Source organism: Crocuta crocuta, unplaced genomic scaffold, assembly GCF_008692635.1.
Source record: "Crocuta crocuta isolate KB4526 unplaced genomic scaffold, BGI_CrCroc_1.0 scaffold24, whole genome shotgun sequence".
Taxonomy (NCBI): Eukaryota; Metazoa; Chordata; class Mammalia; order Carnivora; family Hyaenidae; genus Crocuta; species Crocuta crocuta.
In genome coordinates, this window is record NW_027530974.1 from 13,855,280 (window position 1) to 13,927,368 (window position 72,089).

A 72,089-nucleotide genomic window follows, 5' to 3' on the forward strand; every position below is an offset into this window, starting at 1 on the left:
ACATTGTCATCAGGGCGCCTGGGTGGCTCAGTCGGTTAAGCCTCTGACTTCGGCTCGTGTCATGATCACATGGTTCATGGATTCGAGCCCCGCATCAGGCTCTGTGCTGACAGCTAACTCAGAGCCTGGAGCCTGCTTCAGATTCTGTGTCTCCCTTTCTCTCTGACCCTCCCTGCTCACTCTGCCTCTCCCTCTCTCTCCCTCTCTCTCAGAAATAAATAAAAAACATTAAAAAAAAATAAAACACTGTCATCACCCTAAAAGGATATTGTGTACCTGTTAAGCAGTCTCCTCCCCATTTTCCGCTGTCCCCAGCCCCTTAGTGACCACTAATGTACTTTCTGTTTCTGTGGATTTTTCTTACTCTGGTTGTTTCATATATATGGAATCAGAGGACATATGACCTTTTGTGTCGGGCTTCTTTCACTTAGCATAGCCTTTTCGAGGCTCATCTACATGACAGCATGTATCAGGACTTCATTCCTTTTTTGGGGTTGAGTAGTACTCCATTACATGGATATACCACAGTTTGTTTATCCATGTATCAGTTGGCAGACATTTGGGTTGTTTCTTTTGGCTATTCTGAATAGTACTATGAGCACTGTTTTTCAGTTCTTTGGGGGTATATCCTTAGGAAGGGAATTGATGATTTATATAGTAACACTCTTTAACTTTTTGAGGAATTGAATCACTGGTTTCCATAGAAACTGCATTGCTTTGTATTCCAATCAGCAGTGCTGGAGGGCTCCAATTTCTCTCTGTCCTCACCTACATGGAAACAGTGTTTCTGGAACTGTGAAACAGAGTTTGTGGGAGCTGAAATTTACAGAGCTTTTTGAAGGTCATTTTGACCTGCTGCTTGGATCTTGTGTTAGCAATGCAGAGCTATCTAGTCCCTCCCCATACTCAGATCTGGGAACCACATGTGTGTGACCTCACAGCTAGTTTTAAGGCTCCCTCCTTTGCCCCCACCAAGGTACAGAACCTTCCCACTCTCTCACAGGCCTTTATTTCCCCATTTCTGTCTGCAGCACGCAAAGGCCTTTCTCCCCATCCCACCCGGTAATTCCTCTCCCACCCCCTAGTCTGAGTCCTATGCCAGCCAGGAGAAGGCCATCAAGAGCGATCACAGCTGTCTCAAACTCCCCCTTGTTCAGTCTGATAGTCTGTAAAGAGGCTCTCAAGGCTTCTTCCTTCTGAAGACCTGTTACGTGCAAGGCCCTGAATGATGGCAGACGCATGGCTTGTCCTGCCTAGGTCTCAAATCGGTAACACGGAGAGAATACCTTATTTTCCCAGGATATGACAACTGTAGACATCCACTCCCACTGAGCATAATCCTGTGGCTATGATTTGAGAGGCTGCCGTGGGGGCCTGGAACAGCCGTTCCTAGGAGTAGAGATAAGACAAACGGGTAAACATTTCCAAAGCATCTGGGAGGTGACAGGGGACCTTAAAGGAAAAATCACCACTTACTATCACCGTCGCTTCAGAAAGCCCCCAAATTTCCGCAGAACCACAATCTCAGAATGGAAGTCCTGCAAACTCAAATGCATTATTTTTCTGATTTCTGAGGAACCCCACTAGCTCAGAGGACAGACCCTCAAGGAAGTGGAAACGCGATCTCTCATCCACATCGCTGCAGCGTCTCTCTTTTGTCTGTGTCCCTAGTTAGTTCTCTCGGGTGTCGGTGTCTGGGCGTTGGGGACTCCAAGTTCGCTCGTCTGCGGGAGGGAGCGAGCCCTTCCGAAGAGCAACGAGCACCTGCTGCCGCTAGAGGGCAGCGCGCAGCCTGAGGATGCGCTTTCCGGGGCTGCAGCTCGGGCCCCATTAGGCGCCGCTGCTCGCAGAAGCTGCAGCCAGCTGGGGAGGCGGGGGCAGTTAGTTCCTCCCTGGAGTGGTGGAAATCGGCCTTCGTTCCCAGACCAGCTGGGAAGGGCACCCTGTCTTCTTCACGACGCCGCCCTGCACCAGGAGCCCCGGAGGAGTTTACCTTTGCTGGAATTAAAACTTGCCTTCATCATTGGCAGCGAAAAACAAAGTCCTTCAGCAGCGAGGGACGCTTGTGAGCGTTGAACTAGAAAAGACTAAACAGACGCTGGCCCGTCAAGGTTGAGTGACCCCCTAATACAATGCTGGGGGGGGGATTCTCCCGCTGTCAGTTTCTTCAGCGACAGCAGGGTGATTCCGTTCCTTTCCTGTACCTAAAATGATGCGCGTGAGATCAACTTTGGTATTTTCTTAGAATTCTTACACCCATGTTCCCATTTATCCTGAACTCTGCGAGGGAGGCATTGTGACTATCCCCATGTTACTATCTTTTTAAAAATCCTTCCTAGGTCTTCCCCCCACGCCCCCCATCCAGTCAACTTCGATTTTAACTGAAAATTTTCCCAAGTCAATTGATGTTGAAAACATGAAATGCCACCAGAGCTTTTCTTAAGAAGGAGCATTTCCTGCTCTGCCCCTTCCCACACCCCGTTCCTGGCTCTGCGTCTCCGAGGGGAACATTTGGACTGCTGACTGTTAGTGTTTCCGGGATTTCTAGGGGTCCGGCAGGTCTCTGAGGAATGTGCTTAGGCTATCACTGCTTGGTTTCTAAAATTTTTTTTTAATGTTTTATTTCTTTCTAGGAGAGAGAGAGAGAGACAGCGTGAGCAGGGGAGGGTCAGAGAGAGAGGGAGTCACAGACTGAAGCAGGCTCCAGGCTCTGAGCTGGCAGTCAGCACAGAGCCCGACGCGGGGCTCGAACCCACGAACCGCGAGATCATGACCTAAGCGAAAGTCGGACGCTTAACCGACTAAGTCACCCAGGCGCCCCTATCACTGCTTGGTTTCTAAGTCTAGAGGTTAGCATTTCATTTAGCTGTTTTTGAGGAAGTCTCTTCCTGATCCTGAATGAACCAAAGCTCAGGAGGTTGAAGGGGCTTGTCCAAGACCACGTAATGGACAGCGGATGGGATAGAAATGAGAACCTGCATTTTCTAAATTTAGAATCCGCGACAGGGCGCCTGGGTGGCTCAGTCGGGTAAGCGTCCGACTTCGACTCAGGTCATGATCTCATGGTTCGCGGGTCCCAGCCCCGCATCGGGCTCTGTGCTGCCAGCTCAGAGCCCGGAGCCTGCTTCAGATTCTGTGCCTCCCTCTCTCTCTGCCCCTCCCCTGCACACGCTCTGTCTCTCTCTCAGAAATAAATAAAAACATTTAAAAAATTTTAAAATGAATAAATTTAGATCCCACGGAATTTCCACCACTGTGTTGTAGGGGTCACTAGGAAGATGCTGATTTTCCTCTAGGGTCCTTAGCGCTCGGCATTCAGGTATCAAGACTGATATAATAAGTCTCTTTAAAACAGATTTGGGAGATAGAATACAAGATGCCCAGTTACATTTGAATTTCAGATCAAGAGCAAATGTTTTTTAAGTGTAAGTGTGTCCCTAGAATTGTATGGGATCCACATGCTGAAATGTTATTTATACTTTTATTTGCTAAATCTGGCAAGCCTACCTTAAAACTATGAATCTAGGCCTTCTTTGGTTTTAAAAGTCTAGGACTTTTAAAACTGGTTTCAAATGCCTAGGATTACAGATATAGCAAGAGGTCTGTGGTTAATCCAAGACAAAGGAGTTTTTCTTAGAAAGATACACATTGGGGCACCTGAGTGGCTCATTCGGTTAAGCATCCAAATTCAGTTCAGGTCACGATCTCAGGGTTTGTGGGTTTGGGCCCGACATCAGGTTCAGTGCTGACAGCTCAGAGCCTGGAGTCCGCTTCTGATTCTGTGTTTCCCTCTCTCTCTGTCCCTCCCCTGCTTGCACTGTGTCTCTCTCTCTCTCTCTCTCTCTCAAAAATAAATATAAACATTAAAAAAAATGGAAAATAAAAAAGAGATAGACATGATTCATAACTTCTGTACAGATTAAATATAAAACAGGCAGAACTTTAAAATATGGTGTTTAGGCCTATAGACATAAAAAGACAAATTATAAAGGAAAGAAAGCAAATCAGTAGCACGAAATTAAGGGGTGGGGGCTGCCAAGGTAAAGGTACATTGACAGTGAGTGCAATGGTGGTTATTTTATTTTTTGGTGTAATGCATTTCTATGCCCTCTTCACATGTATGTTCTATATTGTTAAGAATAAAATGAAAGCAAGCCTAGATTCTGGAATGAGAGAGGCATAGGTTCTAATCCCAGCTTTTAGCCTCTTGGAGCTTTAGTTTCTTCATCTATAGAATGGGAGTAATTATTCCTAGTTGGCGGCGTCTGCTGCGTGCTTCAGAACTAACTTCTAAAGAACATAGAGTGTAACCTGCATGTCCTTGGGACACTATTATCGATCAAGGCTATGGGGGGTGGGGGAATAGAAGATTGTGCAAGGGTTTCTGCATCCTACTGTGTCAACTTCGGTCAGAAACTGTCTTGCCTTTGGCTGGCTGTTGCGTCCTTACCTAAGACTCTCTCTCTGTTAGCGTTTATTTAAGTCCTCGAGAAATTGCTTGGTACTTTACATAACTTTGGAGGTTGAAATACTTATGAAAAATGAACCTCAGCCCTTTAAGAAGTAGACTTGTGGGTGTAGCTAGAAAAGTTAAAAGGTCAGTTCCCTGCTAATACTAGGTTCTAGCCTCAAAGCACGGGAGGCACATAGAGAGATCAATGAGGGAAAGTCTTCTGATTGGAACAGGCAATCATTTGCCGCAGACATGTAAAAAGCAAGGTATTTTTCTTAATTGCATATTCTCAGAAGTCTTCCCCTTGATATTAAAATTATTACTACCAGTGGAGAAATACATTTTTTGGCAGAATTCTGAATTGTTTTTGTTTTTCCTTTTAAATTTCCAACTAACATTAACTTCCATGTTCCCTAATATACTGAAGTCTTTCTGGCTTTGAAAAAAGCCCAACTTTGGGGCGCCTGCCTGGCTCATTCGGTGGAGCATGCAACGCTTGATCTCAGGGTTGGGAGTTCAAGCCCCATGTTGGGTGTGGAGCCTACTTAAAAATAAAAATTTAAAAAAGAAGAAAAAAGCCCAACTGTCCTTAACCAAAGATTTTGCTTTAAGCCATGAATTAATGTTATATAAATCTGTCTTTATTTAACATGAGGAAGAGAACCTTCAAATTTAGAATGATAATAGAAGTATTTTTCTTGTTAAGTATTCAGAATTGGCTGAAAGGAGGGTTCACTATATGAATTTAGCAGGAAGTATTCTACAAAAAATTAGTTTTATGTTTCTTGCATTGAGTTAAAATACCTTAGGAGTAAAATGTTAAAATTCACTAATAATCCACTGATAAACCACTCCACCTTAAAAAATACTAGTACTCGGGGTGCCTGGATGGCTCAGTCAGTTAAACGTCCAAAAATTGATCTCGGCTCAGATCATGATCTCAGTTGTGAGTTTGAGCCCCACATTGGGCTCTGCACTGACAATGTGAAGCCTGCTTGGGATTCTCTGTCTCTCCCTCTCTCTCTGCCCCTCTCCTGCTAGTGCTCACCTGCTCACTCACTCTTTCAAAACAAATAAGTAAACTTTAAAAACATATAAAAATATTAATACTCAGTGCTGCCAAAGATACAGTGAAATGGGAATTCTTGTACTTAAAGTGGAGTGTAAATTGGGACAATTTTTTGGAAAGCAAGCAGTGTGTTAGTATATATTAAGAACTCCCAACATGTTTATATTCTTTGACCTTATAATTCTACTAGGACTATTTCCTTCAAAATTCTCAGAGAAATGGCCTCAGTCAACAGGGCCTCTTCCCTTCCTCAAAGGCCTGGGTCCCAGTTCAAGGAATAAATATGCATGCATATTTATCAAGTATTTCTGATAACACTGAAAAAGTTATTTAAATGCTCATCAACGGGGAAGGATGGAGTAACTTACTGTGTGTTCATATCATGGAGGATAAATGCATAAATAACCATGTTTGCCAGGATTTTTATGAAAAGAGTAAATGCTCACAAGGTTATATTAAATAAAAAAAGCAGTATGAACTGGTACATTATCTCAGCTATGTAAAATATGTATCTATAAAAATATCAGAATAAACCAAAATCCTAACAAGTGGTAATTTTTAGACTGTGGGATTGTGATTTTTGTTTTTTTTCTTTATACTTTTCTCTATTTTCCAAATTTTCTACAATGAGTACTATTATCATTATAGTAAAAACCAAAAAAATACTTTAAAAATTCCAGGGTGGGGGCATATTTTTATATTCCTTATACATGAATGGGCTCATGTACAGAGAGAAAAAAATCTAATGGCACAGGTATGATACGTCATTTTCAGTCCCTCCAAGCAGGGATAAAATGGCATTTTTCTCAGAAGGGATTTGTGCAGCTCACATTATTGTTAAATCGCATCATTTCACTATATTTAGGGAATCCCAGGGCATGGGTTAAAATAAAGGCCCGTTTTCATATTGGCGTATGAAATGACACAAATCTCTAGCCCTCTGGGAGGGCATGCAATTTGTAATGCCTATTATTTTTATGTTATTAAACCCATCTCTGTTAATAAGATCTATAATTATTAAGTACAAAGCATAATGAAGTTGGCTGATTACAGAGGGAGGGGAAGCCAAGTGTTTCAAACCCACTGACATTTTCTGGTGATAGCCATTGAGTAGAGCATTGTTATTCTAAAGTAATTTTACCGAGAAAGGAGTATGTTTACAGAACATTAATTGACAAATTTATATTGCTTAAGAGCTCTAAATTTCTAAATTTGGGCATTGATCTCTTTCTGTGTTAGAAATTTCGTGGTGGGAATACGGTAAAGCAGGAAATCCATGGCCTAAAATAAAGGTGTAAGGTCAGACTCGAAGGCTCCTGTCTGGAAACCCCCACACCATGCCTCCTCTTGGGGAGAACCCTTCACAATCAGGGCTCTGTTTGGCCTTCAGGGGGCTGTGTTTAGCTTTTTTGTTGGGTATGGCTCCCTCACAGCAAGTAAATGAAGACTTTATGGGGCGCCTGGGTGGCTCAGTCCGTCAAGCCTCCGACTTTGGCTCAGGTCATGATCTCACGGTTCGTGTGTTCGAGCCCCGCGTCGGGGTCGGGCTCTGTGCTGACAGCTCGGAGCCTGGAGCCTGCTTTGGATTCCCTGTTTCCGTCTCTCTCTGCCCCTCCCCCACTTGTACTCCGTCTCTCTCTCAAAAATAAATAGACATTAAAAAAATTTTTTTAAGGTAAGTGATGACTTTATTAAGTTCTGATACTGTTGCATTCATATTTGTAGTGCAGTCTAACCTTCCCAAGTACCGGTAAAAGAGCATTTCAGAATCAATCATATCACCCACCATGGGGCCCCGATGACCATCATGTTAAGCTCCCATTAAATTTGGACCCCGAGAGTGAACATCTCAAAACTCCTTCTGAAGAGATAACCGCTACTTCTGTCAGTTCTTCAGACAGAATTTCACCCTGCTAAATTTTTTTTTTAATGTTATTTATTTCTAGGAGAGAGAGAGAGAGACAGCATGAGCAGGGGAGGGTCAGAGAGAGAGGGAGTCACAGACTGAAACAGGCTCCAGGCTCCGAGCTGGCAGTCAGCACAGAGCCCGGCGCGGGGCTCGAACCCACGAACCGCGAGATCATGACCTAAGCGAAAGTCGGACGCTTAACCGACTAAGCCACCCAGGCGCCCCAAGAATTTCACCCTGCTAAGCTTTGAACTCTGAATCTAACAACATGCACTTCTTGGCTGTTTTTATTTAATTAATAGTTTCTTTGACAGATAGGCTCCACGAGGGGCATTCCAAAGGATTTGGGGGATAAGCATGCAGCAAGGGTCGTGGTGCTGAAGATAAGCACGAGAGGAGGTAGGGACCCGGCCATGAACTGTGTGTTATATCACGTGTGTGTGTATATATATGAAGTATTGTTTTGAGACAACGTTGGAATTGAAGCGGTGCCCCTGTGTTATTTATTAAGCTGGTGTCCCCCCGCTTCAAACCCATGCCTCTGTGATATGCCGTTCGGTGATGCTGTGACGCAGACCCCTTTCCGCCAGTCGGCTCCCTCAGGTCGCACCAGTCAGGCACCAGAGGGGGACGCCAGGTGGGGAGATGCCTGCCGGCCCGGCCGCTGCCTGTGGTCACACTTAGCCATTCCCCTTCACCCTTCCAGGAGCAGCAAGTGATCCCAGCTTACCAATCTTCTAGACCTTGGAGAACCAACCTGCTCACCTGCTTGTGGGGACACGGTGTCCGTGAGCAGGGACCCCCCAGCCCCGGCCCCGGCCTCACAGGTCTGGGGCCCAGCTCCCCGGGGCGCTCTCCCAGGTCTGTGAGGCAGCTGCATTATCGTATAGCACCCCCTCCTCTGAGGTTTGAACTCCTGTCTGTGAGACCCATTCTCCAAGCTTCTAAGTTTAAATCATTCTGACCTTTTTGGTGCTCGTTTCAGCAGCACATATACTAAAATAATTCTGACCTTTCTCTTCAGTTCCTCAGTGACAGGGGTAGTAGCTGCACACTGTGGATGCCACCTCTGGGATACCACTTTCTTTCTTTTCTTTTCTTCTCTTTTCTTTTCTTCTCCTTTCTTTTCTCCTTCCTCCCTCTCTCCCTTCCTTCCTTACCAGTCCCTTCCCTTCCCTTCCCTTCTCCCTCCCTTCCTCCCTTCCTTCCTTCCTCCCTTGCCTTTTTTGGTTCCCCAGTATCTGGCGAGCAATTCTTTATGTTACATTTTCTCTGTTAAAATGATTGGTATGAAATCAGTCTTCTTTCTGGATGGTGTCTGATGCAGCTTCCTAAAACAATACGATTGGGGTCAGTGTTAATCCTCTGACTGGTTGCACAGGACTGGTTGCTAAGTACTTCTGTGGAGAAGAGAAGAAAAAATTACTTCCTCATCTGTAGCTCAGGAGACTTTGCCTAAAGTCCACTTGATTGGGCTATACAGAGAAACTAATTTAAAAATACACATATTTCATCAGCTATCTAGAAATTGATTTTTAAACTATACTTGTACATCTTTTCTCCTTGCTTTCATAAAAACTTTTTAGAAATTCCCATTCCTGTAAATCATGTAATACATCCAAACATTCTGTAAGATTTCAATGACATTTTTTAAAAGTTTATTTATTTTGAGAGAGAGAGAGAATCCCAAGCAGACTCTCTGCTGTCAGTGCAAAGCCCAATGTGGGGCTCGAACTCAAAAACCATGAGATCACGAGCTGAAGTCAAGAGTCGGACGCTTAACCACCTGAGCCCCCCAGGTGCCCTGAGAGTCCAGTGACATTTAAAAAAACTATGTTTATGTCTCATTGGCTCCATCTTTAAAGTACAGTTAAACCGAAAATGATCAGAATATCTATGAAGTCAATACAAAGTAACTAATAATAAATCTATTATGTGTTAATGTAAATAAGCTATTTTTAAAAATAACTATATTTTCCAAAACATAAAATATTTAGTCACAAGAGTGGCAATATTTTACAGTTTTACAAATCTTTCCAATATCTGGCTTAATAGAAGACAGATGGATTCTCATATATGGCTCACATTCAATCTGTTGAGATATGTTGTTTTTGTGAAGTATATTAAAAAAAATTGCCTCACACAGATATGTAGTTTTAAATGGGAATAGCATTTTTTAATATATATAAATTGAAATAAAGTTAACATAGTGTTGTATTAGTTTCAGGTGTACAATATAATAATTCAACAATACTATACTCAGCTCATCACAAGAAGTGCACTCCAAATCCCCTGTCTATTCACCCATCTCCCCACCCATCTCCCCTCTAATAGCCATCAGTGTGTTCTCTGTATTTAAGTTTGGTTTTCTTTGTTTGCATCTTTTTTTCCATAGTTTCTTTTGTTTCTTAAACCCTACATATGAGTGAAATCATATGACATTTGTCTTTCTCTTACTGACTTAATCTCCTTTACCATTATATCCTTTAGATCCATCCATGTTGTTGCAAATGGCAAGATCTCATTCCTTTTGATGGGTAACATTATTCCATCATATATCCACACCACGTCTACTTTATCCATTCATTTATCGATGGACACTTGGTTGCTTCCATATCTTGGCTATTACAAATACTGCTGAAATAAACACTGTTTGAATTAGTGTTTTGAATTTTGAATTCAGTTTTTGAATTAGTGTTTTTCTTTTCTTGTTGGGTAAATGCCCAACAGTGGGATTATGAGATTAAATAGTAATTCTATTTTTAACTTTCTGAGGAATTTTCATAATGTCTTAGGAAGTGGCTGCACCAATTTGCATTCCCACCAACAGTGCATTAGGGTTTCTTTTCTCCACCTCTTCCCCAGCATTTGTCATTTCTTGTCTTTTTGATTCTAGCCATTCTGACAGGTGTACAGTGATATCTCTTTGTGGTTTTAATTTGCATTTGCCTGATGGTTAGTGATGTTAAGCATCTTTTCATGTGTATGTTGGTCATTTATGTCTTCTTTGGGAAAAAAGTGCCTATTCAGGTTCTCTGCCCATTTTTAACCAGATTATTTGTGGTTTCTTTTGTAAGTAGAGTATAAATTCTTTATATATTTTGGGTATTAACCCCTTCTTTTCGCTGTGCAGAAGTTTTTTATTTTGGTGTAATCAACTAGTTTATTTTTGCTTTTATTTCCCTTGCCAGTGGAGATATATCCAGAAAACTGTTTCCATGGCTGATGTCAAAGAAATTACTGCTTATGTTTTTTTTTCCTAAAAGTTTTATGGTTTCAAGCCTCACATTTAGGTCTTTAATCCATTTTGTGACTTTAATCCATTTTTGTGTATGGTGAAAGAAAGTAGTCAGTTTCATTCTTTTGTATGTAGCTGTCCAGTTTTCCAACACCATTTGTTGAAGAGACTTTTTTCCTCATGGTATATAGTCGGCTCCTTTGTCACAAATTAATTTACCATATAAGCGTGGGTTTATTTCTGGACTCCCAATCATATTCTATTGATCTATCTATCTTTTTTTGTGCCAGTACTATGCTGTTTTGATGACTACAGCATTTTGGTACATCTTGAAATCTGGGATTGTGATACCTTCAGCTTTGTTCTTTCCCAAGATTGCTTTGGCTATTTGGGGTCATTTGTGGTTCCATACAAATTTTAGGATTATTTGTTCTAGTTCTGATATTTTGATAGGCATTGCATTAAATAAACTGATATTTTGATGGGAATTGCTTTAAATATGTAGGTTGCTTTTGATATTATTGACATTTTTAACAATATTGCTCCTTCTAATCCATGAACATGGAATATCTTTCCATTTGTTTGTTTCATATTCAACTTCTTTCATCAATATTTTATAGTTTTCAGGGTATGGGGCTTTCACCTTCTTGGTCAAGTTTCTTCTTCCTAGGTATTTTATTTTTGCTGCAATTATGAAAGGGACTGTTTTGTAATTTCTTTTTTTCTGCTGCTCCAAGCATGGAAGGGTTTTTTTTGCCTCTCTCGTCCCTGAAATGCAGCTAGATCAACACCAAACCATCCTGCACACCTAGAAAACTGATTTGAGGATTAACACAACAATCTGCACAACTTGAACCACAGAATCTAGCAGGTACATGGCACGGAGGGGTGAACTGGGAGAGAGAGAAGCTGTGGAGGGTAAGGAGATATTTTTGCTTGTGGAGAGAGGACAGAGATGGGGGGATGTACAGAAAAACCACTCCTCCACCCCTCAAAAGCAGCTGGAGAGAAAGAGAGGCCACAGCCACAAGGGACTGAACAAAAAGGGAGAAAGAAGAAAGAAGAGGGTTTAAATTCCATTAATACTCTATATATAGAGTCTGAAATCTTGCAGCTTGATACCTGGCAGGGCTCTGACAGGGAGTGCGAATCCCCAGGAGCAGAGTGGAGGTCTGAAGGGTCCTCGGCCCACACAGGGGGAGGTGGTTTCCCTACTGGGAGGACATTTGGTAGAGGCTGTGCAGCCTCCCCACAGGCAAAGGCCCCAGTGGCCCCCGGAGAACAGCCACATTCGCTGGGGCTGGAACAAGGTTGTTAAGGTTGAAGCCTGGCACCAGACGTGTGTTGTGATTTGCCATAATCCCTGAAACGCTGCTGCTACACGACTCTGTGAACTTTTTCTGTGGTGGGCTGGCACCCAGCCGCAGTCTCTGGGCATCTGCAGCAGCACGGTTGCTGGAACATTCGTGGGGGTGGGCTGGTACCCAGCCATTGCTCAGTGAGACCCACCCCCAGAGGGTCTGAGTAGGTCAAAGCTGCAGGGGCCTCAGAAGTGAGGGGTTTGGAAAGAGTCCCATCTGAGACAAAACTCAGGAGGGAGGTGCCATCTAGAAGGCTGATGGCTTGGTCCCGGACAGCGTAGATGCAGGGAGTGGATGGAAGCTGGAGACAAAGGATGCGTGCTTCATTGCCAGTTGGCAACAGCACAATTCTGATACTAGACTGGGTAGCTGGGTGATGCCATTTTTACCCCTCCCACACAAGTGCATACACACCTACATGAGCCCAGTAAGCTAAGCAGCGCCATCTAGTGGAGAAAGGAGCCATTACACCAAGCCCTGTCCAGCTAGGCCAACCATGCTCCAGAAGAAGACCCCAAGTCTCTTAGCCTGCTTAGTTTATTGACAATAAGGTACTTCATAGTATGACTTCTAGGGAAACTGGATATAATTTAAATCATTTCATTCTATTCACTGGTCCATCTATTCAATTTTTTTTCTTATTCTTGAATACAGAAAGAGAAAAATTTTATTTTTATCTGCTGTTTTCTAATAAAAAAGAGTTCTTTCATTTTTTTCCTGCTATATTTTTTATTTTTTTGGTATTTCTTAAAAATTCTCTTTTACTTCCATCATTTCATTCTATTCTATTTTATTGTATTCATTTTTTTAACTTTCAAAGGTTTTCCTTTTTTCCCTTTTTTCCTTTTCTTTTCTTTACCTTTTTTCTCTATTCGATCAAGCTTCCTTCAACAACCAGACCAAAACACACCTAGGATCTAGCATCCTTTATTTGATTTTCTGTGTTGTTTTTAACTTTTTAATTTTAATCTTTAAATTTTTTTTAACATTTATTTATTTTTGAGGAACAGAAAGAGACAGAGCACGAGCAGGAGAGGGGCAGAGAGGGAGACACAGAATCTGAGGCAGGCTCCAGTCTCTGAGCTGTCAGCACAGAGCCTGATTTGGGGCTCTAACTCACAAACAGTGAGATCATGACCTAAGCCAAAGTCAGATGCTTAACCAACTGAGCCACCCAGGCGCCCCTAATTTTTAAAATTTTATTAATTCCTTTTATTCCTTCAAAATGACAAAATGAAGGAATTCACTCCAAAAGAAAGAACAGGAAGAAATGACAGCCAGGGACTTAATTAACCCAGATATAAGCAGGATGTCTGAACAAGAATTTAGAATCATGATAAGAATACCAGCTGGGGCTGACAAAAGCATAGAATCCCTTTCTGAGGAGATAAAAGAAGTAGAATCTAATCAGGATGAAATTGAAAATGATATAACTGAGATACAATCTCAAATGAATGCCATGATGGCAAAGATGGATGAAACAGAGAACCAAATCAGCAATACAGAGGACAAACTTATGGAGAATAATGAAGCAGAAAAAAAGAGGGAAACTAAGGCAAAAGAGCATGATATAAGAATTAGAGAAGTCAGTGACTCATTTAAAAAGAATAACATCTGAATCATAGGGGGTCCCAGAAGATGAAGAGAGAGAAAAAGAGGTAAAAGGTTTATGTGAACAAATCATAGCAGAAAGCTTTCCTAACCTGGGGAAAGACACAGCCATCAAAATCCAGGAAGCAGAGAGAACTCCCATTAGATTCAACAAAAACTGATCACCAACAGTGGATATCATAGTCAAATTCAAGGAAAGAATCATGAAAGCAGCAAGAGAAAAAAGTCCTTAACCTACAAGGGAAGACAGATCAGGTTTTCAGCAGACCTATCCACAGAAACTTGGCAGGCCAGAAAGGAGTGGCAGGGTATATTCAATGTGCCGAATCGGAAAAACATGCAGCCAAGAATTCATTATCCAGCAAGGCTGTCGTTCAAACATAGAAGGAGAGATAAAAAGGCTTCCCAGAAAACAAAACTAAAGGAGTTCGTGACCACTAAACCTGCCCTGCAAGAAATTTTAAAGGAGACTTTCTGAGGGGAGAAAAGAGAAAGCAAAGCAAAAAGAAAAGAAAAGAAAAGGAAAGGAAAAAAACCAACAAAGACTAGGGGCGCCTGGGTGGCTTAGTCAGTTAAGCGTCCGACTTTCGCTTAGGTCATGATCTCGCGGTTCGCGGGTTCGAGCCCCGCGTCGGGCTCTGTGCTGACTGCCAGCTCAGAGCCTGGAGCCTGTTTCAGTCTGTGACTCCCTCTCTCTCTGACCCTCCCCTGCTCGCGCGGTCTCTCTCTCTCTCTCTCTCCTAGAAATAAATAAAACATTAAAAAAAAAAAAGCAACAAAGACTAGAAAGAACCAGAGAACACCACCAGAAACTCCAATTTTATAGGCAACATAATGGCAATAAATTTGTATCTTTCAGTATTCCCTTTAAATGGCAATGGACTAAATGCTCCAATCAAAAGATATAGGGTAACAGAATGGATAAGAAAATAAGATCCACCTATATGCTGTTTACAAGAGACCCATTTTATACCTAAAGACATCTTCAGGTTGAAAGTAAGGGGATGGAGAACCATCTATCATGCTAACGATCACCAAAAGAAAGCCAGAATAGCCACACTTCTATCAGACAATCTAGATTTTAAGATAAAGACCATAACAAGAGATGAAGAAAGGCATTATATTACAATTAAGGGGTCTATCCACCAAGAAGCTCTAACAATTGTACACATTTATGCTCCAACTGTGGTAGCATCCAAATATATAAATCAATTAATCACATACAGAAACTCATTGATCATAATACCATAATAGTAGGGGACTTCAACACCCCACTTACAGCAATTGACTGATCATTTAAGCAGAAAATCAACAAGAAAACAATGGCTTTGAATGACACACTGGACTGGACAGACTTAACAGATATACCCAGAACACTTCATCCTAAAGCAGCAGAATACACATTCTTCTCGAGTGCGCATACAACATTCTCCAGAACAGATCACATACTGGGACACAAAATCAGCCCTCAACAAGTACAAAAAGATCAAGATCATACCATGCATATTTTCAGACCATAATGCTAAGGAACTTGAAATCAACCACAAGAAAAAATTTGGAAAGATAATGCTTGGAGACTAAAGCACATTCTACCAAAGAATAAATGGGCTAACCAAGAAATTAAAGAGGAAATTAAAAAGTACATGGAAGCCAGTGAAATGATAACACCATAGCCCAAAACCTCTGGGATGTAGAAGGACGGTCATAAGAGGAAGTATATAGCAATCCAGGCCTTCCTAAAGAAGGAAGAAAAGTCTCAGATACACAACCTAACCTTACACCTTAAAGAGCTGGAAAAAGAATAGCAAATAAAACCCCAAAACAGCAGAAGATAGGAAATAATAAAGATTAGGGCAGAAATCAATGCTATTGAAACAAAAAAGCCAGTAGAATAGACCAATGAAATCAGGAACTGGTTCTTTGAAAGAATTAACAACATTGATAAACTCCTAGCCAGTTTGATCAAAAAGAAAAAGGAAAGGACCTAAATAAATAAAATCAAGAATAAAAGAGGACAGATCACAACCAACACTGCTGAAATACAAACAATAATAAGAGATTATAAGCAATTATATGCCAATAAATTGGCAATCTGGAAGAAATGGAAAAATTCCTAGAAACATATAAATTAGTAAACTGAAACAAGAAGAAAGAGAAAATTTGAACAGATCCATAACCAGTAAAGAAGTCAAATCAGTAATCAAAAATCTTCGCAAAAACAAGAGTCCAGGGCTGGATGGCTTTCCAGGGGAATTCTACCAAACATTTAAAGAAGAGTTAACAACTATTCTTTCGAAGCTCTTCCAAAAAAATAGAAAACCAAAACCACAATGAGATACCACCTCACATTGGTCAGAATGGCTAACATTAACTCAGGCAACAACAGATGTTGGCAAGGATGTGGAGAAAGAGAATCTCTTTGGCACTGCTGGTGGGAATGCAAACTGGTGCAGCCACTCTGGAAGACAGTATGGTGGTTCATCAAAAAATTAAAAATAGAACTACCCTACACCCCAGCAATTGCACTACTAGGAATTTATCCAAGGGATACAGGTGTGCTGTTTGGAAGGGATACATGCACCTCCATGCAGTGCTATCAACAATAGACAAAGTATGGAAAGAGCCCAAATGTCCATCAATGGGTGAATTGATAAAGAAGATGTGGTGTGTGTATATATAATATATAATGGAGTATTACTTAGCAATCAAAAATAATGAAATCTTGCCATTTGCAACAATGTGGATGCAATAAGAGGGTATTGTGCTAAGTGAAATTAGTCAGAGAAAGACAAATATCCTATGACTTCACTCATATGAGGAATGTAAGATACAAAACAGATGAACAGAAGGGAAGAGGAAACAAAAATAATATAAAAACAAGGAAGGGCACAAAACATAAGAGACCCTTAAATACAGAGAACAGAGGGCTGCTGGAGGGATTGTCATTTGCAAATGCCCCCCGCCCATTTGTCCTTGGGCTAACTTGGCACGGGGCATTAAGGAGGACACCTGTTGGGAGGAGCACTGGGTGTTACACACAGGGGATGAATCACTGGAATCTACTCCTGAAATCATCATTGCACTATATGCTAACTTGGATGTACATTAAAAAGTAAAAAAAAAAAAAAAAAAAAAAAAAAAAAGCAACAGATTTATGTATATTAATTTTGCATCCTATGGCTTTCGTGAATTCATTTATAAGTTCTACTTGTTTTTTGGTAGAATCTTTACAGTTTCCCGTATATAATATCAGGCCATCTGCAAATAGCGAATGTTTTATTTTTTCCTTACCAATTTGGATGCCTTTTACTTCTTTTTCCTGTCTGATATGGCTAGGACTTTCAGTTGTACATCGAATAAAAGTGGTGAGAGTGGATATCTTTGTTTTTATCCTGATCTTAGGGGGAAAGCTCCCAATTTTTTGCCACCAAATATAGTATTAGCCCTGGGTTTTTCATATATAGTCTCTATTATGTTGAGGTATGTTCCCTCTAAATATACATTGTTAAGAGTTTTTATCGTGAATGGATGTTGCATTTTGTCAAATGCTTTGTCTACATCTGTTGTGATGATTATGGTTTTTTTTCCTTTCTCTTGTTAAAATGATATATCATCTTGATTGATTTGTGAATACTGAACCTTCTATCCCTAGAATTTCCCATTTGATTATGGTGCATTATTTCCTAATGTGTTGTTACATGCTATTTGCTAATATTTTGTTGATGATATTTGCACCTATGTTCACCAGAGATATTGGCCTACACATTTCTGTTTTTGTAGTGTCTTTGTCTGTTTTGGTATCAGGGTACTGTTGGCCTTGTAGGATGACCTTGGAAGCTATCCTTCCTCTTCTGTTTTTTTGGAATAGTTTGAGAAGAATAGGTCTTAACCTTTTTTCAAATGTTTGGTAGAATTTATCTGTGAAGCCATCTGATCCAAGCATTTTGTTTGTTGTTTTTTGATTACTGATTCAATTTCATTGCTGGTAATTGGCCTGTTCAAATATTCTATTTCTTCCCGATATAGTTTTGGAAGGTTAGATGCTTCTACCAATCTCTCCACTTCTGCTAGGTTGTCCAATTTATTGGCATATCATTTTTCTTTTAAAAAAAATGTTTGTTTATTTACTTACTTATTTAGAGTGCAAGCAAGCAGGGAGGGGCAGAGAGACAGGGAGAGAGAATCCCAAGCAGGCTCCACAGTGTCAGCACAGAGCCCAGTATGGGGCTTGAACTCACTAACCCATGAGATCATGGTCCGAGCCAGAGTCAAGAGTCAGATGCTCAACTTACTGAGCCACCCAGGTGACTCAGGATTAGTGCCCTTATAAAAGAGACCCCAGAGAGCTTTCTTGCCCCTGCTACCATATGAGGCCATAGCAAGAAGATGATCATCTACGAGCCAGGATGCAGGCCTTTGCTAGACAAAATAATCTGCCAGCACATTGATCCTGGACATACCAATCTTCAGAACTGTGAGAAATAAAGTCCTTTATTTACAAGCCACCCACACATGGACTAGGACAGACTTATTTTATATTCTCTTCTTTCATAGTAAGTCTTCAAAATCTGGCACGTATTTCATACTTACAGCATCACTCGATTTGAACTAATCACATTTCAAGTGCTCAATAGCCATATGTGGTTAGTGGCTACACCATTTGATCCTGAAATTGTATCTAAATGGAATTATAAAGTAAGTAGTCTTTTTGACTGGCTTATTTCACTCACATAATTATGTTGAAATGTATCCATGTTTTCTAGTGTACCAGGAGTTTGTTCTTTTTTATTGCTGAGAGTTTTTGTTTGGGTGTGACATAATTTATTGATCCTTTCCCTCTGCTGATGGACATTTGTCCCCCATCCCCTCCCCACTGCACCAAGGTTTGGGCTATTATAAATAAGTCTGCCATAAATATATAAGTTCAAGTGTTTGTGAGGACATATATTTTCACTTCTCTTGGGAAAATACCTATGAGTGAAATGGCTGGGCCACACAGCATATGTTAAGGTTTTTATAAAACTGCCAAACTGTTTTCCACAGTGGCTGTACCATTTAACATTCCCATCAGCATTCATGAGAGTTCCAATGAGTGGCATTGTTGGCTTTTTAAATTCTGGCCATTCCACCGGATGTGAAGTGATATCTCATTGTGGTTTTAATTTTAATTTCCATAATGATCAGTTATGTTGAGCATCTTTTCATGTATTATTTTCCTTTCACAGATCTTTTTTGGTGATGTGCCTGCAAATCATTTGTCCACTTTCTATTATATAACTTGTCTTCTTGTTGTTATAAGAGCTATTTATCAATTCTAGATATCGGCCTTGTAAAATATATGTTTTGCAAATATTTTCTCAGAAGCCATGGCTTCCTTTCCATATTCTTGGCATTTTCAGAGCAAAAGTCCTAAGTTTTGATTCATTTATTGATTATTTTCTTTTAATACTCTGTGCTTTTCTAAAGAAATCTTTGCCAAACCCTGGGTCACCAAATTCTTCTATGTATTCCTTTAGAAATTTTATAGTTTTCACTCCTACATTTAAGACAAGGATACAGCTTGAGTTGATTTTTTTGTATATATTATGAGATAAAGATTGAGGTCCCTCCTTTTTTAATGACTATCCAATTGTTCTAGAATCATTTGCTGAAAGGATTATCTTTTCCCAGTTTACTTTTGAACTGTTTTGGCATTTTTAGTAAAAATACATTGGTCATGCATGTATAGAATTGTTTCTAGAGTTTGTATTGTATTGATTTATATGTCTACGTCTGTACCAGTATCACATTATGTTGATTACTGTAGATTAACAGTAAGTCTTGAAATCAGGTAGAAATTTCTTCCAGCTTCTTTTCCAAATTGCTTTGGCTTCTCTAGTTTCTTTGCATTTCCATATACATTTTAGAATTAGCTTGCCAAGTTAAAAAAAAAAAAAAAAAGCCTGTTGGAATTCTGACTGGGATTGCACTGATCCTATAAATACATTTGGGGTGATAGGAATAAACATTTTATACTTTGCTACGTTACAATACCTTGGTTATTTCACAGTGTGAATGGATTTAACCAGACATGACTTTGTAACATCATTTTTTGGTCCCTTGGAAAATATTGGTTCACTGAGTCATGAAGATCTTCCAAATGTTTACACATTTTATTGTACAATATATTTTTAAAACATATTCATTAATATTTCCACCAATCTCAGAAATGTCTCTAAGTACTGGGAAGCTGTCAAGTTCACTGTGGCAGATACACGCTTTCCAAAAATACTCATTTTTGCTGGAAAGCTCCAATTTTATCTTTGGCAACAAGTACTTTCAGTTGTTTTCCTTGAAGTGACAGGCTCGCTCAGTTCCTTTTTCAAAAAATGTCTGCCAAATGCCCAAGTCTGAATCATCCCAGTTTGTCTGTCAGTCGCTCCTTCAGATAAAAACGGTGTTGTATGAAAAAAACAAAAACAAAGCCAGGGAGCTCAGCCTGCATCTCAAACCCGGGTGCCTCTTGTAACCACCACTGTGGTTTCGTGTGCAGCCCACGTGCTTTATTCGTATTTCTCACGTCATATGTAGCATATTGAACAACTGTGTATTCAACGATTGAGATTTAATAAAGTTAGTTAATTTTTACTTCTTCGTTAAGGATGCGGTTAAGGGCAACTGGTTCCTTTCTTCCCTCCCTCCCTTCCTCCCTTGCTTCCTTCCTTCCACAAGTATGTGGTGGCAGGTGTGTAGTGTGTGGAGAGTGACTATTGGTATAATTTGGTGCCACTGCTTTGATTATGTTAAGATGCCGGCAGTTTTGCTCACCATCGCTTTTGCACTATTATTACCAATGTCAACACAGTAGAAAAGGCAAATAACATCCTAGTATTATTATGAAACTAATTTGTGGACCCCCCATAATAATTTAGGAAACCCCTTCCCCTCTAGGTTCCATGGGCCACACTTTAAGACCCCTTGCTTCCAGGACACACAGGGGCATTTCATACAACCTAGAAGGATGCCGGGAGGCTTTGTTAAGAAGGTGAAGCCTGAGCTGAGGCTCAATGGACACACATGTAAGAAAGGGCTGGCTGTCTAGACACAGGAACACCACAAGCAAACGGACAACAGAAACCATAACAAAGTGAATGGCAGGTCTCCCTTCCTGAGTTTTGGGCAAGCAAAAGGTGCAGTGAGGGCAGGGGTGAGAGCTGAGGCAGCAAGAGATGGAGATGGCCCTGTATGCACGGAAGGAGCTGAAACTTCATTCTTCAGAGGGTGGAGAGCTCTTGAAGGTTTTATCTAGCAGTGGGGGGTGGGGGGGCATAATTAGAGCTGTCTGTTAGCTCCAGCACTCTGGAAACAATATGGTGAATGGATTTAGGAGGTTTACACTGGAGAAAGGAGCTCAATTAAGGACCTGTGCCTGTGAAGGTAAGAGATGATTTAACAGATGGTCAACTAATTAAACACCAAGCTCCCTTCCCCATATTAATTCGGACAGAATATTATAACTAGTCCATTTGCTCAGGGGAAACAACTATCTATCACCTTGAATTCATGAATGTAGACGCGGAAAAGTAAAAAGAAAAGCGGCCTGACAGATTGTACTCCGTGTTTCTATAAGCTGTATCCTTCCAGACCCTCAAACGGAAATTCCTCCCCTCTCTGCTCAGTTTAATCATTTCCCTTAATAATTAGAGAACGGAGAGCAGGGAGCAGGAGGAGAAGTGGGTTTACAAGCTGTGTTTAATTGTTTCTTGCAAGAGCATAATCGGGATGACATTACAGAGGTCTGAGGTCACAGAATAGTATTTTTCTTTGCTTTAACTATGATGTGTATGCTTCTCTGTGCACTTGTGTCCATAGACAGAATTTATTTGCATATGTGAACACTGCACTGTACCGCTGCCCTGTACTGCAAATCCTTCTTAGCCCTTGTCTGGATTCCAGTGACTTCTTGCGAGTGTTGTTTCTACTCTTAGCCCACTACGATCCATTTTACACACAGCAGCCACAGTGATCCTTTAGAAATATCAATCAGATCATACCATTTGTCTGCTTACAATCCTCCAATGACTTCCTGTTCCCCGTAGGAAAAAAATCTACCGTCTTTATGCTGTTCTACAAAGCCCGACATAACTGACTCCCGCCTGCCTCTTGGACAACTCCTACCACTCCCTGCCTTGCTCACCGAAGGCTCGTCACCTTCGGTCCCTTTCCACCTCGGGGCCTTTCCACTAGCTGTTCTCTGCCAGAGATGCTGCAGCCCTAACGTTCCCCATGTCCTCTGGGTCCTAGCACATTATGGAAAGTTCCTTTCCTGATCGCCCGACCTACAGGAGCCTGTCACTCCTTATCACTTCACCATTTCGTTTTCATCATGGTGGCACTGGCACATTGCCTGGCACACAGAGATTCTCAGTAAGTTATTTGTGGAATGAATGGACACATGAATGACAGGGGAAATCTTCTTGTTGTATTTGCTTTTCGTGGTTCTTACAAAGTTGTAATGCAAATGATCCCATATCGAAAACTAGTTTAAAGCCACCTTTTGAATGCCAACTTTTGTTGTTTTTTTGCTTTGCTTTGGTTAGGGTTTTATTCCTTCTAAAAGCATATAGGGGAAATTCAAAATTACTTAGAAAGTACATGGCTTTTTCTCAGCCAGCTAGAGGTATTGGTCATGGCTGTAAAACAAGGGAATTTACCAGCATGTATGTTTGTAGAATACTGCCAATGTATTTTCTCTTTAGAGAAAGAGGGAAAGAATAAAGTATAAAAATATTACAACTTGGAGCACACAAATGTACACATAAATTATTATAAAAATGTGACAAGTGCTGTAATCAAGATATAAAGCACCAAGGGAGCACAGTGGCAGGAACTCCTTTCTGTGCCTAAGGAAGTCGGTGAAAGCCTGACAGAGGTGATGAGAGTGGATAAGTGTCTGAAGGATGAGGAATTTTCTAGGTAAATAGAGGGAGAAAGGTATTGCAGGCACATGGCGCACCATTCACAAACCACAATTGTGTCGGGGGAAATAAATATCATGAAGACGACATCTTTTTTCCCTCTGGGCACCCATGCATCGAGGGTTTGGGTTCTAAGAAGAAGCTCTCCATCAGTGGTTTTCCTTTCACTATTATGAAACAATTCAGAAGACAGTGGAAACATTTCCCCCTAAAAGAAGTCTGATGCAGAGCCCTCAATGCACTGAACAGTAAAGAAGCCTCTCTGGGGGAAGAAGGTGGAGGGGTGTCTGCAGTGGTTCTTGACCTCTTGTTTCCCCCCTCCCCCGCCCCCGTGTGGACTGATGGCCCACTTTAGGACCCCGGAACTTTAATTAAAGAAGATAATTGAAAAGCCACTGCCTTTTACTTTAAGAAAAGTGGGTGGGGGCTCTGGTGGCCATGAAATCGCACCATTCAGATCTCTTGCTGTGGGAAGCACAGTGATGGATGGCACTTTCCTGTACCACTTGGCCAAGGCCGAGCTCCCATGGGCTGCTCCTGGCCGCTGGTAGACTATGACAGGGCTGCTTATGCAGGCAAGATGGGGGACTCCTCTCACAGCTGACTTCCCCTCAAAGACGTTCTTTCCTTCGACCCTGGCTGAGAAATTCTTAGAATGGGGCTGCCGCCCGAGACAGCCTATCCAGCCCCACTTACAAATTTCCTCTCATGGTTCCTAGTTCTCGTTACTGCCTTCAGCTCCTTCCCCTTTGCCCCTAACTGGCATTTCCCTTGATAAATGTCTTGCACGTCTAAGCCTGTATTGACATCGGCTTCTAGAAGGACCTGAACTATCACAGGAGCCTATGGGAATGAAACTGGCCGCACACTTCCAGCTTATCTGAAGTAAGAGTTCCAGAGAGCACTGATACTGGCGCGATTCCAGTAAAACCCAAAAAGAGAGGAAGAGAGAATGGAGAAAGGAACTCCTAGGCGCTCTATTGTACTCTCAAAGCGTGCAAACTGGTCTTGAACAAAACCCCACATCTAAATATGGACAGACTGGAAGGAAAGCTTGAATAGATATTTAAACAGCCAAAGGAGAACTGAAGATTAGTTAATGGGGGCTGTTTTTACACCCACACAACCTGGCAGTGCATTGTGCTGTACGGTCTTTGTCACAAAAATACTACAGAAATATGGTTCTTTGAAAACATCTTCTGTCTCTGTATAAATGACATAGGATCCGGAGGCATTTCTGCAAATAATATGTTTTCCTATGCCAGTGTATAAATAGCTTCAGAGTACTGAGAGAGAGTGAAAGTTGCCAATGCTATTGCTACACTGACGAGAGGAGCAGCTGATTTGGAGCCAGGGCGGCTCTCTGCTGCTAGTCCTGAAATGTAATGAGACTCAGTACATTGTTGTTTTCATGCAACCAGAGAAGAGGCTAGGTACTGCTGTCTCTGACTACATAGAAAAGGCCAGAATGAGACCTTCCCGAGTCAGCTGCCCTTTTGGTGAGACTGCACAGCAGGCAAGTGCTCTCCTTCCATTGGAAAGGACTATCTTTGTAAATGATGACCAAACTTGGGTCTCCCAGCTTCTAATGTCATACCATCTCTGCGATCCTTCTGGGCTGGACCAAAGATACTTCCATTTTTGCCTTCTACCTTTTGACAAAACTTATAAAGGAGGAGAAAGATGTGCAGAAATCTAGGATGCCCTAGCGTGTGCTGGAGATCTGCGTCATTAAGTATCCAGATCCCCTGACACGCCCACAGCTGCACTTGCTATCGCTTTGGGCTTTCCATTCCTTCCTCTAGGTTTTAATTCATATATTAAACCTTTCTCGACAGCTTACCACTTGCAGGCACCATGCAGTCTGCTGAGGATGGCAATGAACATCATTGGCAAGGTCCTCGCTCTGTGAGCACATGCTATTGGGTGGGGAGCGGGATGGCAAATATACCACATAGTGGAAATATGGGTGATCAGGTGGAATAACTGGAAAGAGAGTGCCTACTTTCCACAGTGCTCAGGAATGCCTTCTCTGAGAAACCAGCCATGGGGAAGACCAGGAAGAATAGGGCGCATCAAGGGCCAACACTCGGGTGGGAGGGAACGTGCCTATTCAAGGCACAGAGAAAGAAGGCTGAGGGGGCTGGATCATAGCCAGCATAGACGTGTAGTGGAAGATGAAGTCAGTGCAAAAGTCTGGCCCAATCTTGGAGGGCCCTGGAGGCCCAGCATGGTTAGGAGTCTGGGCTTATCCCAAGTGCAGGGGGAGTTCCCTGGGGTGTTGGGGTTTGTTTGTTTTTTATTTGTTTTTAGATACTTTAAATGTTCAATATTTTTGTCAAGGATCTGAGCACTGACATTTTTCTCATCATCAGTTGCCGTACTTATGTTCCTTCCTCACAGAATGTGAATCTTTATGTCCTTGTGAATAGAGAGAAAGACAAAGGCTGTGGTAAAAATCAGTAAAGCTAATAGTTAATAGGTCAGCACTGGATGAAGGGAAGAAGCAGCCAGGGAAGCTCTTGTGTGATGTCAAATCCCTAGTGGAGAGAGGAGGTGAATTGGCTACTGACACTAAGCGAGGACTTTAAAATGTGAGACCCTGGAAATACGCAGTGACAAAAGTGCTTCAATGACCTCCGGGATGTGTGCTGTATTTGTCTTCTGACTGGACATGATCCTGTCTCTCTCATGGAATAAGGAAAGAGGCTTGAATATTCCTCCCTCTTCTGGTTTATTAGAAGGTAAAGTAAACATCTGCCCTTCTTTTTGGTTGTTCAGTACCTGAAACTCTTTCCCACGTTTGGATTTTCCACCTCATGTCCACAAAAGAGCATACCTTCCACTGTAGTAACCGAAATGCCAGATACTTGCTCTCTCAGTCTCCACTTCCAGAGTCAGGTATGAGAAATGGCATCCCCGTGGGAGGGATGAGGTCACGAAGGTGGAGAGCCAGATAAAACTCCCTAGTGTCTCTCAGGGTCAGAGATGGCAGAACGATCAAGCGTCCGGGGCAGCAGTGCTACGAAGGCTAGTGGAGCCCAGAGTCCCATTAGCCTATAGCCTCTGCAAGTCATCGCGTTCTTTATGAGTACTCTTCCTAGGTGCCTCACCCCAAACTTAACTTGGCAGCCTTCCTAGATAGAGATTCTGTGAGCCCACAATACCCTTTAAGAAATTCATTTTCTCCTTCAATCTGACAGAGTTGGTTTCTCGTCTTTGCAACTAAGAGCTGTGAATGATCCAGAAACTGGAAGGGAGAGACTGCAAGCCACAGAGCCTTAGAGAAGTGTGGAATGCATGTGCAAACATGAAAGTGTCATCTGGCTTGGTGGAAGCTGAAGGCAATGAAAATCCAGCTGGTGTTGTTAAGGATTCTTGTCATGACCTGGTGAAGCAGCTAATCAGATCATCATCTGTGTGTATCTACCCATTGAAGGCAAAGCTTCAGGGGACCAAGAGATCAATGCTATTGAATAATATGAAAGTCACAGGGAATTCAAGGACTGTGGGATGAAATGACCTCTTCTAATGATAATTGATAGTTGAATAAAAAGAAAGACATGCTCAAATTCCCAAATTCTCAGTTCAAAGCACATGCTGAAAACCATAGGCTTCCGTGCCTTTGTTAAACGAATTTCTTATCACTTGCTGCTTAAGTATGCAGAAAGCCAAATATCAAATGTACAGTTTGAGCCTGAAAATCACTGAACTAAAAAGAGCTTAATTCACTACAGAGAACAAAATGATGGTTACCGGAGGGGTGGGGGGTGGGGGGATGGCTTAAACAGGTGATGGGTATTAGGAAAGGCACTTGTGATAAGCTACTGTATGTAGCTGACAGATTACTAAATTCTACATCCGAAACTAACACTGCACTGTATGTTAACTAGCTGGAATTTAAATAAAAACTTGGAACAAAAATGAAGATGTAAAAAAAAAAAAAAAAAAAGAGCTGAATTCACATCCTCAGCTGGTTTCTTAAGAGAAAGTTATAAACAACATTGATTTGGGGAAGAGGAGGCCTGGAGAATTTCAACAGGAAGACTTAGATGACTCATGGAGGCCATGGCCAGGCATGCTGCACTGAACTCTTGAGAAGATCCAATTACCTAATTGTGGAACACAAGACCTTCCTCATATACTGATGTGATGGACCCTTGACTACTGATGGACTTGCCTCTTCGAGAACAAAACAGTATAAATGGCAGATCAAAACCCTTACTACAGGAGGATTACGGAAGCTATACAACTTTTTCTCAAACCTTTATTTTGTTCTTTTGCTCTCCTGTTTACTGGCTAATAATTAAACCAAGTTAAAATAATTTAAGCCAAATCTAAATAGTCATTCTCATTCGATTTTGAACTCGAGACCAGCCTTTGCAGCCTAGCCTGGTTTACTCAGAATATCCTTAATCTTGAGTTCCCACTGAGTATCCTTTGCGTTTCTCCCCTCTATCCCTGTAAGAGACATCAGAAGGAGTATTTTCACTTGTCAGGGTCAGAAATATTCTTTCACCAAAGTGTCTCAGGGGCATGCGGATTCTCTGGGTTTGTATTGAATTCAGTCTGCAGAATATGGACCTGGCTCACTATATTGACATCATACTGATAAACTCGGAAACGGAGTAGAAAGCAGCCTAAGTGCCCTGTTACACCATGTGTGTCTGTAGGTGAAGAATAAATCACATATAATTACGGGGCTTGGTATCTTAGTAAACTTCCAGGTGCATGGGCATGTGTGTGTGTGAGAGACAGAGAGGGCTGGGGAATCAGGGGATGCTGGGATATTTTTCTACACAATGAGGGACAGGTAGCTGTCCACTGCTTTTCTTACCGCCAAGAAAGAGAGGAACAAGGCTTTACAGATCTTTTTAAATTTTGGAAATCATATGTACTACATTTGGATGCTGAGGCAGACACTAATAATTATCTACCAATATGGATTTCTTTTTAAAGTTTATTTTGAAAGAGAGAGCATGTGCAAGAGTGGGGGGTGGGCAGAGAGAAAGGGAGAGAGAGAATCTCAAGCAGGCTCTGTGCCATCAGCGCAGAGCCCTATGTGGTGCTAGATCCCACAAACCATGAGATCATGATGTGAGCCAAAATCAAGAGTCAGACACTTAATTGACTGAGCCACTCGGGCACCTCTGGATTCTTTTTTAATGGAACCCTAATTCTGTCTGAGCAGCAATGTGTTCGGTTAAAAGTATTCAGACTCCCTTGCAACTGGAAGTCACCAAGTATCAAAGTATGGCCAATGTGGCAGAAGCTCAAGATTTCTAAGAAAGATTTCTGTTTCTCTCCCTCTCCCTATCTGGAGCTGTGGCACATAACCTGTGAGCATGGCCATAAGACAATAAGCATGAGCACAAATCACAAGTGAAGGATGGTGAAGCAGAAATACTGAAGGATACTGTGACACTATTGGTATTAGGTAGCCATCGCACAAGCCCTGGGCTATTTACTTCCATACTTCTAAGCATGTAACAAGAATAACCCATCAGTAGGTTACCCATCAGTAGGTTAAACTACTATATCACTGGGGCGCCTGGGTGGCTCAGTCGGTTAAGTGTCCGACTTCGGCTCAGATCATGGTCTCACGGTTCATGGGTTCGAGCCCCGGGTCGGGCTCTGTGCTGACAGCTAGCTCAGAGCCTGGAGCCTGTCTTTGGATTCTGTGTCTCCCTTTCTCTGACCCTCCCCTGCTCATGCTGTCTCTCTCAAAAATAAAACATTAAAAAAAATTTTTTTTAAACTACTATGGTCAGATTTCTTGCCCCTAATACAATGACTGATACAATTGTGTTATACTGACTCGTTTATTGGGTGACTGGAAAGGCAGTAGCTTTGTGCGGAGCCCAGAGCAAATTTCTCCAACTTGGGAAGGCACTGGTACAGGCAATTTTCTCCCTTGTACCTTATTACCAGAAGATCCAGTGTTGCTCAAAGTGCTTGTGGCAGAAAATATATGGATTCTTTGGACAGAGTCTTTGGAAAATGTGTTAGGAGAATTACAGTGAAGGACCCCTGGGTTTTAAACCACACTTCTCTAGGCAAGTAATAATTCTTCTTTTGAGGGGGAAAAACTGTCACTTGAGTTATAGTACGTAAGTCTGTTTCTGGGCTTTCTCTTCTATTTAGTCTATTTTCTATCTCTATGCCAGTACTATATTCTCTTGGTTTTTATAAGTTTATAAAAAGTCATAATATGTGATAGAGCAACCCTTGAAGAACCTTGCTCTTCAGGAGGGTTTTAACAAATTCTTGGCCAAATACTATTGTAGTTTTATATAAATTTTAGAATCAACTTGCTAAGTTCCATGCAAAAAAAAGATTTGCTGGAATTTTGACTGAGATCACACTAAATCTATTGAACTAGGGAAAATTGGCATTAGGATTTCCATCCATGAAAATAGTATGTCTCTCCATTTGTATAATTTTTAAATTCTCTCAAAATTTTTAGTTTTCTCCAAAATGGTCTTGCATATTTTCTGATAGAATATTCCTTGGCATCTGGTATTTTTACTACTATTATAAATATAATTTTTAAGAAAGTTTATTTTCTAACTATTTGATGGCTAGTATTTAGAAATATGATTATATATTAGCTTTTTATCAAGCAAACTTGCTGAACTCTCCAATTATTATAATTTCTCTGGATTCTTTCAAATCTTCTAGACCTACAACTTTGTTGTCTACAAATAATGCCTGTGTTATCTGATAATTCTGACTTTTCCTTCTTTTACTTTCCTTACTTCTCTGGCTAGGAACCATTATAATGCTAAATTAGGTAAGTGTTATTAGAAATTCTTCTCATTTTTTATCCCAAAGAGGCGGCTTTCAATGCTTTACTATTAAAAATGTGGTTTTCTGGGGGCGCCTGGGTGGCGTAGTCGGTTGAGCGTCCGACTTTCGCTTAGGTCATGATATCACGGTTCGTGGGTTCGAGCCCCGCGTCGGACTCTGTGCTGACTGCCAGCTCAGAGCCTGGAGCCTGTTTCCGTCTGTGACTCCCTCTCTCTCTGACCCTCCCCTGCTCACGCTGTCGCTCTCTCTCTCCTGGAAATAAATAAAAAACATAAAAAAAAATGTGGTTTTCTGTTTTCTCCCCTCTAAATATTCAAAAGGGGTGTGTTTGTATGTATTTAAGTGGAATAGATATTGTCAGATTGCTTCCCCAAAAGGCTGAAACAATTCATGTTTCTTGCAGCATACTTGTCAGAACAGGTGTTATAATACTTGAAAATATTTGCCATTCATGGGGCGCCAGGGTGGCTCAGTCAGTTAAGCGTCTGACTTCGGCTCAGGTCATGATCTCACAGTTTCTGGGTTCAAGCCCGGCATTGGGCTCTGTGCTGACAGCTCAGAGCCTGGAGCCTGCTTCAGATTCTGTGTCTCCCTCTCTCTCTGTCCCTCCCCCACTCGCACTCTCTCTCCCTCAAAAATGAATAAACGTTAAAAAATGTTAAAAAATTTTAAAAAAAGGAAATATTTGCCATTCTTGTGGGCGTAAAACAATACCTTATTATTACTTTAATTTGCATTTTTCTCAACAGTTAGTGAGTTTCATCTTTCGATACGTTGTTGACCATTTGAATTTACCTTCTTATGGATGGTCCTTTTGTATCCTTCGCCTAAATATTTTTATTTCTTTCTTTCGACTTGAAACAGATTCTTGTATATTAAAATTAAACCCGTATGTTCTCAGGATTGCAAGTATTTTTCCAAGCTTACTGTTATTGACTTTGTTTTTTTAGCTATAAAATAGTTTTAAATTTATAGATGAAAAAAATGTCTGTTTTATCTTTTTTTCTTATCCACACACTGTATCTCAAATTTTTGTGTAATTTTTCCTTTATTCTACACTTAAGTCTTCTAGCCACCTAGAATTTATTTCTATATATTGTATAAGATGAAGGTCGAATTTTATTTTCTTTCAGTCAGATAACTGTGTCACCACCATTTATTGAGTAACTCACTCTTTTCCCACTGAAATGAAAACACTATCTTTATAATATATTGATTCTCATATGTAATTGGATTGTCTACGTGACTGCATTTTGATTTGTCTCTCAAATGGCAATAACATGCTGTCAAAGCAGATGATGGAATGTTCTTTAAACTGCTGAAGCATGTCCTCCTGCTCACCCACTAACCTTATTTTTCACACTTTTCTTGGTTATTCTTCGATACTTATCCACTGGTATAAACTCTAAAATAATTTATTTAATTCTCTTTTCATCTTCTCCTTCCTTTTGCCATGAAAGAGCTCCATTGCAATAATTAGTTTTATTAAATTTATGTACTAGTTTAGCAGGGTTGAGATTTTCATATTTTTTCCATCAAAACTCATGATTGGCGTGTATCCAAACTTTCCATTTATGCATACCTTAGTTTATATCTTTCATTAAGACATTCATAATTTACTAGACTCTGCATTTTAAATTATACTTATTCCTAAGCATTTTATAATTTTAATCATGATTGTGAGTGGAATAATTTCTTTTCATATTCAATTTTAGGCTTATTTACAGGATAAAGTTGTGTTGTTCTGTTTTCTACATCTATCTTTTATCCAGCCACTTTGCCTAGATCATATAAGTCAATTTTTTTTTCTTTTGGTAACAAGATCTCTTAGGTTTTCTACTTCTACCTCTTCTTTTTGAAAGTTTATATCAGTTATTTTATTTTTTATTCTTGTTTCAGTTGTTAAAATTTCCAAGTCAACGTTACATAAAAATGGTAATGGTGACATAGCAGTCTAGTTTCTGACTTTAACAGAAATTGTTACAGTTTTATCATTTATGATAGTATGATAGCCTGATAATATGTTTTATTATTTGTTAACTAATCTTTATTATATGTAAGTTATTTCCTTCTAATTCAATCTTACTTTTTTGTGGTCTTATTAATCTTTGTTTCCTTAGCACCTAGCTTTTCACTTCATTTTTTTAAAATTTATTTATTATTGAGAAACAGAAAGAGATAGAGCACGAGCAGGGGAGTGGCATAGAGAGGGGGAGACACAGAATTCAAAGCAGGCTCCAGGCTCTGAGCTGTCAGCACAGAGCCTGACTCGGGGCTCAAACCCACGAGCAGTGAGATCATGACCTGGGCCAAAGTCAGATGCTCAATCGACTGAGCCACCCTGGTGCCCCTGGTTTTAGTAAATGATCCATGAATGAGTGCATGACGAATTATCAGCCTTTGCTCCAATGTTCCATCAGAGCTGTTCATGAGTGCCACCTCTTTCAAAAGGAGACTGCAGATTAATAGCTTTTGTCTCATATTTTGGCTGCTTTTAATCCTGCAGCCAGAGGTGCCGGGCTCCCTGTAGCCATCCTCCGTCACGGAGGGCAATCTAACTTTGATTCCTTATAAAGGTTAAGTAATAAATTTCATCAGAAGACCTTTAACATCTGCTTTCCCCCTCTAGTTTGCTCATTTAATAGGTTATATTAATAGTATTCTTCACATCCATTTGCACATTATGTAAGTTCTGCTTTATTATTTTCAATTTTGTAAAAATTAGCTCCACTCTTTTATAATGTATTATTCCTGTGACATTTTGCTGGATTTTGTTAAAGTTTTATTCAGAATTTATAAATTTGTATCCATGTATGAGATGGATCCGAAATTTTATTTTTATATTTTGATTTTCTGGATTTGGTATTAAAATTATGCTATCATTATAAGATAAACTGGAGGGAGTTTCATCTTTCTTCCAGTGACTGGAATATTTTAAATAACATTAGAGTAATTTGTTCTTGAGAGGTTAGGTAAGGCTCAGCTGTGAAGCCATCTGGTTCTGGTATTTTGTCCAGTGGTAGACTCTAATTACTTTCCAGTATCTGTTATGGTAACTGGTTTATTCAAGCTTTCTTCTTCTTCAGTTTCCTAATTTTGCTACAAAATTATTTTTTTCTAATTTTAAAATGTTTGCCATAGAGTTGCGTGTAGTATTCACTTAAAAATTATTTCTTCTTTATCTCTAGTTACAGAAATGTTTATCATTCCTTTCAAAGAACTAGCTTTTGGATTTACCTGGACTTTTATTGTTGTTAACTTTTATTTTCATAAGTTCCTGCTTTTTTCTCTTTATTTTGTTGCAACTTGGAATATTTCTTAAGATCCCAATACCCTATTAGTTAAAAAAATTTGTTGTTGTAAAATCAGCCCACATTGATTTTTATTGTTTACAACTCTGGTTGTAGAGTTTCTTACCAGGATAGGAAGAATAATCCATGAAGAAAGCTTCAGCATGGAAGTGAAAATATTCTATTGGTATAAGAGTAGGACAAGGAGATGAAAGTTAAGAAGAAAGTATTCTTCACCTTTTGGGGCAATATTTTGCTATCTTTCCTTGCTTTTCATTATTGCGTTCTGAGAAGCAAAACCAATTGTTTAATGTTCAAAATAAAATTTCTCCCTGATAAGAGAAATTAAATGCTAAGGAATAAGGTACTGTCAGGTAGAGTTGAACTTCAGAGAATCCCAAACCATTGTAAAATCTAAGATTTTTCACCCATTCCGTTACCTTCTTCCAAGAACCAATTTTTGCTCTCTCGGGATTGATATCACCCGTTAAGAATATCCTTTGTGTATACAACATAAGAGAACCTTGCCGCATACTGGGTCGTTTCAGATATTCAAAAAAAGGGAGGTTCTGGAGCAAAATGAAGAGTCATAGGCACTGACAAGTTTGAGAAGTTCTTACAGGTCCAAAGAAGAAAAGCCACGGTCTGGTGTGTGTTAATACTCGTGGAGGCCACTGAATGCAGATCTGAGTCATGTATCTAGGAGAAGGGACAGGAAGGAGGATTGCATGTAAAGAACAAATATAACTCTGCTGATCTTGGGCATGTTTGCCTTTGGAACATTCCTTGCCTTTCCTCAGCTTTTATCTATACAGCAAGAGCCTGACTCCTAGCCTGCACTGCTCAGGCTCTCATATCAGCTGTTCCACATGGATGTGTCCAACAGGAGGCAACGGTGGGAGACCAGATGACAGGAGGAAGGGAAAAGCCAAGGTATTACTTCTCCCGTCTCTGCCATGGCTGTGCATTTTCTGCGGCTCTAACTCCTGCCGAAAGTTGTTCCCCTATGCTTACACACTTCCGGTGGGCCATCCCAGTCTCTGGGCTCTGGGAACACGACCTTCTTTTATTGCTCCAGCCAACCTAGGGTTAAGGGTTTCCTATTCTAATCTCTCAGTGGCCTCACTATTCCCTATCATCTTTTCAACTTTTCCATCATCTGTGTGACCAATTCCCTGCATTAAATATCTTCTGTTTTTAGATCATCAGACTGTGACGAACAGAGAAACTAGTTGGAAAATCCCTCCATTTGGCATGGATGCACAGTGGAAGGCACTTCCGAGAAATGAGAGAGAAAAGTACTATAATCGTACAAGCCTATTTCAGACTGCTTAGCCAGAGGGAATGAACAGCCTATAGTTTATGCTTAGAAATCACAAACAAGCATATCCACAATAATTTGTTTACATCTTGGTATCATACTGTGATATGTATTATCAGTTTACACATTTATCTTAGTAGGGAATAAGGGCAGGCACAAAGTCTTATTCAAAGTTGTATACCCAGTCCTTAGAACAGTGCCTAGCATACACTAGGCACTCAATAAATGTATATAGAATAAATGGAAGATAATGCAGAGATGAAAGTACTAAATTATTCTTAAGAGTCAGTCTGTTGCTAAGAGTTCCTAACTTGGAATCCATAGACTTCTGTTGGATCTATGGAGAGATTCAGGGGGCCCACAAACTAGGGTGACAAATAATCCCCAGTAGTTTTTGGAGTACCCATCACCCACAGAAATCAGAGATGACTTTTGTAACACATTGTGGCTGTTGCAGCTATCTCAGAATATTGTTTACACCCACAATCACTGTAAAACTTAGGTAGTTATTAGATTTACCTCTAGATAATGTTTAGTCTATTAATAAAATGTATTATATGATAAATGAGTTTATTTTGATAAATATATTTCAATATGGCTTCCTTTTAAGCCTGTCTCTTCCTTTTTCTTTTTTAAATTTAAAAACACTGGGGCCCCTGGGTGGCTTAGTCAGTTAAGCGTCCGACTTTCGCTTAGGTCATGATCTCGTGGTTCGTGGGTTCGGGCCCCGCGTCGGGCTCTGTGCTGACTGCCAGCTCAGAGCCCGGAGCCTATTTCAGACTCTGTATCTCCCTCTCGCTCTGACCTCCCCTGCTCACGCTGTCTCTCTTTCTCTCTCCTAGGAATAAATAAAAAATATTAAAAAAAAAACATTATTCTGGGAAGGGGTCCATAAATTTCATCAGACTACCAGAGAGGTGGTCTCAAAAAAGGTTAGGGACCCCTACAAGTTGATAACCCTGGGCTGTGGAGTTAGATCTGGATTAAAATCCAACTGTGTCTCTTAAGTTGCATGTACTTGGGGCTAAGTGCAGATTTGTCACTTGCTAAGTGGGTACGATAATAGTAACTAACTGCTAGGGATGTGGCAAAGATTAACAAGTCAAGTTTTCAGTCCAATACCTGGTACAGTTAGTGTTAAGCCATGTAGGCATATGAGCTGTAAGTCACGCAAGATGAAAGGCAGAGTGCTTAGCAAAAAAGTTGCTTGTCAAGCTGGGGGTCTTAATTTGAAAACTGTGAAAGGAGGAATTATCAGAAGAATAAGTTGACAAAATAGGCCAAGTCGGCTGGGCCAGTTAAAACAATGGGGTTTAAAGTCCCTGATATTTGTTACTACATCTTTTGGGAACACAGTAATGAACCAATTAATTACAACAAAGGGTTTTCTTCATTGTAAGGGAGTATTCTTCAGGGTCCCTTTTTAGGAATCTAAAAATAAGGAGGCACTTTAAGCTTGGTGTAATTGTAGTCCAGCCCCAACACCCACTGTTGCTCGGGTACTTCCTTATACTAGTGGGTCTGCCACGACCCCAGCTGGGAGTAATTCACTGGCAATAAACTAGCAGAACAAACCTTGGAGCAACTAAACGATAAAAGGAAAAAACTAATAAATCCAGGAAGCTGAGTAATAAATTCAAAAACTCCCAGCTTCTGCCAGGAGGCAATTTCAGTGCCATATTGTGATGTCCCAATTCATTTTCACCTTCTCCAATGGGTGAGAGCTCTTAGAGGTACAGTGGGTGGTGGGAAGGAGGGATATCTTGTGACATTGCCAGAGACAGGATGTTTCTATTTTATCAACCATTCCACTGTGGCCTGGCTTGCTATGGTAAGGAACAATTTCTATTAAATCTTTCCTTACATGTTTACATGCCACATACTTCACATATTTCTCACAATATGTATACACATTATTACCTCTACACTCCTCCTTAACAGGTGAGAAAATAAAAGCTTAGAGATGGTGATTAACCTATCTGAAGTCACACAGATTACAAGAGATGAAGCTGGGGCTCAAAAACGTACAATACTGTGTTAATTACTATAGCTTTGCAATAGATTTTGAAATCTGAGACTGATACCTCTAGCTTTGCTCTGCTTTCCCAAGACTGCTTTGGCTATTTGGGATCTTTTGTGATTCCATACAAATTTTAGGACTATTTTTGTTCTAGTTCTGTGAAACAAAAAAGTTGGTATTTTGATAACAAAATTTAGATTGTTTTTCGTAGTATGGACATTTTAACAAAATTGCTTCTTCCAATCATGAACATGGGGTAGCTTTCCATTTGTTTGTGTCATGTTCCTTTTCTTTCACCAATGTTTTAAAGTTTTCAGAGTACAGGTCTTTCATCTCCTTGGCTAAATTTCTTCCTAGATATTTTATTCTTTTTGGTGTAATTGTAAATGGGATTATTTTTTAACTTCATGTTCTGCTACTTCATTATTAGTGTACTGAAATACAACAGATTTATATATACATATATAATATACAATATACANTGGGTAGGGTCTTTAGGGTTTTCTGTATCATATCATCTGCACATAGTGAAAGTTTTATTTTTTCCTTACCAATCTGGATGCCTTTTACTTCTTTTTCTTATCTGAGTGCCCTGGCTATGACTTCCAGTTCTATGTTGAATAAAAGTGGTGAGAGTGGATATCCTTGTCTTACTCTTGATCTTACAGGAAAAGCTCTCAGTTTTTCACCATTGAGTATGACATTAGCTATGGGTTTTCCAACATTGCCCTTATTATGTTGACATATGTTCCCTCTAAACCTGCATTGTTTAGAGTTTTTATCATGAATGAATGTTATACTTTGTCAAATGCTTTTTCTGCATCTATTGAGATCATACGGTTTTTATCCTTTCTCTTGTTAATGAGATGTATCCCACCGATTTGTGAATACTAACCCACCTCTGCATCCTTAGAATAATCCCACTTTATTGTAGTGAATGCTTCTTTAATGTATTGTTGTATGCAGTTTAATATTTTGTTGACAGTTTTTGCATCTATGTTCATTAGAGATACTGCTCATTAGTTCTCTTTTTATATGGTGTCTTCATCTAGTTTTGGTATCAGGGTAAAACTGGCCTCACAGAATGGATTGGAAAGCTATCCTTCCTCTTCTTTTTTCGGAATAGTTTGAGAATAGGTATTAACTCTTCTTTAAACATTTGGTAGAATTCACCTGTGAAGCCATCTGGTCCGAGACTTCTGTTTGTTGGGAGTTTTTTAAATCCTGATTCAATTTCATTGCTGGTAATTGGTATGTTCAAATTTCTATTTCTTCCTAATCATTTAGTTGGGGGAGGCTGTATGTTTCTAGAAATCTGCATTTTTTTCTAGGTTGTACAATTTGTTGGCATACACTTTTTAATAATATTCTCTTATAATCCTTTGTATTTCTGAGGTGTCTGTTGTTACTTCTTTTCTTTTATACCTGATTTTATTTGAATCCTTCTTTTAAATGAGTCTAGCTAAAGGTTTATCAATTTTGTCGATCTTTTCAAAGAACCAGTTACTGGTTCTCTGATCTGTTCAATTGTTTTTGTTTGTTTCTATTTCATTTATTTCTGCTCTAATCTTTATTATTTCCTTCCTTCTATTGGTTTGGCAATTTGTCCTTTTTGCAGCTCCTTCAGGTGTAAAGTTAGGTTGGAATTTTTCTTGCTCATTGAAGTAGGCCTGTATTGTTACAAGACTGTTTCCTAAAAGCTACTGCTGCATTCCAAAGATTTTGGTCCATTGTGTTTTCATTTTCATTTGTCTCCATGTATTTCTTTAATTTCCTCTTTGACTCCTTAGTTAACTCATTCACTGTTCAGTGGCATGTTATGTAACCTCCATATATTTGTTTTTTCCAGATTTTTTCTTGTGGTTTATTTCTAGTTTCATAGCATTGTGGTTGAAAAGGATGTATGATATTTCAAGTTTTTTGACTTTTTTGAAACTTGTTTTAATGGCCTAACGTGGTCTATTCTGGAGAATGTTCCATGTGCACTTGAAAAGAATGGGTGTTCTGCTGTTTTAGGCTGGAATGTTCTGAATATGTTTTTTAGAGCCATCTAGTCCAATACGTCATTCAAATCCACTGTTTTCTTGTTGATTTCCTGTCTGGATGACCCATCCATTGGTGTAAATGGGATGTTAAAGTCCCTTATTACTACTGTGTTACTATTTATTACTTTATGTTTGTTATTAGCTGCTTTTACTTATGTTTGTTATTAGCTGCTTTGTATATTTGGGTGCTCTCACTGGGTACATAAATATTTACAATTCTTATTGGACTGTTCCTTTTATGATTATGTAGTGTCTTTCTTTGTCTCACTACAGTCTTTGTTTTAAAGTCTGTTTTATTTGATGTACGTATTGCTATCCAGTTTCTGTTTTCCTTCAATTAGCATGGTAAATGTTTTTCCATCTCTTCACTTTAAATCTGTATGTGCCTTTAGGTCTCAAGTGAGTCTCTTGTAGGTAGCATATAAATGGGTCTTGCTTTCAAGTTATTTCTGAGAGAGAGAAAAAGAGAGAGGGAGAGAGAGAATGAGTGGGGGAGGGGCAGAACATCCAAAGTAGGCTTTGTGCTGACAGCAGAAAGCCCAAGGCGGGGCTTGAACCCACTAACTGTGAGATCATGACCTTAGCCAAAGTGGGACACTGAACCGGCTGAGCCAGCCAGGCGCCTTAGGTCTTGCTTTTTTATCCATTAAGTCACCCTTAGTCTTTAGACTGGAGTGTTTAGTCTATTTACATTCAAAGTAATTACTCATAGGTATGTACCTACTGCCATTTCGTTGTTTTACAGGTGTTTTTGTAGTTCTTCCCTATTCCCTTCTTGCTCTCTTCTCTCATAGTTTTCTGGCTTTCTTTAGTGATATACGTGGATTCCTTTTACTTTTTGCACATCCATTACCATGTTTTGATTTGTGGTTACCATTAGGTTTATAGACAGCATCTTATGCGTAAAACAGTCTATATTAACTTGATGGTCACTTAAATTTGAACCCATTCAAAAAGCACTAAATTTTTACTCCTACTCCCCATCCTCCATCACATCTTAGGTATATATTGTCATTGTTTATATCTTTTTCTTCTGTGAATCCCTTGAATGATATTTATAGATATACCTAATTTTATTGTTTTTGTGCTTCCTACTTTTCTTATGCCTGCTTATGGTCTTTCCTTTCCACTAAAATTATTTCTTTAACATGCCTTATAAGGCTGGCTTAGTGGTGATAAATTCTATTAGCTTTTTTCTGGGACACTCTTTGTCTCTCCCTCTATTCTGAATGATAGCTTTGATGAATAGAGTATTCTTGGTTGCAAAAGCTTTGTTTGTTTGTTGGCTTGCTTGCTTGCTTTTTTAAGCACTTTGAATACATCATCCCACTCCCTTCTAGCCTGTAAAGTTTCTGCTGAAAAATCAGCTGGTAGCCTTATGGGGTTTCCCTGGTACTAACTTTTCTTTCCTCTTGTTGCTTTTAAAATCTCTCTTTATTGCTACTTTCTGCCAGTTTTAATTGTTATGTGTCTTAATGTGGACCTCCTTGGGTTGATTTTGTTGGGGGCTCTCTGTGCCTCATGGATCTGGATTTCTGTTTTCTTTCCTAGATTCAGAAAGTTTTCAGCTATCATTTATCTGCCTTTCTCTCTCTTCTCCTTTTGGTATCCCTATCATGCGAATGTTGTTATTCTTGATGACACTGTTGAGCTCCCTAAGTCTATTTTCATTTTTTATTATTCTTTTTTCTCTTCTCCCATTCAATCTGATTGCTTTCCATCACTCTGACCTCCAGGCCACTAATCCATCCGGCTTTCTGTAGTCTACTATTTATTCCCTCTTGTGTATTTTTAATTTCAGTTCTTGAAGTCTTCATCTCTGATTGGTTCTTTTTCATGTTTTCTCTTTGTTGAGGGTTTCACTGAGGTCCCTTCACTCTTTTCTCAAATCCAGTGAGTATCTTTATGACAATTACTTTATATTCTCTATCAAAAGTCTGCCTTTTAAGTCTTTTATATCTGTGTTACGTGACCAGAAGTTAGTAGATTTACCAGTATAGGAATATAGCAAGGACAAAACAAAACCTGAAAATATTTGTGACTTTTGGACTAATGGACAAAGCTCATCTTCAAAGTCAATCATCTTTACTGAAATGAGAGGGGCATCCCTCCTTTTTGAAGCTCCCTAAGCTTTCAGTGTTTTTCAGGTTTCTTTTTGGCTAGTAAATTTGGCCAGAATAATACCTACGTTCTGTCCCTTCTGCCTCCACGATGACCAAAAGAACATGGTAGTCTGTTTGAAAGGTGCTGTGACAGAGGATGAAGCTCTGTTGTTGCCTCCTGGGACTCTCCTTTCCTTTTCCAGCAGAGCTGGGTGAAGAGTAGCACTAGGGAAAGTCAAGTTAGTGTACAGCTGTCATTATGTGAAGGGAAGAGAGAGAGAGATGGATTAGAGGCCACTCTAATCCATTCTATCCACCTCTGTGCCTGAACATTTGTCATAACCACAAATCAATAATCTTTTAAAGATTTAGCTTTAAGCTAGGATGGATTGTAGAGATGATCCAGTTAAAGTTCCTCATTTTACCTCTGAGGAAACAGAGACTCAACAAAGCTTCCAACCGTCATGTGGATGACTACTGGCAAAGTACAGGACCCATCATGCTTCCTACTCTATTTTGATTTGATTCCCATGTACTTTGTCATGTGTCATTAGAGTGCATTCAGACTGCCAGGCCCTATTCAAGAGGCCAGAGCTGAATCAGCTCCATCTCTGCCTTTGATGAGCTTATGACCCAGTGAAAAGTATAGACCTGTTTATTGACAAACTTCTGGTGCTTCAGAAATAATGCATTAGGAACTGCTTCTGGGATCAGTATCTGGGAGGAAGCTGCTGTGGGCTGAGAGAGAAGCTGACGGCAATGCAGGCCTCTCAGCAGCCTCAGCCCACTGGTGGACAGTGAGCTAGAATGGCCATTCAGAATTGTCCCAAGTTGGGCTGAGATGACCTGGCCTTTATATTCCCACATCAGACAGTGAGGCATGTGGGCAGGGGGGTGACCTTGGTCAAGGGGGTGGTCCACAGCCAAGGAAGCCCTAGCTTCCTTCACAGAAGGGGGTCTGGGCAGTGCACCACTGCCTATGCACTACATCCTGTGAAGATGAGCTCTTTCTTGCATGGCTGTCCTGCCTTACCAGACACAGAGAGTGTTAACAAGTTCCTCTGAATTCTTTTTTTAGCAGTTCCTAGGGGAGGAAGAGAGAGATTTGTATGGAAGGTTTACAGTGGTTTCCAAGGGAATTATCTACGTTCTCATTTGAAGAGCAATTCCCAGTTCTAAGCAAACTAATCAGGGGAGAAGGACAGAATGCAGGCAGGCTTCACATAGCCCTTTCAAAAGAACTTGAGCAAAGGTTAAGGTCGACTGATAGGGTAAAATGTATAAAAGGCACAAGCTCTGAGAGATTTGAAGTCCATAACGTTCCACAGGGATGAACCTCAGCCCAACATCCTTAAGATTATGAGAGCTAAGGAGGGCATACGTAGCTTAGGCATTGTAACTTAGGAATTCAGGGTTCAGCCTCACATGTAGAAGTTACTTAAGTGGGAGAATGCAAAGCGAAGCACCTTCTTACAAAGGAAAAGCTTTTAAAAGGGAGGGAGGGAGGGAGGTGCTAGGTTCTCTACATTCTCCCTTAGAAAGGAAACTCAGAAAAGTTTAGTCTCTGGAGACACTGCTGATGAAATTAGCCATTATCTTTGTTTTAAATCAAGTGAGGAGGCCAAGATGTGTCCCAACGACTGTCGTCTTCCACAAAACTCATCTCCTTATGCTGACATGAAGAAGGAAACAGAATTCTCCTCGGGGTATTACAGCCAAGGAGAGAGTGAGTGTTGTGATTCTCCAGAGAGGCTACTTAAACAACACTTGGGTGAGGCCCACCGAGCTATTAGAGAGAGGATGGAGGTCTCCCTTCTGATAAAACAAATGCGGTCATCAAATCTGCTTTGCCAGATATTTATCTGAATCTCCATTTCAAGGCTGAGGAATGAATAATTTACCAGAGGAAAGAAAAAGAATTAACTAACCACTTAAACTAAATTTAAGCCACCTTACAAAAGAAAATACCAGAGACTAGCTTATGCAAGAACAGCTAGAGTCTGTTTTAGAACTTGTCAATTTCATCTTTTGATGATCACTTTTGGCCAACAAATCTACCTATCACATCAGCTTGGTATTTGTGCCTTGTAGAGGAAATCCGAAGAGGGCTGAAGAGAAAAACAATAGAGTGAGTCCTGCCAACTCAATGAAATGGCACCTGTCAAAACATAAATTTGCATGAAATGGTGGAAGAATAGCTGATATGCAGGGCCTGTCCCCGAACATCTCAATAATAGTGCTTTTCTCAGCAATTTCTTTCTTTGGTTTACATGTAAAATACACATATCTAGACACTCAGGAGAGATGAGAGTTGAGTGAGCGCTGCCACTGATGTTTCTCACATTTGTGCTCAGGTTCATGACACACTGGTTGTGCTGCCTTTGTGTCATCCCAAACAGGGTGGGAAAGAGACACATACTTCCTGCTCTGCGGACCAACTGGAATTGAGAGTTTGCATCAAAAGCAAAGAAAGGTCAAGTCACAGACCTCATTTAGAGGCACAAGAGAGTCTCAAAGTCTTTGGGAATGGAAAGTGTACCACAGTGTGGGGGAGAATATCTATACAGGACATTATGGCAATGTTTCCATTCCCAAATCCGTATGAGCGCTTCTGGAAAAAAAGAAAAAGAACACGATCTAGCCAGACCTCCAGGAAACTTGGTAGTATCGGTGCCGCCCTGGGCTTGGAGCCTTTACTTAGCCAAACAGACATAAAGATGCTAAGGGATGGAAGCCTGGCCCACTGCCGGAATAGGGTCCACCTTATGCCACATACGGCACAAATTAGATCAAAGTGAAAGAGGATTTATGGGGTCAACACAGCTTGCCTCTCGAGAGAATGTAGAATTATGGGAAGTGCAGTGAATCCTGGAAATCTCACCGAGTGAGGTTTGCAGATTTGTGAGTATGAGGGTTAGACACATGTACAGGTTTGGGAAATTATCACATAGTCCTTTACTTTCCGCCCCCACTCTCCACATAACGCCCTTTATAAATGAAGTATCATGAAATGGTTTTATCTCAGTTCTAGATCCTCTGTGATGGACCCGCCAGCATCTCCCTTTGAGAAACTTATTAAGCGAATCACATTGCAATGTTCAAGAGATTCTTCTCCTATCTCTGTATTTCTTTCCTCCATTTCCATCTATTCACTTTGGTTCCCTTAGATTATTCTAAATAAACCCCCTCCCTTAGGTGAGGGGTTTGATAATGCGGTAAAATAACTGTAGAGCCACTTGGATTATCACTGAGAGAATAAAGGTGGCCAAGTCTGTACCGAACACACATACACACACACTCACAGACACACACAGGCGCATGCTGGTCCCCTGCCGCATCCACACAGCAGCTTTTATCTGTTGGGTCTGTCAGTATGGTCAACGCCTCATCCTTTCCACTGAGCGAGCGTGGTAAAAGCTCCCTCCCATGTGTGCAGGGGAGGCTCCTGGGCTCTACGAGTGTGGTGTCACTTCCGGCTTCCCTGCCGCACGCTCTCCGAAACGTGCCAGTTTTTTTCTCCACAGAATAAACACATGGGCGGTTAGAAGTCTAAGAAGGGCTTTATGAGCAGGGAAGACCACCTTCCAGACTAATCGCCTCGTAGAGAGCCGTTTTCGGGACAGTTAACACTACCACCATTTGTTGCTAAATAAATTCAAAGAACCTGCCTGGGACTGAAACGGGCTGGCTGGCTGAACTCGGTATTTCTCTAAAGCCAGGCTTTCGGGTCTAACACCGGTATTTCCTGCTTCAGTTGTAATGAAAGACAGCGGTGCATAGTAACGCCGAACCCCCCCAAACGGCATCCAGATACACACCCAGGGAGCCACTGCTCTGAGAGGGATGCACCTCCTGGTTTTAGCCGTCTGCACCCACTGAAGAATTCTAAAGTACACCATCAAGACTTTTCTACCTACATCAACCAAATTGCAAATAAGTGCTCTTAAATATTAACTACTTTAATTGTCAGCAGTGGAAGTATTCTTTTTTTTTTAATATTTTTATTTATTTCTAGGAGAGAGAGACAGCGTGAAGAGGNGGAAGTATTCTTAAACCCATAGAATATCACTAGAAAAGCACACAGAGGGTACCTGAGTGGCTCTGTTGGTTGAGTGCCTGACTTCGGCTTAGGTCAAGGTCTCATGGTCTGTAAGTTCGAGCCCCACCTCAAATTCTGTGCTGACAGCTCAGAACCTGGAACCTGCTTTGGACTCTGTGTCTCCCTGTCTCTGTATCCCTCCCCCACTCACGCTCCGTCGCTGTCTCGCTCTCAAAAATAAAGAGGCATTAAAAAAAAAAAAAGCAGAATAGAGCTGTTCTGGTTGAAACGGGGGAAGAGCTGGACTCCCCTGACCTCCAGAGAACCTTCACAAAAGTTCTATGGAACTCTTCAGGGGAAGCAGTTTGACAACCCTTGATCTTGTTTAGAACCTCGACCCAGTTTTCCAGCGAAGGCTCTGGCTCACGGAGGTGTTTTTTGTTTGGTTCTTCAATGCATTAAACATTGCTGTGCTCATTTCCAACACCTGGAATCAACAGATTTGTGTATAAAGTCACGGATGTCAGGCTCCTCTTAAAAACTCAGACGGTGAGGACACACGGAGCCTGCGATCTCTCAAGGCCACAGTGAACTGAGGTCGTTGTGACTCACTACTGCCTCTCACCAGGTCTGGACACTCATGTAGGTCGCGGGCCGCCCCCACTGGAGCGCCGGTTGGGCCCGTCTCACTTTACGGTTGAGGCAACAGTACTGCCCTGGCTGGGTCCCGGCGGCGGCAGGACGGGGACCTGGACTTCCTAGGGGCGGGCTCAGTGTGGTCTTCTGCGGCACACACTGGCGTTTCTCAAACTGGGGTTCCGAGGAAGAGATCTTCACTATTCAGGAGAATGCCTGTCCCTAAGAATGTGTCTGTACTGTTTGGACACTGAGAAACCCCCACGGAACTGAGCTACCAGAGGCACGTCTGAGGTTTTGCAGCCATAGACGTTTTCGGTTGTTTCTGTTTTGTTGTCGGTCTTAAGAAGGCAGGAATATCGCGGCGGACCCCGCTAGTGTGCAATGTGGGATATGCTGTTAGCCAGGTGCGTCTCATGAAACGTGACAGGCAGACATGGACAAAACCTATTAGGCAGCGAGTGGTTCTGATTCCTCCAAGTCAGCCTCGCCACGGGACCCACAGTTAGAGACACAGAAGGACAGGGTCACAGGAGAGCCCCCGGTGATGGCACCAGGGATGCCAGGGAAATAGTATCTTTATCCTCAGTTTCTAATATTGACTTTAACCCATTAATTACACCGGAAAGTCTCTCAGCATAGCGGTATGCAGGCATGGCTGCCAGATGGCTTGGGTTCGAATTCCAAGGCCACCATTTTACTGTGACGCTTTGACAAGATACTTAAGCTCTCTGTGCCTCAGTATAATCATCTGTAAAATGGGGATGACAGGATTTACCATGTGAGATGACTGTGAGAATTAAACCTAAGCACCTACACTCAATGCCTAGCACATGATGAATACGGAGAAGTGTTTGCTATTATTAGCAGAGCACGTTTATAGTTTACAAACCGCTCTCATTTCCTTCCAGTTCTGCCATGTAACAAAGCTGTGAGACAAACCAGAAGAACTATATCCATTTTGACACACAGGACATCTGAAGAGGTTAATTAAGTACGGCGTCCATGGTCACGTAGGGAGTAGGGAACAGAGCTAGTGCTTGAGGCCAGGTTTTCTGCCTCAAGATCCTATGTTCCTTCAACCACTCAATGCCTTAGGGACGTTTCTGCAGTAGGAATACTTTTCAAGGCCTCCTCTGTAGGTAGAGATCGGAGAGTCAGGAAGATTGAAGGACTGCAAAAAAATCTGCTTTGTGCTCCTTTTTTTGCTTCCATTCGTGCTAGGACCTGCTCCCCCACTTCCCACAAGCCTTATAGTGCAGAGAGTATGTCCTCTGGTAAGGGACGAGAAGTTGATGATTTCCTTAGAAGCTTCCAGCACGAGAGAGAACACTGAAGGAAGGACTGGGTAAGAATGACGGGCTGAGGCCCGCGTGTGCATACTCCAGGCCACCAGTGCTAGACAGCTCGATGCCAAGACCCCCGGCTCCAAGGAACAGGTGCCTTATGGAGGACACCTGGACCTTTGTCCTCGCTCTGCCTGGTTCCTGGATGCCCAACAGGACGCAAAGGCCAGACCTCAGCCCTCAGTAAAAACCTGAGACCCCAGGCAAAGAGCAGACTCTCTCCTTTCCTTTCTGTCTCCCAGACACTGTCTGTATCTGTATTTTCTCTCCAGCTTCAATAAGCTCTGCTCTCACTTCCTACTGTTTTGTGGTTGATTTCTATTCTGCGTGTAGCCAAGGAAAGGACCCTCGTGGCTGGTCCTGCGAGACCCCCGCAGGGTCCTTGGGCCCGACCTGCCTGCCTCATCGACACACAGGTCAACACATACGGTGGGATCAAATCACTTAACAGTTAGGCCTTCTAAGGGAACTAGCAAAGGCAGGTGGAAGACAGAGAGGGTTTATACAGAGAAATGAGAAACGGCAGCACACTGAGGAAAGTCCCTGCTGGAAACGGAGACTACCCCGGAGGGCACAGTGCTCCCACGATGGGCACTTCTCAGGTGGCAATGGCAGCTTCCACAGGACTCTACCGGGCCCTTCCAGGCCCTCTGGTCAATTTCTGAGCTTGGCCAGCTGCTCCCATCCAGGGAGGAGGTGGTACAGGGCAGGGGCTGGTCAGGGCACTGGAGGGGGAGGGGAGGAGGCCCTGCCACCAAGCTAGAGACTCTGCACATTGTTAGTGACAGAGTCTAACTAAGGCAGCAGCCAACACTTCCCAGGCAAAGCGGACTCATCAGGTTACAGGATTTCCATTGGTGAAAGCCTCAGGATGCTTTTTATTGCGTTTCTTTAATTACCGCTTTGGATTCTTGAAATCTTATGTTGGAGCTAGGCATGCGGCAAGCTCACTGGAAACAGACCTTGAATCGTCTGTTTAAGACTCTAGGTTGGTCCTAGAGGCAGTTACAGGAAATTGGCACTGGCCTGGACAGGCATATTTTCAGTTTTATTAGCGCCTGAATAGGCCCACAGTTTTATTTCTTTTAAGGGCAATGTGGGGAAACGGCCAGTCTCTTTATGTTGCTTTTAGTACTGAGGGCGTTCGCTTCTCCCTTTGCGTTTCCAGGCCCCTGCACGCTTAATTGCCAACGTGCCGACCCCCCCGCCCCTCATATTTTACCCACATACTAGGTCTGGGTGAGGTGGGCCAGGCCCAGGTAACAGCTGCAGGAAATAGTTTAATGAAATAACTGAATAGTTTAAGACACAGTTTAATGGGTTTCCTTTCCATTCAGCTGCTTTCTATCCTCTGATAGAGAAACTCTCCCTCTAGCAGAACATGGGTAAGAATGTTGGAGAAATAATTTTTGCCTCTTCTTACCTTGAAGACACCTGGCCATCGTCACCCTTCCTAGGTGCGGTCCACGACGCTCCACTCTCCATGCTTATGTCCTTTTCTGTAGGAATGCCAGATAAGACACAGGAAGCCCAGTTAAATTTGAACTTCAAAGGAGCAAAAATAATATTTAAACATAAGTATGTCCCACCACTGCATGGGACACTGTAATACTAAACAAACCCTATTCACTGCGTATCTGAAATTCAAATTTAAGTATGTATCTTGCATTAATTTTTGCTAAATTTAACAACCCTATTTCCCTAGGAAAGTGCCTACTAAAGGGAAATGAGAATACTGGCAGTTGAAGGGTTTTCTTTTGTTTTAATGTTTTTTTATTTATTTCTGAGAGAGAGAGAGAGACAGCATGAGCAGGGGAGGGTCAGAGAGAGAGGAGGACACAGAATCTGAAACAGGCTCCAGGCTCTGAGCTGTCAGCACAGAGCCCGACGTGGGACTCCAACCCATGAACTGTGAGATCATGACCTGAGCCAAAGTCGGACGCTTAATCCACTGAGCTACCCAGGTGCCCCAAGTTTTTTTTTAATTGGACAATATAATAAATCTATTAAAGACAATTTTTCAAGGAAAGAGAAGGCAGTGCATTGAACTATTTCAAATACACGCAGTCTTTGTCTTTAGATCTCCCATTCAAGCTTTTGCCCCTGCAATTTTTCTTGTTATGTAAAAGTACATGAAACTGGAGTAAGGTTTGTTGTTTCGTTAATAGCATTGTACTGATGTTAATCTCTGGGTTTTGATGGCGATCTTTATGCTATAGTCTCATAATGTGTTAACATTAGAGGAGCTGGATCAATGGCAGCATGTGAACGTTCTATACTATATTTGAAAGACTTCTTAATTTGAAAGACTTCTTAAAAAATGTTTATTTATTTTGAGAGAGGGAGGGGCAAAGAAAGCAGGAAAGAGAGAGAGAATCTCAAGCAGGCTCCACACTGTCAGCACAGAGCTTGACATGGGGCTCGAACTCACGAACCATGAGAGTGTGACCTGAGCTGAGATCAAAATTCAGTCACTCAACTGACTGAGCCACCCACACACCCCTATTTTTGAAAGACTTTTAAGTCTCAAATTATTCCAAAATAAGAAGTTAAAACAAACCAACAACAACAAAATAAAACCAAAGTCACAGCCCTCCCCACCTCTAAGGGGCCATTTCACAGTGTCACCAGTTCATGGCCAATGTTCCATGAGACACTGACTCTCAACTTCAACAGCCTGGGGGGTGGGGGTGGGGGGGAACCGAAAGAATGGCTAACACATCAGCGTGCTCAGAAAATGTCTCTGTTTATATTTGTTTGTTGTACTAGTTTATTCCTTAGAAGCCAGCATACTATTTTAAGTTACATCAATTGGTTAATGAATGATTCTTTGGTGACAAGATGGTAGATGCTGCCCCCTCCCTTTTTTTGACCTGTCTCAGGATGGGACACAAGAACACTGAGAGCTCTGATTTTATTTCCCTAATCAGATCCGACTCCATTATTAGTTTTACACCTATTAGCAATGCCAGTCAGTGTTTATTAACGCCCACTCGGAATCATATTCAAACAGGAAATACGCATTTGCTTCTGTTGAGGCATTTTTTAGACACTGTCTTACAAAGTATGGAGTTATTTGCTAAACGTCAAGCCTTTTCTAGCACACCAGAGAGCTGTAACCCCTAAGAGGTAGCTGGGGAGAATATCCATCCTTAGTTACCTCCATTACCCAATTTTTGTTCTCTGATCTCTGGTCTTCCATTGCCCAATTGCTGGTGCCTACTGTAAAATTTTTTTCTTAATTTGTTTACATTTTCAGCTCATGACCTGAGCCAAAGTGGGAGGCTTAACCACCTGAGCCACCCAGGCGCCCCTGGTTCCTGCTCTTTTTTAAGTCACGTAACTTCTATGTCTCAATTCCCTCACCTGGAAAGATGTAGGTGATAATATCACAAAGCAGGGTTGTGGTGTGGATTAGATGAAATAACAGGCAAGTAGCCATCACTCAAAAAGCACTTAATAAACGTTCAATTCTTTGTTTCCTTCAGTTTCTTCTGGGCCACCGAGCTTTCTCAACCCATTTATAACAGATATTTGGGCTTGACACTGAACGACGCTTGGTATAATCCCAAAGCTATAAACTGTCTGTTCAACCCAAATGGTACTGTTCTAAACTTTATTTTTTAAAACAGTAAGATTATATAAAGTGTTCTAATACACTATAAACAACACATAAAAATATATTCAGTATCATCTAGCTGATCAATAGGAAACAGGCTGACGGCAGTAAGTAAGCATCAATTAAATATTTCCTGGGTAGTGTTATTTGCCTTTCATAGGAAGTTTTTAAAGAGATGGTTTGTACCATTCAGGTCTCTTAGAAAGTTGTCAGAGCATATTTGGGATGATGACTTCTTCTGATTAGCTTACTCTGTAGTAAACACAGAGGTGTTCAATGAAAATGTATTACTGATGATGATAATTAAGACGACAATGGGCAGACAGTCTCTCCTCTGCTGTCCTGCCCACCACTCTCTTGCACTGTATTCAATAAACATTTATCTCCATTGTTCTGCCTCAGGTGGATTCTTTCACTGTTGGGGCTGCTGGCTTCCACCCAATTGGGTTGCCCACATTTGGGGGCCACCATCCAATCAAGAAGGACACCATATTTGGGGACTCCACCCCAAATTTGGGGGGCCCTGCAAGAGGAGACTTTCTAGGTTCAAGGCTTTCCCTGGATTCTCCGGGAATTTCTTGGAACTTTCCCTGGTGGAGCAATTCTAGCACTTCTTGGGGGAAATGACAACCTCCCGCCGAGGTTACTTCTGGGAAAGGATCTGAAGCTCCAGAGGGAGCCAGCCTGACCGTCCTGGCCCAAAAGGGTGAGGGATTTCCCCTCTTGTCCTTCGGAGGGATCCTTCCCTCCCTCTTCTTTCTCTTTCGGGCCCTTTCTAGGCCTTCCGTAGCACTCCTCTGACAACTGAAGATCTCTGGCCAGGGAGGCTCCCTGGTGTGGCCTGAAGGTCTGAGGGTGAACAGGTCAGACTGTCTGCACCTATGAGGGCAAAGGACCCCTTTCTTCTCTCCCGCTCCATCTGTAGCTCATCCCGGGTGAATCTGCACTCGTTGTGGACTCGATTGGGACCTTTTCCCGATGCTGGCTGACTTTCAGCCGACTTGCTCCTTTCAGCTACTGATCCTTTTCCTTTGTCCCCACAGACCCGGCTGCCATCTTGATTTATGGGCAAACATGCTCCTACATGTCTGTGGGGAGCAAAGAGCACCCCCTTTAGATTTCCCCAATCTACCATAGAAATGCCTCATTAGACACCTAATTGCTTACACCATATAGATGCCTAACTTTGGTGGGAGTGTTCCAGCAACCTCCTCTCCAGAAATAAGAGAAAACTGTTGAACTGATCTATTCTCAAGACAAAGAGACTACTTCAGTGAGATAGGGAGCAATTTACCAACTCATTTTCTGAACTCCAAAACTTCTTATGTATGGTCTTACCTGCAGCAAATGTAGCATCAAAAAGCCACTCACCTGAGGGGCACCTGGGTGGCTCAGTCGGTTAAGCTATGACTTTGGCTTAGGTCATGATGTTGCAGTTCTTGAGTTTGAGCCCCATGTCGGGCTCTGTGCTGACAGCTCAGAGCCTAGAGCCTGCTTTGGATTCTGTGTCTCCCTCTCTCTCTGCTCCTCCACTGTTGACGCTCTGTCTCTCTCTGTTTCAAAAATAAACAGACATTAAAGTATATATAAAGCCACTCGTGAAAAAGCATGCACTATACTTGCAGGTGCTGACCTAAATAGCACGGATGGAGCCAGAAATTCCCACCAAGACTCAAATAAACATCACAAGCAGAAATGATACTGGTGTTCACATTCTTCCAACATCCTGAAGAATCTCTTTTGATCCTGATCTCTGAAGAGCAGAGATCTCTTCTCCAGCTCTTACTTCTTATGGAAATTATATGGCAAACATTGTTTCTAAGAAACATAATTGTATTTTCACCTTTGCCAAGGAAGATGATGTTGATTTATTAAAATTACCTCGTACAGTCAGAAAACAATACCATGACGATGATACTTCATACTGATAAACTCCTTTTTAAAGCATTAACTCTATATATTTTACCCTCCTTAACTTCTGCAATCTTCTTATTTAAAGCTATGATAATACTAGCAGTTGTAGCAGCAGCAAAGATTTATTGAGTACTTACTACGTATCAGACACGATTCCAAGTCCTTTACATGCATTAAGTTATTTAATTCTCCCCCAAAGCCCTATTATAATGATAATGGCTGCTGGTTCCACAGCATTTACTACAGGCCAGGAACTGCTGAAGTACTGTATATTGTATTAATTCACTTAAGCCTCTCGCCAGAGCTGTGATGTAGGTACAACTGTTAATCCCTTTAGAGGGAGAAGAGTGAGCTTGAGAGATGTTAGTAACTTGCTTGAAACTACAGAGCTCAGCACTGGGCAACGTCAAGGTACCAGCAAATAGCAAATGTCCTTCCTTGGCTGTCACAGGTCTTCCTTGATTTGGGGGTTGTCCACCAAAAGAACACTTTCTATTGCGTTAAAATCTCCAATAACAAATACACCAACCATTAAAAGAGACTTCGAATCATCATCACGGAATTGCTAACATGATAATATCCTGAATAAGCTTGATCTGCTCCTTTTGTCATTCTCAGCATTTTGTTGAATGGCCTCTTATCTGTCTCTGGATGTGTGTGGGGGGTAAGAGTATGTGCGGGAGAGGGAGGGAATGAATTACACGAATCTGCTGTAGCCGACACAGGAGGCTGCCAGCACACCCAAGGATGGCAGAGGGAAAAGAATGTGGGTCTTTGAGGACACAGTGGGGCAGGTGGACTAAGCAATCCTGGAATCACCAGGACTTTCACAAGCAATTTTCAGTCTGGGTTTCCATAAAAAATACCTTCACAGATACAAATACATTAACTGCATGCATATTTCTCCTCAGATTTCTGTTTCTACTGGTCATGTACTTTTCAGATATACAGAACACACACACACACACACACACACACACACACAATCCCTAGGTCTCAGTGGCTTACAACATCAAATCTTTATTTCTTGCCCATGCCTCATGCCTGTGTCCGTTGTGAATTGGCTCCTGTCATAACCCCTCGGAGACCAAAGCTGACGGAGAACACTAACTACAACATGCGCGTCGCTGTGGCAGGAGGGAAAGACAAGTCCAGAGGATCTCAATGTGGCAACGGAACGCCCTGGCCCAGAAGTGCTTACAACTTACTGGCTAGAACTAGTCACACAACCCCATCTAACCAGCTTATATTCCTTACATTTTCTGGAAGGCCTGGAAATGCAGGGAGACCGTGTGCCTGGAAGGAGGAGAAGTGCAATAGCACTAAAGACTACCAGCGCGGGGCGCCTGGGGGGCTCAGTCGGTTAAGCGTCCGACTTCGGCTCAGGTCATGATCTCACAGTTTGTGGGTTCGAGCCCCGCGTCGGGCTCTGTGCTGACAGCTCAGAGTCTGGAGCCTGTTTCAGATTCTGTACCTCCCTCTCTCTCTGACCCTCCCCTGCTCACACTGTCTCTCTTTCTCTCTCAGAAATAAATAAAACGTTTAAACAAAAAGACTACCAGCACTTACAAGGTACTGTAGCTCTTAAATATGTTACTCACCTGGGGAGGGGAAATGGGGCATAGACTATAAGCATGGGAAAGGGATTTCTTTCTTTCTTTTTTTTTTTTACTGTATGCCTTTTTGGCATTTTGATTTTTTAAACTTTCAAAGACTGAAGTACAATACATAGAGATAAGCACATAAATCATATACAGCTCAATCAATTATTAAGCGAACTCAACTGTGTAATTAGCACCCAGATCAAGAAATAACATATTGTCTGCATCCCCAAAGCCCATCTTGTGATCCCTCTAGTCTCTACTTCTATCCTTCCAACCAAAGTTATCCTAACTTTTTAATGTTTGTTTATTTATGGGGGGGGGGGGGCAGAGAGAGAATCCCAAGCAGGCTCCATGCTCAGGCCGGCGTGGGGCTCCATCTCATGACTGTGAGATCATGACCTGAGCTGAAATCAAGAATTGGATGCTTAACCAACTGAGCCACCCAGGTGCCCCTATCCTAACTTTTTTTGTACCTCTAAATCCCTTTCGCCTATTTCACTCATTGTGTCCATTCCTCACCTCCCACCCTCCCCAACCTGCCTCCCTGTGGCAACCACCACTTTGTTCTCTGTATTTGAGAGTCTGGGTTTTGTTTATTTGTTTGTTTTTTGAGAATCCCTATATAAGTGAGATCATATGGTATTTGTCTTTCTCTGTCAGACTTATTTCACTTGGCATAAACATTATTGATTCTTAATCCCATAGATTAAAAAGAAAGAAATATCTACAAATTTATCATGAGGGAAGTAAAAGATACCCCCCCCCCCAAGGTTTCTCTAAATCCAGGTTGGTGGAGGGTGGGGTGGGAGACATAGAGGCTGTTATTTTGGATAGCAGAAAGGTATAGGAGGTAAAGAGTGGGCAGAGGCATAGATGGACCCAAGGAGAATTGGGTTGAGATTTGGGAGGATGGAAGGTTCTGTGAGTGGAGGAGACAGTACCTGCCCCATGCATGCCTCAAGGTGTCAGGACCTCTGATGACGTGGTATAGGCTCTCTGCAACTTATCACTGGACTTCTTGTGACGTAGGCTGAAGCAGACTAGACTGTTGAGACGCTTCTTGGTGGCCGCTATGCTTGGCAAATGACAGAGGATCAGGCTCAGCACTGTCACTGGGAAACAAGAGGAAGGGAAGTGAGAGCAAACATCCCGAACTGCTGGCCAGGTCCCCCTCCATTTCTATGAGCTCCCAGATTCTGGTTCTAGACACTGGGGAGGCAGTAGTGGTGGTGGTGGTCAATGTCCCGATAACTGCTTTGGGATGTCCTCCCAGCCAGGGAAGGGAGGGGAAAAAAGCCGGATATAATTTAGTTTAAAAAACAAAAAAGCAAATCATTTACGTGGCCCCTCTGCCAGGTGGGCTGTGAAGGCACACTTGTCTTCACAACACACTTCCACCTTCCTTTATGTTGCTGATGGCCAGGTCTGTTTAAGAACAGAGGGTTGGCATGGATTTCTTTGAGGCCCGAGTGCCTATTCCAGTTCCTAACGCCCTGAAGTAAACTGACCAGTGCATCACTCAGAGTTTGACGATGAAGTACATATACCCACGTACATACATGTATCTATGATTGAAAAATATAAATGGATTATTAGGAATGGGCTTGCGCAGTTAGGGGCCCTAGCGAGGCACCGTCCACGGGGCTGTTCTGACCAACGTTGGCGGTCGGAGTCCCTAAGGCAGTCAGGAAGGGAAGCTGACGAAAGCAGGCTAGACCCCCACAAGCAGCAGCTGGAACACCACGTGGGCAGACTAAAACCCGTGTTCTTTTCGTTCCCCTTGACCTTGGTGAGGAAGGAATCCTGCAGAACCTGAGGCCCTGTGTCACACGGCTGCGCAAGTCTACACCCGCCCCAGGGTGCAGAGAAACCGAAGGCAGGCGGGCCCAGGGGGAAGAGAAGGAAACCCTGAGAGGAGACAGGAGATCAGCAGTATGTGGTCTCATACTACAAGATGGCTGCCGCTGCGTTGCCTCTTTCAAGCTCTCGCGAGAGAACGTCCCTTGGAGCCTGTCCTAACCTGAAACCTAGGAGGAAAAGGAATCCTGGGAAATGTAGTCCAGCCTGGCTAAGCAGGCCGATGACGAAAACATCGCTGTTAGCACTGACTGAGCCTTGTGAAGGCATCGGACTGTGGCCCGCGTTTCAGGAAGTGAGTTTGGTCTTTAAACCAATACCATGTTGCCCATTCCCACCTCCCCCAGCTGCTTTCTGCTCTTCCTGGAAGATCCCCAATTACGTTAGTCCATGACCCCTGAGAAGCAGTTCCCAAGATCTGTTAAACGTGCAACACATTTATAAGGGGAAATGCCTGTGAAAGAAAGGGGGAGAGAGCCGGGAGAGGCTTGAAAAGCCATCAGCCCCTGATGTCTGTCTGATCACAGGGAAGGAAGAACTGAAGGTTGGGAGGAAGTGACATAAATGGCAATTGTACTTCTAGGGAAGGTTGGGCGAAGCTTCCTCCCTAAAGAGTCCCGCATTTCCCAAGGAAAGGCCTGCCTGAGCATCCCCGCTGTGCCTAGTGACCACAGGAGCAGCCAGGGAACGTGGGCCTGCAGGGAAGTGTGGTGAGTGATTTCAGAGCACAGCCCTGGGGCCCTGGGGCAATTGCACTCCGGGCAGTAGGAGATTTGGGGGGTCTTCCTCACGGCTGCTACATGGCCTCATTCTCATTTCTTGCTCCGGTCAAGACTCAGACTCAGTCCCACCTTCCTCTTTAGGAGTGTGAAAAGTAAATTAGGGCCAAGAGCCTTCTTCCGGGCACCTCTTTTGTCCAATGACTGATTTCTGTTCAGTCAGGACAGGATTCGCCAGGAGCAGATATTGAGGGTATCTGGAGGTGAAGGCATTTCTGGGGTGTCTACATGCAGGGAGATGGATTGGCGATACAATTGCTCTAAACGTAGGGCATTTCATTAAAGTGTTTGGCTAAGTATTAAACAGTCCCGATTCTTGGGATTTATTATACATTTCTTAAGAAAAACCAGAACAGATGAAGTGTTCAGCTGTGAAGGGGGACGTCTGGGATTAGCTGCAGATCGGATTCGGAGAATATAGGTCGAAGCGTTTTCTGCAGTCTTACTTCTATTCTCTTGAGAAATCAAACGTAAGCATCTGTAACAAATGAATGTAATGAAATGGAAATAATTTTTTGCCTAGGCAATGGAAAGTTGATTGTTAAATTGTGAACTCCTAGAAGGCAAGGGTTGTTATCCTGAATCTGCGTGACACTTAGTGGGTGACCATACAGAACAGGAGTTGGTTGCTCTTTGATGGTGAGTCTATTACATTTTGAGCTCGCTTCTCCCCCTGCCCCCGTATTTGCATAACAGCAAAAGTCAATAAATTCGCATTGATCAAGTAGGGGCAGGGGTAGGTGGAATGAGGCCTGGCCTTACCCTTACCACAACCTGTTATTACTATCTCATGTTTAGAGCAAACAAACTCCACCTTGGGACTAACTGCAAATGGCACCTGTATCATTCTTATTCAGTAACGTTCACATGAGAGCTTTCTGATCAAGCATGCAGTCCCCATCGTGATTACTCATCTATGCAAAGAATGGAGTCTAAGTTGCTCCGCTGACCTTACCTCTCAATATCCTGGCCCTTCAGTCAAATGATGCACTTCTAATGAGCATTCATATAATTGTCTCATTGAAAATCCTAGAAGCTGATTTGCTACACCCCTGAAGCCTATACTGAGGTCTATTAAGTATTTGAGAAGGATCATCAGGAAATAATCTCTCTTCCAGTCTACCTGCCTGCCAGTAAAAACAGGCAAATTGTCTTGTTTTTTGGTAAGCCAAGCCAACGGGAAACAACAATTCTTTCTGATTCACATTCCCTACAGAACATTCCTTTTGCAAGTTTACAGATGAATAAACCTCACATTCTAATTAGGACTCATCGACCTCCTAATCAGCTCACATGGTACTGAGAAGCAACCCTCTATCAGTAGTTTCTGGCAAGGGCACTAACTGTCTGGAAAGACCCGTTTTCTCCTAATTTAGATTAAATCAAATCCTCTGGATTTAGGGATGTTTGCCTGTTTGTGGGAGCTCGGTAAACAGTCTGTTCTGACACACTCAACTGCTGGCAGCTTCACACCAAGATCCTCACCAGGTCTGCAGATGGAGAAGTGAATTCATTAACACCTGTCAGGCAGGGTCCTGCGCTGGTCCAGCGGTATCAGGAACCAGGACCCAGAACATGCTGGAACACATCCTGGAAGCCTCCATGTTGGATGGCTTGGAAAATAAGCCCTTATCTTTCTCGCTGACAGGGATATTGTTGTGGGGTCATGGAGCCCAAGGGTCGAGAAAGAAATTTTGAGACTTGCGTGGTGCAACTTAGTAAGTTTATTTAAATAGTAGCACAGGGACAGGACCTCGGGCACAAGGGGCTGCATTTTTCTGTATGAAGCTGGTGGTTATATGCTTAGTGCTCAAGGCAGAGGGGACGTGCAGGGAGTATTAGTTCATAAATGCCTTCTTCGCATTTCTACCCATAAAACTACTTTCACCAGATTTCTTTACTCCTTATCGTTCAGCTCGATATTAACTAGCAGTTAGATATACAGGGAGTCATAGACCCTTAAAGAATGTCACAACCAACACCTATTTGATCCGTGTTGGAACTACGCAGGGTATCACTCAGCCTTCTGGGTTCAAGGTGAACATTTTTCTGCTTCTATCCTTCATCAATATCTCTCTTCACACAGTGTCTATTGAGCTTCATGTTTCATAAAGAGGCAAGTAAAAAGTCCCTCATAGCTGTCTGTTTCTTTCTCCTTTTGTATCTCACAATCAAGTTTAATATTCTACTGGATTGTACTGGTAAAGCCATCCTGCCTGGCAAGTGGCTATTGGTGAGTGCTTCCCCAAGCCCCTGCCAGCTCTTGGCCACTCATTGGGACCCAGCACACCAGGGGTTAATACCTGGTTGGGAGCTCTAGAACTGTTAGATAATCTGCTCTACCTGGTCCTTACGACCTGTGGTGGGGTGAAAAATATCCCCCAAAGATACGAGGTCTGTGATAAATAGCTTGCTTTAAAAGGCAGACCTGCGACTGGCAAACGATGTAATCCTTTGAGATCAGATTTGGTTGGATTATCTGGGTGGGCACTAAATGCAATCCCATCTACCCTTATCAAAGGGGAGGCAGGAGGAGATTTGACAGATGTCACGGGAGGCGACTATCAGAAGGCAACAGAGAGATTTGAAGATGCTGGTCTCGAACTTTGGTATGAGGTAGCCCCACGCCAGAGCAAGCCAAGCCACCACAAGTGGATTGAGGGGCTTCCCCGAAGGCCTCGGGATGGTGTGTGCCCCTCCTGGCACCTTGATTTCAGACCTCCATTCTGAAGAACCTTGAGATAGTAAATTACTTTTGTTTTAGGCCACCTGATTTGTGGTAAGTTGTTACAGCAGCTTTAGAAAAGGGAATACACCACCTCTCACCTGATTCGTGTCACCCTTGCACTGACTTCTCAGGGTCTAGTTCTTGCCTCTCCGATCCACCCTGTGCACTTTGTTTTAACTCTGCATGGTTTTCAAAAGTTTTTTTTTTTGTTTTGTTTGTTTTTAGAGAGAGCGGGGGAGAACAGAGTGAGTGGAGGAGAGGGACAGAGAGAGAGGGGAGAGAGAACCCTAAGCAGGCTCCATGTTCAGCACAGAGACCGATGTGGGGCCCGATCCCACGACCCTGGGATCACGACCTGAGCCGAAATCAAGAGTCAGATGCTTGACCGACAGAGCCACCCAGGCGCCCCTCAAAACTTTCTATAAGATTTTGGTCCTCTCTTATTGAAACAGCTTTCGTTTCCATTCGTAATAAAAATAGTAACAATAATCAGTCTGTGGAGTGCTTTTCTGTGTGCTGAGCACTTTACAGAAAGTAGTACATTTCCTCCTTGCAACACCACCTTTGCTTTACAGACAAGGAAACCAAGGCCCGGAGAAGTTAAGCAGCTGCCTGTGTGAGTGGGGGTAAGACAGGCACGTTTGTGTTCTCAGCCACCTGCTCTCTCTTGTGCGTGTCCCCTGCCCAGGACACTAGTGGGGCTGCGAGGCTCGTTCTCCCATTTCTTTGTCCAAACCTCACCATCTTTCCAGATTCAGTGTATGCCCCACCACGTCCAGGGACCTCTCTTAAACACCCATCCATCGCCCAGCTCTGAACTCCCTCGAACTTGTAGGTAGAGTCTATTTCAGAAACTATGGAAATTGGATTCTGCTTTGTATTTTTTAAAATTCAAAACACCATGGTGGAAAAGAATATACCACGTAGGGAAATATTTTATTTTATTTTATTTTATTGTAAATGTTTTCTTCTTTATTTTGAGGGTACGGCAGAGAGAGAGAGAGGGAGAGAGAGAATTGCAAGCAGGTTCTATGCTGTTCAGCGCAGAGCCCGATACCACAAACCGTAATATCACGCCCCGAGCCGAAATCAAGAGTCAGACGCTCAATCGAATGAGACACCCGGGTGATCTCATGTAGAGAAAGATTTTAAAAATACAAACCAAGGCCTGGGTGGCTCAGGGGAGGGGTGATATTTAACAGATCAGTTCCATGTGGCGTATCATTTAATCGATTCTGTGTGGTACATTCCTGAAGTCTCATGTGATTGTTGAGGACCCGGGGAGGGGAGGGGACAGCCATGGCAAAATGGATCCAATTAGAGCCCCCATTAATCTTGATCATTCCATTCTTTGTTCCTCTTGTTCTATTTATTTGCTTTCGCATTCTTATACCTCCCAGAGACACTGTCACATACACTGCGGAAACAGACATCGCCTGATGGCTTTTGCCCGAATGCTCCATTCACCTGCAGGTGGGAATTCAGGCAAGGGTCCACAGAGGGCACAGACAACATATACACAGTTCTGGTGTGACCCATATATTACTGCTTCATGCCCTAAGGAAGACATTTTTCTCTTAGAGATGTTCATTTTAGTGTATCTTTAAAAAATCTTGTGTTAAGTTGCCTCCATCATTTTTCTTGGGTAAGGATGACCCAGGAATGGCCCTTCTGTGTCTGTGATATTGCTGTTCACAGCTTTTCTTGATAGACCTCGTACAATCTTGGGAACAAGGATGCTGTGTAATGAAGGTTGGGCACTAGCTCTCAGCTTTGACTATACTAAGTAATTATACTGTGCGTTTTTTTTTTTTTATTGGTGTACCATGTCACATTTGCCCCTGGTCTCTGTGGAGTTTTGCTGAGAAACAGAGCAATAATGCAGCATCAATTTATTCAAATACGTTTTAAGCCTTTCATTTTTTTCCCTAGTAATCATATTTTAAAAAGTAAAAAGAAACAAGTGAGATTAATTTTATTTCGTTAATCCAAGATATCAAAAATATAATCATTTCAACTTGCGATCGGTATAAGAATTGTTGACACATCTTACTTTTTTTCCTTATGTCAAGTCTTCAAAATATGGAGTGAAATACTTACATTCCATGGAAATTTGGATGAGCCGAATTTCAACTGCTCAACAGCCAACTATCAGAGAATGCAGCTCCGGAATTACTTAAAACGTTTCTTAGAATGCCACATTCCCAAGTTCTGTTCTTTTGTAAAATACCTTCTTTAAAGACAACAAAACAAGATGTGTGTCTTTTCTTTTTTCTTTTCCTTTCCTTTCTCTTTTCTTTTCTCTTCTTTTCTTTTCTATTCTCAAGGTAGTTAACATACAGTATAATCTTGGCTTCAGGAGTAGAACCCAGTGATTCATCTCTAACATATGACACCCAGTGCTCATCTCAACAAGTGCCCTCCTTAATGCTCATCACCCATTTAGCCCATCTCTCCACCCGCCTCCCCTCCAGCAACCCTCAGTTTGTTCTCTGTATTTAAGAATCTCTTATGGTTTGTCTCTTATTGCCGTGTATTTTCTAGTCACTGGAAAAACCTTGGGAAATGCAGAAAATCACAAAGAATGAAACAAAACTTCACAGTATTCCACTTCCAAGGGTTTATTTCTAAGCATAACTAAAAATATATAAATTAGGGGCGCCTGGGTGGCTCAGTCAGTTAAGCATCTGACTTTGGNGGTCTCTCTCTATCTCTCTCAAAAATAAAAATTAAAATGTATATATATATATAAATTTTAAAAATTTAGAGTCGTTCTGTTAGTACCACTTTGTAATGTTGTGGCTCAGAACTATAGTTCTTCCCTGAAGTTTTGAAGTTGTCCTACATGTGTTGGTTTTTCTCTAAGCAGATTTTAAACCTAGAAGACAGAGGTCATATTTCATACCATGTCTACATACTTCAAAGGATATGACTGGATACACAGAACTAACTCAATAAACACTTGAATGGATCAGAACAATGTTAATTAATCAACAAATATTTATCAAGTGGGAGTGGCTTCTCATACCTCGTAGTTAACAATAAGCCGGATTTGAGATTTGACTGACTCTGACAGAACATCTCACTTTGGCCTGGAATAACTCTCTGAACTTGGAGATAAGAGATTGTGGGGCGCCTGGGTGGCTAGTCGGTCGAGCATTCGACTTCAGCTCAGGTCATGATCTCACAGTTTGGGAGTTTGAGCCCGCGTCAGGCTCTGGGCTGACGGCTCAGACCCTGGAGCCTGCTTCAGATTCAGTGTCTCCCTTTCACTCTGCCACTCTCCCATTTGTGCTCTGTCTCTCCCAAAAATAAATAAACATTAAAAAAAAGAAAAAAAAGAGTTTGCTACTTACTAGTAGCTAAACTGGGGTGATCCATTATAGCTCTCTTGGCCTCTTTTTCTTTTTGTTGTTGTTGTTTTATTTATTTTGAGAGAGAGAGGGAGAGTGCAAGCAGGGGAGAGGCAGAGAGAGAGAGAGAGAGAGAGAGAGAGAATCTGAAGCAGGCTCCATGCTGTCAGCAGAGAGCCCAAAGCAGGGCTCAATCCCACAAACTGTGAGATCGTGACCTGAACGGAAATTAAGAGTCAGACACGTAACTGACTGAGCTACCCAGACACCCCTCTCAGACTCATTTCCCAACGGGGTAGGTGAGAAATGGGTGCTTATCTGCCTTATTAATTCTCTCAACTCTCCCAGGGCTTGGGATGAATGAAATGGCATAGTATACACAACAGCACTCTGCAAAATAAGGAGGTGTCTTCTTATTCGTCTTTCGAACCTTGCTATGCTGGTGGGAAAAAATATGCTCTTGAGGATGCAGAAAATTTGTCCCCAGCCACTGACTGCATCCAAGATGCAAGATTATAGACTGCAAATTGTGAGTATATCTATCACTTTTAAATGATTATGTTTTATAATATGTAGTTTCTGCTAGAATTTTAATCATATTTACATTAATTTCTTTTTTTTATTTTTTTAATGTTTTATTTATTTCTAGGAGAGAGAGAGAGAGACAGCATGAGCAGGGGAGGGTCAGAGAGAGAGGGAGACACAGAATCTGAAGCAGGCTCCAGACTCTGAGCTGGCAGTCAGCACAGAGCCGGACGCAGGGCTCGAATCCACGAACCGCGAGATCATGACCTAAGCGAAAGTCGGATGCTTAACCGACTAAGCCACCCAGGCGCCCCTACATTAATTTCTTAAATTTAGTTTTCTCATTGCTCATCTTTAGCCTCCTTAAATCATGGCTTTTTCAAATTTTTAGATTGTTTACTGTGTGACTATCTTAAGTAAGTGTTTTAGAAAACCACGGAGTGTGGAAAATCTTATAGGTCTTTAATGTCTGAAATGCAAATGTTTTTTATATTTGATTTGACAGATAAAATACAAGATCTCAGTTACATTTGAATTTAGATAAACAATGTATATGTTTTTAGGATAAGTATGTCCCATGTAATAGTTGGTACATACTTATCCTAAAAACATATTCATTGTTGATCAGAAATTCAAATGTAACTGAGTGTCATATCTATGTTTTTATTTACTAACTAACTGAGTATAGATTTTTTGGGTTATAGGCTTTTCCTCTCAAAATTGAGAATAATGCTCCATTATGTTCTAAATAAAACTGTGGAATCTGATTTTTGTATTTACTTGGGCAATTGTCCCTTTTTCCCTTCTAAAAACCTTGAGGGAATTTTCCTTATTTTTGTAGCATGAAATATTTTTAAGGACATTTAGGCACTTCAGGCCTTTCATTGAGGCTCTCATAAAGTTTCTACAACTCCTGAAATTATAGTGCATAACTTGTAGCTAATCTTCCTGACTTACCTTAAAGTTTTCTACCTCTACTCTTTCTGTATGAGTCTGACCTCTTTGAAGGTATCCATTGTATATTTGTAGCTCTGAATCTGTAAGCCATAGAAGAGTGAGAGAGAGTTGTAGAAACTTGGCTAAAAGATCAGATGAGTAAATAGGGGCTGACCATTAGGACTGGCCATACATGTTTCAAAGTCCTACACACACTGTAGCGAACAGTGTTCAAAAACACATAGTTATTGAACAGTATGAAGACACACCTTTACGACAGTCCTCCGACACAAGAAACACACTTGAGAATCAAGAGATGGATGCTAGTTTCAAGAAAAGGGTCGATTAAAAGAGTCTCCATTCCGGGTAGGGAGATAAGATGTAGGGAAAAAATCTAATTAAGAATTGTAGGCGAATAGGCTTTTATTTATTCTAGAGCAGAGGGAAACTCATGTTTCATGTTGTCACCCTTGCTGAGAGGCCCAGGGATTTGAGAAAACAATTTTTCCCACTTTACAGTGAATGACATTGCCCTTGCTGTTTAGCACAGCCCTTGAATGCTCTGGGATTAAGGGCCAGGCTGTCCCAAGAGAGGGGTGTGCAAGGTGACTGACCTAGGAGGCCATCAGCATGTTGGGAGGGAACAAAATGCCCTTTGATGTATGGCTACAGCCCTGGGTCAGAGACCTCATACCCAGTCTTAGACCCCTGAAGCCAAAGTGCAGGTGGGTTTAGCCACGTCGCTCAGCCCTGAGGTTCTGCATCTTCTGAAGAGTGAAGAGCCTGGCTTCCTCCACTCTGTTCCCAGCCTCTCCCTATGCTTCCACGACTGCAGCAAATACTTCACACGTGTCAAGCAGTTCTGTAAGTTCTGTGAACAAGACTTTTCTTGACTGCTTACATTTTGGCACAAACTCATTTTCTTTCGGGCAATACAAAGGAATATTCTTTAAATGACCCAATCTTAGCTGTTAACCTCCATCAGATTTAGGGCAATTCTAACTTGGTTCCCAACTGCCTTACATTCCTTTATCAGCTCATCATTTTTTCAGTCATGTGAATATCCCATGGCATCTGATTTCCCATGAGATGCTATCCTGTAAGAATTAAGCAACTATAGTAACAATGGTCAAGTTCTCAGTTTTCTAGAATTCCATCCTGGAATTGTCTTCTTAATTTTTTTAAAATATATCTTTAATGTTTATGTATTTTTGAGAGGGAGAGAGACAGAGTGTGAGCAGGGGAGGGACAGACAGAGAGGGAGACACAGAATCTGAAGCAGGCTCTGGGCTCTGAGCTGTCAGCACAGAGCCTGAGGTGGGGCTCGAACCCACAGACCGTGAGATCATGACCTGAGCCCAAGTCGGACACTTAACCAACTAGAGTTGTCTTCTTAAACAGGCACCCCTGGAGTTGTCCTCTTAAACTGAGCTTGAGCTCAGCACCATCTTGTATGCAAATCCTTAAGGGTTGGTTGCTACCGTGGGAACGTCCCTCTTATGATTGAAAAGATTGAGTGACTTCAAGGACCCAAGGGGAAAGCTCTCCTCCACCCGCCTCCCCCCACCCCAGCCCTGTGTCAGTACTCTTCCTGATAAAGAAGGAGAAGGCCAAATCCTTGAATAGCACCATGGCCAGTTTGTGAATTTGGGTATGGGAATGTCACCCTAGGGCTGTTCAAAAGCATGTGTGTGTATGTAGGTCTATATATAGGCATAGAATACGACATTGATAACAAATCATGGAAATGAGCTACACAACTAGAGAAACCGGATCAGACCCAATGTGACATCTTTTACTTTGCCTCTAGAGATCCACCTTGATCCGAACCAAAGTCTTGGCACGTTTGACCATTTATTGAAACGCTGCCTGTTTTTCTTGAATTAAGAGATTTGTTCTGGAGAGGACAAGAAGGCAGGCACTGGCAGCTGCCAGCCTGAAGATGTTTGGCAACATTTCTGAGAACTTACAGTATTGAAGGGCAGAGAAGCAATTTCTGACTCATAGGGGTAAGCCTTGCTGGGTAGAACATCATGTAAAGTGTGATATTTTACCATGCACTTCCAGGTCACGGAGGACCCATTGTTCTACGCTTGCTATCTTGAGGTGCATGGTCTAGCTGTTATTGACACCATGAATATGCATGAAGGGAGGTCAAGTAGATGGCTCTGACATTTAAGAAGAAATAAAAGTCCTCTTTAATGGCTTTGACTATAGCTCCTGTAGGCAGGCACCCCCAAAGTAACATAAACACACAGGATCAAATATGTATAGATGAGTTTTGTGATTCCCTCACCGTGTTAAGTGGAATAAGTAATTTGCTACTTAATCAGAAGTGGGGGAGAATGTGTGCATTACCGCATGGCCCCAGACCACCCAGACTGTTCCTTCTCTTCCCGTTCCGTTCCCCATGATTCATCTGTTGAGCATAAAGTAGTTGAGGAGCAGAAAACTGCTGAATTTGGGGGAAATGTCATTTGGTTTTTTAATCCAGGAATTATTATATATGGTACTGAAGAATGCTTTCAAAGCCGGGACTGTGGATGATTCCACCAAAGTTAATTCTTAAAAGCAGGATTTGAACAGAGAAGAGATTAGACAAACTAAGAGAAAAAATCTGGGCCCGAGGTGGTCCAGAAAAGGCCATCGAGTTTTGGGAAATCACAGAATTCCAACAATGGTTGGAAGAGAAGGGTTGGCTGAAGGGAACTGCTATACAGTATCTGATGTCTGGGGCTCAGGAGGGCTCGTGTGCAAAGCGAGTTCTGGATGCTCAGGTCAGGTTTGGAGTAATGAGATATGATTGGGCACAAGGGGAAACCAAGCTGCCTCAACTTGTTTCTGTAGCAGAGGACACCCACCAACATGGGGAGAAGATCTGGTGAGGAAAAGCAAGGCCCTGAAAGAGACCTAAAGACTTCTGGGTGAGAATCCAGGTGCATCGCGAACTCAGACAACAAATGATTGCGTAGCAGAGAGTCAGAGCCAGAGAGGAAATGCCCGCCCTCTGGGAAGAGTGTGCAGACATGGCGTGCCCATGGGACAGAACTCTATGACACAGGAAGTGAGACGTCTCAGCAGCAACTTGATTAACAGCACCAATCACGACAACATGAATAACCATAGCTACCATGTACTGAGTAGTCACCACATACTGGGCTATGTGCTCGACCCTTCCACGTTCAGAGGCCTAGAGAGACAAAGTATATGGTCAAGGTTAAGGTGACACAGTGCCAAGTGGCAGAGCTGGGATTTGAACTCCAGTTTTTGCCTCGCTCCCAACCTCATGAGCTTCCCGATCTTCAGGATGGCTCCTAATGGAAGATGCCTCCCTGAGGTTCTGGGAAGGCCTGGGCCCACAGCTGAGATGCCATATAGGTAGACGTCAAAAGTAGATCAGTGCTGCTCCCCAAATTAACGTAAGTGTCCCCAAATGAGACTCTAACCTAAAAGAAACCCCTGGAAAGTAATCACTCCACCATACTCAACATGGGTGAGGATCTTTATAGAACTCAATATCTGTTTGGAGGGTAGACACAAAACAATTAAAATATGAAGCGAGATATTGTTGAACTGAGTGCTCCCGGAAGATGTGTTGAGGTCTTAACCTCCAAGAATGTGATCTTCTTTGGAAATAGGGTTTTTGCAGATGCAGGCAAGTTAAGAGGAGGTGCTGATGAATTAGTACAAAATCCAAAGACGGTTGTCCCTCTCAGAGAGATCTGGGGACACACAAATGCAGAGAGGAAGGCCAGGCAAAGGGGAGGCTGAGACTGCGATTCTGCTTCTGTAAGCCACGGAAGCCCAAGGATTGCCAGCAGCCAGCAGAGGCTAGAAGACTCAAAGACATGTTCCACTCTGGAGATGTCAGAGGCAACACGGCCCTGCCGACACCTTGATTTGGGACTTCGCACCTCCAGAACTGTGAGAGAGTACATTTCTGTTGTTTTAAGGCACTGAGTTTGTGGTCATCTGTTACTGCAGCCTGGACGGGCAGAGGTGAATTGATAAAATCTTCCTAAAGGCAATTCAACGAATGTATCAAAGCCCTGAAATTTTATATTCTCAGGATCCCTATTTCTAGCAATCTATCCTAAAATGTTGTTTATAGATGGAGATGCAGAAAAGCTTTATTCACAATTAGCTGTTGCATTCTGTATATTTTTCAAAGGAAACAACCTAGTAGCTAATAAGAAGGAATGATTAAGGAGACCATGGTATGTTTGTAGGATAAAGTGTTATACAAACCATTAAGACATTTTATGTTTTTATACATTACAACTTTTTAAAAAATTTTAAATGTTTTTTAATTTATTCTTGAGAGAGAGAGAGAGAGCACAAGCAGAGGAGGAGCAGAGAGAGAGGGAGACACAGAACCTGAAGCAGGCTCTGAGCTGTCAGCACAGAGTCCGAAGTGGCCCTGAACTCACAAACTGTGAGAACATGACCTGAGCCAAAGTTGGACTCAACCGACTGAGTCACCCAGGCGCCCCTATTTATTTATTTTTAAAGTTCTTTTTTCTTTCCTTTTTGAGAAAGAAACAAAAAGCAAGTGGGGGAGGGACAGAGAGAGAGAGAGACAGATCCCAAGCAGGGCCATGCTGTAAGTGCAGGGCCTGAGAAGGGGCTTGATTGAACTCACAAACCATGAGATCAAGAACTCATCGCTTAACTGATTGAGACACCCAGATACCCCAAGACGTTTTAAAAACAGATTTTAGTGACATGGGGAAATATATTTTAAATGAAAAAAGATCAAGAAATAGAATATCCCATTCAATACAATTGTAACTCTGTTAAAATATGCACAGGGTGGGGGTGGGTGGGGGGAACAGGAAAGAAATCTGTCAAAATATTAATGGTTATTATCTTTGGGTTTGGGGACTATGGGTGACATTTTTTCCTTATGTCTTTTGGTATTTTGAAAATTATCCGTAATAAGCATATTATGTTGTATATGAGAAACTAGAGCTTGGAGCTTGTAAGGAAAACTTACAGGAATTGTTATTAGAGGCTTCAAAAGGAAATGTTAGGTGCCTGAGTGGCTCTGTCAGTTAAGCGTCCGACTTTGGCTCAGGTCATGATCTCACAGTTCCTGAGTTTGAGCCCCGCGTCGACCTCTGTGCAGACAGCTGAGAGCCAGGAGCCTGCTTCGGATTCTGTGTCTCCCTCTCTCTTTATTCCTCCACTGCTCAAACTTTGTCTCCCTCTCTCTCAAAAATAAATACTAAAACATTAAAAAAAATTTTTTTAATATTTTATTTTTGAGAGAGAGATAGAGACAGCATGAGCCGAGGAGGGTCAGAGAGAGAGGGAGATACAGAATCCGAAGCAGGCTCCAGGCTCTGAGCTGTCAGCACAGAGCCTGACGTGGGGCTCGAACCCACGAACCATGAGATCATGACCTGAGCTGAAGTCGGACGTTTAATGGACTGAGCCACCCAGGCGTCCCTAAAAAAGTTTTCTTAAAGGAACTGTCAATTGAAAACTCACCTGTGGAGAGTGGAAATGTGTCATTGTTATTTACACTGATGGTATAATAGGGGTAACTAGGGTTTTTTTTTTCTTTTTTTAAATGTTTATTTCTGAGAGAGTGACAGTGCACAAATGGAGGATGGGCAAAGAGAGAGGGAGACACAATCCTAAGCAGGCTTCAGGCTCTGACCCATCAGCACAGAGCCCTAGGGGTAACTAGTTTTTAATATCAACAATGGTAATGATGCTTATGGTTACCCAGAGGTTTACAGCACCTTATGGGGGTTATCACCTGCAAAACATTTCACTGACATCTGTCATCTCATTTGATGAGTTTAAAGGACTAGGTATCATTATACTTTTTTAAATGTTTATTCATTTTTGATGCAGGGAGTGGGGGAGGGGCAGTGAGAGAGAAAGGGGGACAGAGGGCCCTTAAATGGGCTCTGAGCTCATAGCAGCGAACCCACGTGGGGCTTGAACTCACAAACGGTAAGATCACAACCTGCACCGAAGTTGGACGCTCAACAGATTAAGCCACCCAGGCGCTCCTCGTTATACTCACCTTACGAGGACGCAGAATCGTGAGATCCCCGCGGAACCTGGGTTCTCAAGTGTAGCTGGTCTCACAGGACCCGGATGTGGCCTGGGCTCTGCCTCCCAGCGGTACGAGCTTGAGCCCAGTGGGTCGCAACCCCCTCATCTACAAAATAAGAGAGATGCACAAAAAGTCCCTTCTGGCTCTAAAATCCTATGATTTTTTTAAAACCCTAAAACCTTTAATATCCTGAAACCCACGAGGTTTTGAGTGATGGACATCTGCCTTGGCAGTCTTCTTAGACTTGGAATTCCCCTGATTTCTTCCCAAAGATAAGATAATGGTATAAATTGAAAATCTTCCCTCTCTCTCTCCTCCCCCCTCCCGCTTCTGCTTTAAGCAGAAATTCCTGAAATATCCTTTTTATCTCTTTGTGAATGCTAAATAAGCAGAGCTTGGTGGATGCGAATTTCATACTTTTCCAGCTGACCCTTCTTATGCATGGAGGCTGCGGAAACATCGATCCCTTCATATGCAGTGATTTATTGATTGCAGTGTCTCAGTGGCAGAGTGCAGGGCCACTGCAAAATAGACTCCCAAACTTCCTGCGCTGTCCCTGGGATCCAACAGCTTCTCATTAGACAGGCCCTCCCGGGGTCTGGCTGCCTCCTTTCTCCTGCCTCCTGTTACTCAAATAATATCATCATGAAGTTGAAAGACTGGTGGGGAGCTTGAGAAGGGGGTTCACCTGGCTCTGGGCCGGGGGTGAGGCCTGCTCCTAAATCACCCCCAGCTTTCTTCCCTTATGCAAGCCCTTGTTTGATAACTAGTTTCAGGGCCAGAGAAGAAGGCGTCAGAATATAAAGCAAGACTTCCCTTCCCACATGCCACGTGTGTTCAAGTATAAATTATAAAGGGCACTTTAATTCTGCGTCCTGGTTTTCAGCAGTCCAGGGACTCGGCTCTAATGGATTCGTCTGAAATTGTATTAGCTCCCGCCTCATTATTCGTGCTCTGTTTCACAAGCTTGCCTGGAGGAGGCTGATAAATTGAGTCCTGCCAATCAGAGCACTTGGGTTGCCCCAGGGGAAGGCTTCAAGGGCTTCTCTCAAACTTTGGATTCATTCATAAACATCTAGTAAGTGCTTACTAAGTGCAAGGCAAAATCTAGGGCCTTTGCTTTCCCTTCGTTCTTTCCTCCTTCCCTTCCATCCTTCCTTGGAAAATGTTTGAGCCCCTACTTAGAGTATGACAGATGCGATGGAGATACAATGACAAATTACAGACAGTCACTGCCAAGGAGGAGCTCACAGTAGGTGGGGGCAGAGCGGGGGAGGCAGACATAAATAAACATGAGGCAGCATGGCGGAGAGGGGAGAATCCGCAATCAGTCAGACCCTGGGTGCGAATTCCTGCCCTGGCCCTCTTTAGCCCTGTGGTCTTGTGACAGGACAGGTCACTTCTCAGAACTATTTCCTTATGTGTAAAAGAGAGAGTCATACCCCTCTCAGAAGGTAGGCATGAAGCTTAAATAGTATTATGTATATAAGGCATCTAATACAGAAATCTGGGTCATACTAGGTATCAATCAATATTGGTTTCCTTCTCTCTCAGATGATTCTAATAATGTAACATGGCAAGTGTTAGGATAATCAGAGTTGTATAGCCCTGGAGCAGGAGACATGACTTGGGCTCTGAGCACCCACCTCTTCAGGGGCACGATGGGGGTGGCAGTGAGGTAGGTGTGCTACAGGGGGCTAATGTCATGGCTATGGGAGTTTGATGAGCCTCCTGGGCTCACACAAGGAGCCCATGGAGAAACTGACTGATGCTTCAACCTTGGGCTAAGCTTTGATAAGCAATTTACTTCACTTGCTAGGTGATGTCCTCGAGGGAGGAGGACCTCACCTTGAGGAGAGAGAATGGAAAGGCACAGTCTTGTTTGGGATACTGACTAGGGATACTGACAAGGAAGAAAGCTTTTGAGGGTGGTGGTCAAAGCGTTTCCTGGTCTCACCTCCTGAAAGTGTCAGGTTCCTCCAGAGTAGGTGAGCTGTAAGGAAGCACACAAGCAAATTAAAGGAAAGAACTTGAATCACAAGAGGTGCTGCTGGAAGCTCCCTTTTGTGGTCCATGAGGGTTTAGCATGAGCCAGAGGACAACGTGCTCTGACACAGCATGGTTTTGGACTAAGCTAACACCAGTGAGGTTATAAGCTGCCTCCAGGATGGTGAAGGCAGGGGACACAGGCAAACCACCTGTGTGACATCTATCTATGCAGTGACCAGGGGTCCAGAGATCGAACATATCTGGGTTACAGGGGGAAAGAGCGAATGGCACAAAATGTGGAAGCAGAAGACCATCATGGTGGTTCAGAGATACATGGTAGACACATTAGGGATTTCTCTAAACAGAATGAAGGTGCTTGAACTTGACAAGCCATTGGAGTACTTGTCAAGGCTCCAGTCGCTGCTGAGGGCTCTGCCCTTACAACCCCTATGACCATAATTGGTGACCTCAGTGAGAGTACCTGACCTGAGGAAATTGTTTTAAA

General features: G+C 42.3%; 1 long non-coding RNA gene across 1 annotated transcript; it reads right to left on the minus strand.

The window, feature by feature from the left end:
- Positions 1–8,681: 8,681 nt before the first annotated feature.
- LOC144236382 (uncharacterized) lies at positions 8,682–54,449 on the minus strand. Its single transcript, XR_013336509.1, has 4 exons — positions 54,286–54,449; positions 51,198–51,379; positions 47,631–47,706; positions 8,682–8,831 (listed from the first exon to the last, which is right to left on the minus strand). It is a non-coding gene; the product is annotated as an uncharacterized LOC144236382 (long non-coding RNA).
- Positions 54,450–72,089: the final 17,640 nt, after the last annotated feature.